Source organism: Dermacentor variabilis, chromosome 8 (genome assembly GCF_050947875.1).
Source record: "Dermacentor variabilis isolate Ectoservices chromosome 8, ASM5094787v1, whole genome shotgun sequence".
NCBI classification, from domain to species: Eukaryota; Metazoa; Arthropoda; class Arachnida; order Ixodida; family Ixodidae; genus Dermacentor; species Dermacentor variabilis.
Window position 1 is genome coordinate 72,561,548 of NC_134575.1, and position 72,089 is coordinate 72,633,636.

Genomic DNA, 72,089 nt, shown 5'->3' on the forward strand with positions numbered 1-72,089 from the left:
TAGAATTATACTTGGACCTTTCCCTGTGTCAGCACTTTGCAACCGATCGATGGCGGTAACCACGGATTACTCGACTCACTTCGCTATCACTCGAGCTCTGCCCACGAGCTGCGCCACCGATGACGCCGATTTTCTCCTTCGAGATGTTATTCTAGAGCACTGTGCTCCTCGTCAGCTCCTAAAGGATCGCGCCCCTTGCTTCCGCGCCAAAGTTATTGACAATCGTCTACAGTCCTGCTCCACTCAACAGCTTATGACAGCCTACCATCCCCAAACAAATGGGCTGACTGAGTACCTCAACCGCACGCTTACGGACATGCTCGCTACACATATGTTTGAAGAATCGGGATTGGGACTGTGCATTTCCCTTTGCCCCCTTCAATTATAACCCTTCGCGCCATTGTGCTGTGGATTATTCACCTTTCTACCTTTTGTATTGCAGCCACGCACCACTGCTATTTGATTCCTTGCTTCCCACAGATTCACCTGCGACTTGCTCCTATGACCTGGGTACTGTTGCCCGTGCCTAAACTACCCACCGCATAGCCCGTGAGCGTCCGACTGTTCACGAAATACTTTGCGATCACCATCACCACAATGCCCACTTTGATCCTGGCTCACTGGCCCTCCTCTGGTGGCGTTCTAATCGTGTGGAAGTCTGCGAAAAGCTGCAGTCCTGTTACGTCGGGCCCTATCGCGTGTTGCGCCAAGTGACTGACTTGACATATCAAGTATTCCCTGTAGTAGTCCCCACTGCGTCTGCTTCCCCGGCTACAAAACGTGTACACATATAGAGCCGAGGCTCAAGCCCTACCACTCGGACTCGTACCATGTACCTGAGGCATCACCTGGACAGTGCTTTTGCCCCCGAGGATTTATGTTACAGTAGGGTATGGGTGCCAGAAGTGCAAGAACGGAAGACGAGGTCGACTATTTTTTGGTACTGTGGTTCGGAGTCCTTGCTGTTGCGTTCAATTAAACAACGGTACAGATCTCCTATACCTTCACAATATACTGTTCAACGTGGTTGGTGGCTTCTTGTAGTTTCGTTTCTTTTTCCCAAAGGGAGCCTTTCGTGATCCAAGTGGCAATGTCATCCGCGTGCATCGCATTCCTGATGGGCGCAATGTTCTGTAATTTTCTGGCAAGTCAGATCATGGCTATATTAAAGAGCAATGGTGAGTTTACTGATCCCTGGAGTGTGGCCTTATTGGGGACTTGGACGGTATTCGTGCGGGCATCGTTTATGCCGGTTGTAGCTGTTCTGTCTGAGAGCAATGCTTTTACATAGCCGTGGATGCGTTTGCCACAGTTAAGGTTATCCAGTCCAACGAGAGTGGCCTGATGGCTGACATTGTCAAAAGACCACTTGATGTCTTGGTCCATTACAATGCGCTCTTCTCGGGTTGTGGCGTTCTTGAGGACTTCTTCCTTAGGTTGGAGGAGCACATCCTGTGTCGGGAGTTCTGCCCGGAAACCAAACATAGTGCGTGGGCACAAATCTTTCTCATCTATGTAGTTTTGGGGTCTCTGGATTAGGATCCGCTCATATAGCTGACCACGGCAAGATGTAAGCGATATCGTTCAGAGATTATGAACTTGGAGCTTCTTGCTTAGTTTGGGAGTGTGTATCACTCCTGCGTTCTTCCATTCTGCCGGTCTGCCGGTACGATCTCCGCCTCCCAGTGCATTTTTAGAGTTCTTGAACGGCTTCTTCGTCAATGCTGCGAAATATAGCATTTCGTGTGTGATCAGCTCCCGGGGCAGTATTTTTGACGTTGTTTCACATTGCTGCGTACACCTCTTACCTCGTTATTGTTCTGTATAGTGTGGAGCTTTCTGCGCCTTTATACTGACGATTGATGCTGAGTGGTATCTGCGGTCCGAAACATTTCGCTCGTGATTTTTCAAGCAGCTCCGCGTCCGCACTTTCTAAGGTTTGAAGAAGTCTCATAAGTGCGTTATTAGTTTCTCTTTGGACTTCAAGGGAATAATGAGTGCTCTTAGAATATTCCGAGTGGGCGCCAAATTCAATCTGCCAGCCGAGGAGTCGCTCAGCTGCGCCCAGTTGAGGCGAGCTGCCTAGGTGACGTAGGCTTCAGCCTTGGCCGTTAATTGAGCGATTTTGAGCTTTAACTTTCTGTTATGCTTCTGGCGCTTCCACCGTTTGACTAGACCGCGTCTAGCTTCCCAGAGTCTTAAAAGATGCCCGTCTAACACCGGTATGGCTGCTGTCCGTTCTATGTGTTTCGTGCGTTGGCTTCGGCCCTCCGTAAGGATTGGACACCATTCTTCGAGGGTGGTCATGTTGCCAAGCTGCTCCTCACTTTCTGCTCGAAATGCAGCCCATTCGGTTATATTGGCTTATCCAGTTTGTCTTCTCGCGACCTCTGTAGCCAGATACTTGACTTTAAGCGCAAAAAAAAACGCAGGGACAGAGAAAAAGAACCCCTGTGTTTTTTTGCGCGTCAAGTCCGGTATGCAGCTTACAAACTCGACCAAATGTCAGTCCCTGCAGCTGTTCTCGTATGCAGTATGCAGTGGCCGCTTCCTAGTGAAGCCAGGTGGTTTCCTATCTACCCTTGATATAATGTGAGGTCATGACTTATGTCCTTATTTACATTGTTGCCGATTCGCTAGGTGTGGCCGGGTTTGTGTTCAGTTCGAGGTCCAGGTCGTCTGCTGCCTTGTATTTTCGTTTTCTCTCTACCATCTATGTGTGAATAGACCCAGCTTGTGTCGCGGGCGTTGAAGTGTCGTATGATGAATATAGGGCTCGTTCTGGCTAGCTTGCATGCTGCTTGGAAGAGCTCTGCCTGTTGTGGTCCTTTATGGCTGCGGGCGCAACATAGATCGAACACAAAAATGCTGCTCTTAGCCTTGCGTTTTGCTTTCTTTGTTACAATTTGAACTGTAATATAATCTACTTTATTGTTCGGAATAACATTGCGCCTAATGAGTACTGCTCTCCTGTCGACTAGAATAGCTACCGTTCCCTCTGTTGAGCCCTCGTAAACCTCTCTCATTGCAGGACGGGTCTTCCTCCGGTCTCCTGGAGTGGAATTACGGTAGGCCGTGTTAAGTGTGTGTTTATGTATATTTTAGCCGGCTTTGCTTCCTGCGATACACGCGGCAGTTCCACTGCCATATATCGAATCGTTCGTGTTCTGCCTCGCGCGTACTTCCCATGTTAGTACGGAGATAATTTGCTTTGAGGTCTTTGCGGTGCTTGAATAATTTTACAGGGCCGCTTGTCCTGGTCTGTGGTTTGTTGTATAGTGGTCATGGTAACGTGTTAGTCGTTTTCTGCCCCTGGCGGGGTTGATTGAGGTGTAGTCATGCCATCCTTTGCCTTTTTAAGGTTACAGACTAGGGCTTGGACTTCTGCCATTTAGCACTCTTGCTGTCCCTACTTAGTTCTAATTCTCTTTTAGGTGCTTCATTTTCTTCCTGAAGTTTGTGTTTGTAGTTTAGGTGCGGAGCAGTAGTTGGGGCTACCTCTGCTGGCTAGCTTACCTTGCACTGCTGTCGCCACCTTGAAAGGACGTCTGCTTGCTCTTTTCGCTCCCGTGGCTATATTTTGGTTGTTGGTGATGACGGCTTTGGCGTAGTCCTCCCGCTGGGCGTAGCGCTGGGAACGGCTGGGACCTGCACCTCGAGTGGCTTCTACACGTGTTCCGGTTGAAGCTTAACTATTTTCTAAATTGTGGTTGTTGGCCTAGCTGCGTGCTGCTGTTTCGGCATCTTGTGGCGCCGTTTCTGCCCTGGTCTAGGTGGGCCAGGTGTTGGCGGAGTGTTTTCATTCGATTAGGGCATTCTCGTGCGTCTGTGATGCGGCCCTCTCGGCAGAGGCCCCATTTTAGCATCTAGCTGAGGTTGTCTTGGGGTTCGGTGGTGCATCACTCTGCGCAAGCCCGGTCATACGGCGGGGGGGGGGGGCAGACATTGAACCGGTATCCCTGCTCCATTGGATGGCAAAACACGACGATAACTTGTGTCGCAATTATCAACCACCGTTGTCGACGTCAGCCGTATGCTTCCGAAATGTGTTGATCTAATTTCTGCAGTCTGCAGAAGCTATTTGCTTACTTTGACGATCATCGATGGTTTACGCAGCAACTTTTTAATGCGGTAGGCATTACTGGGATACTGGCGAGTGAGAAACAACTGCTTTCAGCTTTCTGGAGAACCATAACAGTGACGCTAAGGAAACATGGGAACAGTCGCCGCCACATGCGAGTAGGCTGTTGTGTTCGTTGTGAAAGAGAGGTCTGACTATATCAGCCCACGTTGACTGAAAAGGTTGCAAGCACCGTGACACCGGCCAAAAAATTGTTCACCTAAACGGAGGAAACAAATTTGTCTTTAGACTGCCTAAAACTGAGGCATGCATTGTTATTGAATGATTGCAAATTATTCAGCGCAGGTTATCTGCCTTGTGTACTTACTCAAGAACTGCAGCCTCTGTACATCAACCACGCGTCTCCTGCAGCAAAATGATTCGAAAACCTGAACACTTGCTTTAATCTCCTTTCTTCGGTAGTCTGAAGTGTTGTACAGAATCTGCAATACTGATACAGAAAAAGAATATGAGATTTTATGGGCCAGGACTACTTTACGATTATGAGGCATGTCGTAATGGGGACTCAAGAAATTTGGACCACACGGGGTTATTTGACGTGCGAAATCTAAGTAAACGAGTGCTTTCGCATTTTGTCCCCATCAAAATGCGGCCGCCGTGGCCGGCGTTCAATGCCGCGGCCTCGTGCTTAGCAGCCCAACACCATAGCCACTAAGCAGCCACGGTGGGTGTGGTACAGAATCGAGTTTCCACCAATTTCAAGTAGTGAATTATTGAAATACAATAGGAATCGAAAAACAAAGACTATTCAATTCGTGTTTGAAATTCAGAATATTTTCGCACCCGTACTTTATCTTACGCTTCCTTACCAATTACAGACAGACAGACAGACAGACAGACAGACAGACAGACAGACAGACAGACAGACAGACAGACAGACAGACAGACAGACAGACAGACAGACAGACAGACAGACAGACAGACAGAAAGACAGACAGACAGACAGACAGACAGACAGACAGACAGACAGACAAAGTGCTGGCCAACTTGTTTGTCAGGGAGAAATTTCCATGGTTATCATCGCCGACGCTGATGCCACATGGATTTGTTACAGGAAGTGAAGAGAGTGCACACACTCACATTTTAGTTTTTCTTGGATGCGCGGCACTACACACATTTGTGAGGAAACCAAGCAACACCTGTCACGAAGGCACTCTTTCACGTCTTGAGGAAGTGGATGTCGTCAGTTCATTGGGGCGCCTTCGATAAGCGGGCTCGCCGATACGCGAAGGGAGAAGGTCCGTAATCTCGACGGTCCGGCCTTTTGTTTTCATCGGCTTCGAGTGGACCGCCTATCCTATCTGCTGGGAAAGCAGCACGTGGTGGCGGCCAAGCCACGGATTCCGCGGTCAGGAGTCGCCTGATATAAGCTCGAGCGGTGAGGTTTCAGGTTTCGCAACGCGGCCGACATCTCCGACCGCTGAGTATCAGAGTCGCGCTCGTGGACCGAGGCGGTGGGCAGCACAACAGTGAGGCGCGGACAACCGGTAGGCGTGTACTACGTCACGTGCGGCGAAAGGTGCGAAGAACCTTGCTGGCTTTTCGCAGAGACGCTAAGCATCGTGTCGTCATTCGGTGAGTAATCTTCCATGCAGAATAATACTGGAGCTCGGATTGCTGTATGTCTGCAGTCATCTTTTCGGTGTGAAATCCTAAGATGGTATGAATGCGAAACGAGAGTTGTTAAATGAAGCTCCGATTCAAAGCCCCAATGGCTGACAGAGGTTCTTCCTTCAACTTGGAGTAGTGGCTTTGGCAATGGAGTCGCAGTTGTCGCTGGCACAGTCACCTCAATTGCGGACTTGTTGAACTTATTGGCGCCGTTCTTGTTGCATTAAATATTTTTACCACGCCAATATTTCTCACGGAACGAAGGAAGCTCTCTTTACTTTAGTAAAGCATCGCAATGAGTGGTTTACTCGCCGGCTCTATGCCATGTGCTTTAAAGTCGAGGAGAGAGAGAGAAAGAACCGTTTATTGTACGAAACAGTGTCCCGAGCGAGGACGGGGATCACCCTAAGGTGGGAAGGCTCCTTAGTCCAGGAACCCTCTGGCTTCGACTGCCCTCTTGGCCCTGGCGACGAGTTGTCGTTGGTCTTCCAGGTCCCCGAGGGTTAGCTTGGCCTCCCACGTTTCGAGTAGGTCGTTTGATTCTATTGCTCATTTTGCGTGCGTCTCTAGTTGCATTTCGCTGCCTTCCTGCCACGGGCATTCCAGGATCAAGTGTGCCAGAGTGTCGGGTACGTTGCAGAGTGCGCCGAGGTATCCGTAGAGCGTCGGGTAGAGGCGATGCATTATCATTCCGTGCGTGTACGTATTACTTTGCAGGCGTCTGAGGATCAGGCTTTCTTCTCTGTCGAGTTTAGGGTGCGGTGGAGGGTACACTCGACGCTCGAGCCTGTAATGTTGCAATATGGCCGAATAGTTGGTGGGTACGGCCTCCGTCTCTTCTGTCGCGGGTCCGAGAGCGCGTGGGGAGAGGGGAGCCCGGCTGACGTGCTCGCGGGCAGCGGCGTGGGCCGCTTCGTTCCCCTCTAGTCCCTCGTGTCCGGGTACCCACGTTACGGAGGTGTACGGGAGCGGAGTGCCTCGTCTTTTTAGTATCTTGAGTGCATCGGCCGAGATGCGGCCGAAAAAAATATTTTTTCGGCGGTGTAGTGGCGATAGTGACATCGCTTTTACGACAACGCATTACTGGCGGCACGGTCACCAGAAAGCCTGCAATAATAATTGAATAATAGCCACGACATAGAAAATAACCTTTTAGTCGCATACTCATGGTGCATGTTGAAATTACGGAATTGCAGCCATATCCACTTGGCAATACTCTGGAGACCTGGTACCTGTCGAGATAAATGAGTCCTGCGAAATCCCGCAGAGTAGAGGTAGTGTGATGAAAAGAACGAAATTGTCACCCACTCGAATGTAGCAAGAAGCTACGAAGGAAACTCCGTACGGGCTTTTCAGTAAGAAAGCTTCACAGCGGAGGGAAAATTCATCCTGGTCCATATGAGTTTTGTTAGTGGCTTCGCACAAGTACCGGTTACGAGAACTTTGTACAAGTGGAAAGAGTAGCGTATCCATAAATTTTTTTGAGTGAACGAGAACACCCTTGACTGGGGACAGGGAGAAAGGGGGAGGGGGGAAGGCGACAGGGAAGGCTGGGCCGGCCACATACTAACGCCGACATTTCTCGATAAGGGGGCACGACCCCCCCCCCCCCCCCTGATCTCTCCGATACTCCACTGCGTACAAACGCGGTTATAAAATCAATTCTACTTACCTTAGTCCCGCAATGTGAGAGGGAGGATGTTTTAGAATGCTTTATTTGGACTTAATTTCTTTGCCTGCCATGGTAGGAACATTTCGAAACTGGTGCTAAACTATTCTAGAAGTCTATGTTTCTTGACCTGTGACGAACATCAATTCCGCAATTTCAACGTGAATCTCCGAATACTAATGATGTTATTAGGCGTGCACCAGGTTAATAATTTGGCAATCGTTATTCCACATTGGCTGACGTCTGAAGTTCCTTTTAAGCGTCGCCGAGAAAATGAAATTGTTTCTGCTGCGCTGACATTACTGATATAGTTCCGGTATGCTGTAAGAAATCTATACCCACACCCTTTCTGAACGTGGGCCGTCGCTTGAGCGGCTATCACAATGGTTCAGCTGTCGACGATAAGAGAGGAATCGATTCGAGAGAAAACGATCCTGAGATTACACCGGCCTGAGCTCTCGTCATTTGGCGCGAACAGTGTAAGGGAACTCTGCTGCAAAAACAGCATCACCTTTTGCACTGATGTTCTTAAGTGCTGTGTTACAAAAGCGACGCCTTTAGTTGAGCCAGAAAAAAAAAAATAAACGAACCCGCCACCCATAGACAGATGGCGAGGCGGTTGACATTAGATGTCAGAGGGGATGCCGTAATTATCTGCTTACTGGATGGTAAACGTGCTTGTCCGCACGCAGGAATATGCCTTGCCAAGCCCGAACTTAAAAAAAAAAACAAGAAAGAAGGTAAAACAAAACAACCAAAACCACAAAGAAGTTCATCGTGGAACGGTTACTGCTTCTGTTGTCGAGTTACTCCCCGCTGCTGAGGCAAAAAAAAAAGAAAAGCATATTTCTCGCAGAGAGGGTGCAGGCATGTAATAGCAGGACATTCGGGGATTAATGCACGCTTTACGTACTGGCGGCGCGATCAAGATCGCCTACACCCACACTCAATTGTTCAAGCGCGCACGCATGCACGCAAGTAGCACAGCGCATTATTTCATTCCACAACAGTAGTGAAAAATTGCGCCTTTTATGGCAGCGATGCTAGACGTGTGTTTCCATAACCCATCATGGGAAATGTTGCGGTGTAAAAAATATCTGGATACGACTTGATACGCCTTTTAAGCAGCGTCTTTTTAAGGCTGAGTGCTATTCTTCTGTATATAGATTAGTGCTTATGAAAGAAAGTGGAAAGTAAACACCTTGATTCCTGGTAGCTGTACTTTAGAAGCCTGCTTATGGTACTGTAACCTGGCTGTGATACAACGAGAAGCGGGTTGCTGAAGAAAGTGAAACTGAATTTTCACCGCACAAGCACTTGATGGATACATTTGCCGCATACTTGTGGCATTACGACTGTAACGAAGCTTTCTTTGCCTAATTTATTCAGCTTGACGTGGCTGCTGTCTGCTGGGTCATTGAGTATTTTTGCGGTAGGATTCTGGTTACTTCCCTTCCTTTCCCATCCCGTTTACCTCTATCTCTCTATGGCTCTCTCAGCGGAAATGTTTGTAGGTATAAATATGAAGGCTATATGTGCGCCGAAGGCGAGCACCAGTCAACGGGCTTGCATAACTCTTGTGCGCTCACCCACAAAGTAGTGCGAGCAAGCACACCTCTGTTCGGCGTGACAAACAACAACAACAACATTGCTACATAAAAGCTGAACCAACAATGGCGGTTCAGAGATACCTTCATTGCGCACTGATCTGTTACTGAAATTGCGCGCTGTTTATCGGTTCGGTATGTCCCGGTGGTTGACAGTATGCGCCAGCGTGACACAAAATGAACAGAACCCTTACATGCAAATAGATATGCATCGTAATTTTTTGCACGTACAGCTGGGATCAGTGTTATTCCTGCAACAATGGTCATGGGATCGCATTCGTCCTGGCGACGTCGCTGGTTCAGTGTTTTTATTTCGGCATGGCTCGTGAGCGGTGTAATGCAGAAACGTAAAAATTGCCTAAAATAAAAGCTAGGACCTTTTTTTTGGGGTGGATGAACGTAAGCCTTGCATGGAGGTTGCACGCTGCATAACATGAAGGATGCAGCAGAACTGCACACACAACCGTTGTTTGACCACATTTGACCCTTCTATGAAGCACGAACTGTGCTCGTCCTGGCTGTTCGTGCCAATATGGCAAAAGATGAGCCATGCTCATCCAGGCCTCTAATTTTTCTGCTGCGCCGGCCGGGGACAGGCCACACTCATCGAGTCAGTTCTGCCCGTGCATTTGAGTTTCGGGGCTTGAACATACTATTCGAGGCTTTGAATACCGTTCACTGTCACCTGTTGTAATAATTAAGTTCTAGCTTTGTTGAGTGTTGAAGGAAAGCCCTTCTTTATGAGCAGGCACCTTCCGGAGATATTTCGGGTGAATGGAAGACGTCACCCAAACAACTAATGCATTTTCGTAGTTCAAATATCTGGTGCAAGAATTTGCGGAGATAAGAAATAAAGAACACTAATATTGTACACTCTTTCACTAAATAAGGTGGGAATTAAAGGGTTATTTACCCACTTTACTAAAGCTTTGCGTCACGTGGATTCCAACATGTAGGCGACATGTTGCGTCCCACGTTCCTCGCTCGCGCCTACGAGATTGAACCGCGTTCGCCGGCTCACCCTCGCACGCTTTCACTCATACGGAACCTCACGGCGACGGCGACGTCGACGGCAAAGATCCGCCTGGAGTGCCCATATAATTTCTATTGCAATAAAAGCTCTTTAGACAAGCAGTGTTCACTTGCGTAAACTGAGTTGCTACAGAAATTCTGAGAATTGCCTATTAATAACTAAGCATTATTTGGCTCCGCTGTTACTTCGTTTTTGCTTACTTGCTTTTCCTAGTTTGTACATGTCTAACCAACAATTTTCGGGTATCCAAGAAATGAAATCCGTGCATTGAACGGTGCGGAGATGAGTTGCCAGGAAGCTGCATGGCCCCTTGAAAGCGATCGTATCAACTGAGCAGGAACGCCGTCACAACCGTTTCACAACAGCTGTTTTTTCTCTAAGCATTCAGTTTCGCCGTAGAGCGTTACCAGACAACTCAGCCCAGCGGTGCGGCGTCTCGCGTTGCCTAGCAACTACCTGTGAGAGCATTGAGCCACGTAACCTCCTCGCATCCCTCGCGCGTAGGGTGGAGTAGCGACGTCACAGGCGAGTAAAAGCTGGGAACAGCCGGCGCGGCGACACACCTCTCGCCTCCTCTACTCCGTGCGTACGTGCTGTTGCCATGGAAATAACAAAGAAATTCCGGACGCCCGAAGAAGAAGCGGCTTACCAGAAAGAGCGCCGTATTGCCAAGCGAGAAGCGATGCGTCGCCGCCGAGCTGATCCGGAACACCGCGCCGAAACTGCGGCTGAGAAGAGGCGACGCCGAGTCGAGGATCCCGAGTTTATGTCCAGGGAACGCATTACGTCGCCGAGAAAGCGATCCCGGCCTGAGACTGCTCCAAAACTTCCAGCGTCAAGCCCATCCAGACAACTTAGCAGAACCTAGCGTAACCTCGCGGAACCTACAGACAACTTAGGCAAACCACACAAAAGCTAGGTGACGGCAAGCTCCGCTGTTGACTCCATCCTTGCGCCACTAGTGCAAGCTGCGCATGTTTTTTATTTTATCTTTCTAATTTTTTGTTACGACCTGGACGGGGCGGCGACGACGTCACCATTTTTTAACGTCACCAATAATTTATCATTATCATTATACTACTATCACATGTACCATTCAGTTATCCGTATTTTTGTACTCAGCAAACCCACAGCCAGTCTTATTTGCGCACGCAGCCGTAATGCGGGAAACAGCTTTCTAGGTGGTCTGACGAGAACGATTTACCCTCAGATCAACTTTTGTTGTTGTTCAATTCTTCCTTACCATTGATAAAGCTACCAATCATCTACATTTACACTAGTATAATGATTAGCTGTCCTAAATTCGTAAATTAAGCAATGTTGTGCAGGTACACGACAGTACACCTTTCGCGTGACAGACAAATTTTGTTGAGGTGCTCACCAAAGAACACTTACACATTAACAAGTACTCATTCAAACTTTCGCTAAGCTCCCAGAATGAGACTAAAGGTTATTCACGTTAGCATGCCGGCGCTGCAGGCTTGAAATTTTTGAAGCAAGAAACGCTGAGAATCCATCAGATTGCACACATCTAGGACATACCTTTCGTATTCCATAGCCAGAGCAGCGGTTTCCGCATGAGGCGCCTACTACTGCAATAAATTAGCGGCTGCGCACGTGAAGCGGCTGACGTCTGATATGCGCAGAAATTTTACAATAAAATTAGACGGTAGACATGGTAATGCGCTTACGGGTGTATAAGGGGTGCTCCATTCGCCGCATGACCAACGCCATCACCCATAACGGGTAATACCGAATCGTTAATGGGGACATACGGACTCTTCTTTTCTAGCCAACGTTTTGTGACAAACAAATATCATGATGGCTGCGACAGACGACACAAAAACTACGCGAAACAAAGTACGTTACATATCGCTGTCAAACTCTCGAGTCGCATTCTTTGGTGCGCACAGGGTGTCGGAATTCAAGGGCAAGGTTGGAACACTGCGCACCGCTGCATTGTAAGAATTTCATGTGTATTTTTGTTTAAAGGCGCGCTTGGAAATTACATTGCGCGATTTAAATTTACTCGACATTCGCTTCTGGTTGTAGTTGTTTTTCGGTGTGCTAGATGCTTTACTTAGTGTTGTAATTAGGCTTTTGCTTTTTGCCCGATGATGTTCTTAGTTTTACTGCTTCTCCAGCATCTATCTAAAACATGCGGGCTTATATTATGCCGTATTCCTTCTTTAACGCCATATTGACCTTGAAGGTATGAAAATAAATAAATAAATAAATAAATAAATAAATAAATAAATAAATAAATAAATAAATAAATAAATAAATAAATAAATACGTCAATAAATACCTCCATATTTTTAATAATAAGCTACAGGTATTTTAAACCTATTTTTCGTGTTTACTCTGCAGGCCTTGCGACTAAAACCATGGGGAGCACCAAGATTCTGCTGGTGCTCGCTCTGGTGGGAGCCCTGTGCCATGTGAGCTCAGGCATCGACGCCTGGGTGAGCCTGACCACGGTGCCGGCCTCCTTCGAGATCAAGACCGGACACCGCCCCAGTGACAGCGACGACGTTGTCGCTTGGGGGTCATTCCAAAACGCCATCAACGAAACCGGGTACGACGCACAATGAAAAAAAAAAAACGAAAACAAGAAAAAAATATCAAGAACGTACATGCATTTGCGAGCATTTTCCAAATTGGCATAATATTTCCTGCTCCTTTATTGTGCAGGGTGAAATATCGAGCTCGGGCTCGAAAACTAATTAGATAATTGACCAACCTACAAGTCTTTATATGTAGCGCCTAATCATGAACCAGAGTGAGCTGTAGATTTACCCAAGGTTGAAAAATATGCCGGCTTTGTTGGAGACTGTTAATTTCGACGCGCAAACTCTGACCCGATAGTGGAAACTGAGGGTGAGAGTGTCATGACGCACGGACCCCACATAGACACATTAACTGAAGCGTAAAAGACTGCCAGCGTCACTGAATTTATGGGAGCTCACCAGGGGCGAGATACCTCGACAGAAATTGCGGGCATCATCGTACATTAGGGCACACACTATCTGGTGCCTAAATATACTGGCAATGTCACTGAATTAAGTTTCCGTTGTCTAGGCCGGAGCCTTCAGAGGTTGGTGCTTCTTTAAGCCAATGTGCTCACAATCTTACTGAGTGTTCGAAGTACTTGCCTGTCACATTCCAAAGTCGGCAGGCTAAAGACTTCCCCGCTCTCAAAGCTTAGGCGACACGCGTTGACTGACTCACAAGGCTACTGGCACTTTCAGTAATTTAGGTAGCTCTTATCAACACCAAAATTCATGGACAAATTTCTTTCAAAATAACTTGTTCTCCAGCAATCTGGTGGCTAGCTTCGTTATGTACTCTTCTGTTTGTTGCAACGTAGAGAACATGGAAACGGAGGAGGAGTACGCAGATACACGCGCCAGCTAACAACTTTTTAAACACAGATCTGAGGCACATAGCATATTTCAGCATAGTCGTCACGATTTATATTTATGTTGTGCCAGTCAGAGTAATATATAACAAGCCTTCAGAGGCTTCCGCTGCCGACAGCACTGGGCACCCGCCACGGTATCCCATTGGCTATGGCATCGCACTGCTTATCTCAAAGCATCCGGTTTTATTTCGGCCACGCCAGCCGCATTTAGATGGGCCGAAATGCAAAAAGAAAAGCTCCTGTACCTAGAATTAGGTTCATGGGAAATAACTCCAGGTGGTCGAAATTAATGCGGAATCTCCCACTACGCCGCTTAATCAGGCCGTTGTTCTGATGCGTAAACCTCCAGAATTTAATGACAGTGGGTGCACTTACTCACTGACGGCTAAAGACACTTGGGGCGTCACTGACTGCCCGAATGGGAAGCAAACTACCGCGAATATTTTTCGTAATTCAGCTCAATGAGCGTCATTAATTTCAACTGTTTTTATCATTTTCATGGCGCTTGAAAACCCGGTATTTAGAGATGAAGTCAAAGCTGTAGAAATGTTTCTATTCCCAGAAGTAGTAGACAAGACTGCAGTCTAAATCAAGCAGGATTCATTTGTATTTAACACGTAAGGTGTTCCTACATCTGTGAATCACATTTGTTTCCTCCTCACTTTGGTATTTTGGTAGGTTCGGCTTCCTGGAGATATACACGAACGAGAAGTTACCAGACGAGTACCAGGCCTACGGCGCGGGGTTTCTGGAAGGCTACCTCACCAAAGACCTAATCCGAATGCACTTCGATAACCAATGGGCCGACTACTGCACGAACGAAACGGCGTACTGCAAAAAGCTCTACCAATTTTTTGACGACAACGTGCGCCACATGAATGAACAGGCTGCCCAGTACCGATCTTCGAGCCCCTACTGGCATCAGGTAAGTCATATCTGCCACGGTCGTGTTTGTCCTTTATATGCTGTCGACAAGTTGGCAGAGCAGTACTTGTTGCTGGGCGAGTTGGTTAGGATCTAATGAATACATTGTTGCGCCAGAAGGCACAAGAGAACTTTTAGAAGCATATCGCATAAAAGAGAGTGGCACGAGTTGTCTTAGCGATACGTCTGTTTTTCTGTTTGACAACGAGATGCAGCTCTTAATAACATCACTGTAATCGCTCTAGGCAACACTGATGTACGCATGCGCAATTGTTCATTCTCCCTTCCCTGCTGTAAGAATAAAATCAGTTGAAGTTCAGCGCTCGATCTGTCGTTTCATACTCTCCCTCCTAAGTCTTTATTTTCCTTTTTGGCGCAACAATGTATTCATTAAGTTGGCAGAGGTTTCCGGTCGCGAGCAAACTGTTGCATAGAGATCACTGTAACACACGGGTCAAAGGAACAGAGCCCTCCTATGGCGCATGCGTTGTGGATTCTGGTGTCTTGTGAGAATTCATCTTTTTAATTTGTAGGCAACCATGTACCGTTGAAGCGTTTGCGTAGAATTTGTGTCGTTGAAATCCGCATAGTAAAATCGTACGTGACCTGCACCATAATTACATATGGGTTTATGTAGGAACAAACGTGGTTATAGGATCGCGCATATGTGCTTTTCCAGTAGGGATATGATAATCTTGCCCATTTCTCCAAAAGAACAACAGAAACAGCGAGATGGGGGGTGGGGGAGAGGGGGCGGTTCGGGCGATGCTGTTTCTAATGTTGTGCATAGCACTGTAGTTAGAGGGCGCAGTTCTTGCGCAGTGGTGTTTGGCAGAAGGAGGAAAGGGAAGGTGCACTTGTGAAGGGTGAGAGCGAGGGTACCTGTCGGGGACAACGTAAGTGTCTCGCTGAAGGAGGACGGGCGCTCGAGCGGTCTCACAGCACGGAAGTTTGGCATGTTGTTGCAAGCCTCAAATACAGTGCTCCATTTTCTGAGGCTTCCCAAATACACAATTTCTACTTTTTTGTATCAATTGCGACGAAAAGCGAATTCTAACAGCTGCGTTTCATTTCTGCTTTCATAAGAGTTGGTTCAGATTTACCCAGTTATTATACCGTACCTTTCTCAGGTTCTTGGTGTTAAATGCTTCCTCGACGTTGCAATGCCACCTTGTTCTTAGCAGGCGAGTTCTCTTTTCACCTCTACGAGCAATTATAATCCTTATTTCACCAGAGTAATTCCCGTATATTCATTGCTGTCAAGGCGTAATGATCGGATACAAGATTCATGAACCCGATACCAGGTGCGTCCCAAGCTCTGAGTTTATTTCTGACGTGCGTCGACGCTTATTGGTCATTGTTGTTTATTAAATAATGACAACATATAAAAATATTCTACCGAAGGGCCGCCTATGCCAATCGCGCAATATAAACCACAGTGACAGAGCCAAAATGATTAAAAATGCAGAAAGGAAAAATAGCGGAGAAATACACCACCATTCACATCAGGCGTAGCCTGCTACACGATATGCATAGTCAGCGCATGTTCTACATGCGAATGCCCACTAAATGCATGTGTTACCAGATCCGCCTGTGTAAAGTCATGGCACAAAGAGCAAAACAAAAAACAACATTGCACACAGGGAATAAAAAAGGACATACAAAAATAGCGCAAATTCACATTAGCGTGGACGAAGTCACATAGTGAACAGATTCACAGTAGATCACTTTTGAAAGAGTCTGTATACAGGGTGTCCCTACTATAAAGCACCAAGATTTAAAAATATGCAAATGCCACGTAGCTGCACCGAACCAAGGTAACGTTGTTTGCTGCCGCTTGCAGACACTCAGAATATTTTGTGCATTCCGTCTCATCGATGTTGCATGTGACGCACGTGGGTTTCTTCTCAGATTTGCCATGCAGGTCTATGCGAATCATTTGAGGGCGCAATATCTTTCATCATTACGTATGACGTTCCTAGTGTTCAAGTACAAATACGATCGAGATCTGCGAAATACTGCATATTAGACTGAAGAACGAATGCTATGGGACGCTATAACCTAAAACTATTCCAAACTTTTCTATTCCAATTCTGCAATCAGCCCTCCGAGATTGGCGAAAAACGTTTTGGACTACCCCCCCCCCCCCCTTCAACTGTCTGTCACGCGACGTCGCGCAAACCACGATAGCTCCCCATCTGATATGACATGTACACACTGATTATGCATGACTTTACCGAACAAAAGAGACATAGTTATTTCTGATTCGACGCCTTTTCGCCATTAGCCCTCGGCTATTGGTCAAAAGTTTTCGGGCTGCAGTCATTTCACCTGCCTCTCACGCGACGTCACAAAATCGCAAAAAACTCACCGCGTCAATGTGACGTGTACGCGTTAAAGATGCATTAATATGCCAAACAAAAGTGAATTTTTTCCGGAATAGCCGCAGGCTGCCCGTTCCGAAAGGAATAAAAGATGGCTGCTGCCGATCTCTCAGGCACTGGCTAGTCGCACCTGCCGGAGAGCATGAGTTTGTTTGCGTGTAATAAAACTTTTTACGTGGCCGTGTAACGCTTTAGAGCACTTTCGGCACGTTTACGACCTCATTATGACAACTCTTCTTTGCTGAGGATCCGTTTTGGCGTCATTCTTAAGCTTCCATTGCATGCCGCCGCGATTGTATACGAGCCACAGTAAGCTAAGTAAGGGAAAGCGAACCAATCACAAACTCCGGCACCACGCTTTTCATACGGTTATCGATTTTGAGTGCAGGGGCTCGGCCCCATTGAATCCTTCTGCACTTGAGCGTGCTCCTCGCCTTTTGTGGGCCAATTAGTTAACACAAGCCGCTCAATGTAGGCAATGGTATTCGCTTTTCAAGCGAACAAAAGTGACCTCCTATGAACGAGGAGAGCGTTTGATTGGTCTGTTGAGACAACTCTGCGGATGACCGCCCGATGCTTGCGTCGGCGGTTACGGAAATTTGACGTCAGGAGACTGGAATAAAACATATTGGAATAGTTTTACGTTATAGGGCCCATGGTCTCCTTTATTTCGTAGGACTTGTTTTTTTAGGCACCGTGTATGCGTTTATACTGTCTGCCTAACAAAGCAGCCATCCATGGATTTTAGGAAGGTTGTGAGCCGGTTAGTGACGGGCAAGCTGATCGCATCGTATGCCTGTAAATTTTCTAATTTGATCACACCGTATAGTTTTTCTGCCATCCGCGATTGCGCGCCCCTTCTCTTGGTATCTGTTCTGAAACTCCAATGGATCGCCGTTTATCTGCCCTACGCATTACATGCGCTGCCCAGTTTAATTTCCTCCTCTCAATGTTCATCAGAAAATGGGATACCGGCGTTTCTTCTCGAAACCCCACCGCTGTTTCCTTTAAAGTTACGCTCCTCATTTTTAGTACCACTGCTCATTTCGCGGTCATTAATTTGTTCTAGAGCGTCTTTGCTTGAGATAAATATGGACTTGCTCGTGCAGGGTTATGAAAGTTCGACTCAAAAAGTCAATGTAGCCGTTGCTTGTAACTATTTCAGGAAGTTTATGTGGTGCTTGGATGGTATGAGCGATGCGTTAATGTCTCGGTACTCAGTGGCAGTACCACGTTGGACGATTCGTAAACGAGTTAAGAAGTAAAGCGACCTCAGCAGTGGTGATTTACGGCAGAATTTCTTTTCGATTTTGTTCCCCTTGTAACGGACGGTGCGAGGCTTTCGTCAGGCTACCATAAATGTAACAGCGACGGCAGCGTCGGCATCTCCAATGGATCAGCACAAAGCCAATGATGTTTAACGAAACATTATAGGAAAAAAAAAACAAGTTACCTTGATGGGGCAATAGGTGAACGCATACTGGAAACGTTTATTGCAGTATCGCTACGAAGTGGTTCGCTGACTTATAGCCGTAATTTACTGCGAAGAGGTTGTGCTCTTCACTATATGACCAAACTGACAATGCAGAGGCGGTTAACAAATACGACTGAATTGAAAAGTGAAATGAACTTGATGCACCCGTACGATAAAAAAAAATGAATGGGAATTAAAAAAGCTTGTACGTTTACACCAAATTAATGTTATAATTTTGCACAAGTAAACATAAATGTTGGTTCTTTCAACCAACACATCACCAGGCCCCTAAATCAAGTATTTGGCAAAAAAATGAGTAGAAATAAATTTTTTACTGAATCATTCTCAAGCGCTTTCGAGCTGGTATGAAGTTAGGCCGCGTGACAATTCAAGCGAATAAAATACTACTGGTAATAAAAGAGCCCGTTACATCTGTTACATTTTCCCGTTCCGGAGCTAAGCCCGAGGTGAACCGAAGAGAGTTTCGGTTCGACATCTGCGTGTGCAATCACTGAATGGTCAGAATTCAGCCCAGATCCGTCTACAAAAATGACAGTCTGCTCACTGTAGCGAGCGTGTCTTTGGAAAAACTCGTTTGAGATTTGTGAAGAAGACAAAGCGTGGCAATTGCGGGGTGCTCAAAGCATAAAATGTTGCTTTTTGAAACTGGCACGCTCGCGTTTCTTTTTTCGTCAGCTCTAAAAGCATTCTAGGGTCTGGTTTTGGAAAATTTGCAACTGCACTTCGTATCGGCGGGTTTCTGTGCATAAAAAAAAAGAAGAAAAAGAAAAGAAAAGAAGACGAGCACATACGAAGTTTGCACGAAAGTTGGAAACTTCGACACAAGCGCAAACTTGGAACTAAAATTGCTATAAGTCGGGCAGGGTGAAGTTTATATAGAGACATGGTATGGGCGTACTTCCAGCTGCATTACTGTAGAGCGACAGGCAAGAAGACAACGCAATTGACTCACGAGCAGTGACGCTAACACGTAAGAAACACACTGGAAACGTATAGACATGCCAAACTCGCGCAGGACCGAGATAATACCGATTGCAGCCGCAATCCATGCGACAGATAGCGTGCTCAAAAACAGACTGAGATGGGTCCAATCACAAGGCACTATCCATGTCTGTCTGTCTCACTTAGTACCGTAAGATACTACATTTCAGCATATTAATGGTGATGGTCGTGATGATGATCAGTGATAGGGGAGGACGATAATTGGGATAATCAGTTCCCGCTTTGATTACAGTTAAGTCAAGTGTCGGTGATTTGCGGCTCTTCGCCCACTTTTGCCGCGCTCCATTGCAGGTCGACCTGATTCTCAATCAGATGGCAGGGCTGGACGACGCTCGCAGAGGACACACTCAGTACTTCCCGAGCTGGTCGTACGTCAACGCCACCGACTTGCTGTGAGTATGCCTCCTTGTGCGAGAACCTGTTTTCTGGTGAACTGATTGCAACACATGTTTTTTGGAGCCAGTAAGTCTTCAGCAAGCGATAGCTCGTAGGTTATTCGGTTTACTGCGTTCCGCACTACAAACAACAAATTTTTAAAGTACCACGTTTCGCAAATATGTTACGAGACGCAGCATAAGTATTCAGGATGATTATTTAAACTGCTGTATCCACTGAAAATTAACTGTTTGCAGGTTTTTGGTTCACGTAGGGGGAGATGACAAATAAGTAGCTTAGTTCTGAAGCGGTAACTTCGCGGCTATGGTGTTGCGATGCTAAGCGCGAGGTCACGCGATCGAATCCCGATCGCGGCGGCCGCATTTCGATGGGGGCGAAATGCAAAAACACCCGTGTGCCGTGCATTGGGGGCACGTTAAAGATCGCCTGGTGGTCAAAACTAAGCCGGAGTCCTCCACTGTGGCGTGCGTCATGATCAAATGGTGGTTTTGGCACATAAAACTTCACAAACACACAGACACACTAAGTACCTCGCAGTAAAACTAGTGTAGCTAGGTCTTCTCGCTGACAAATGAAACGGCCCCGAATGGTCCTGTAAATGGCTGTTGGCAAAAAATGCACACCCGGAAAGTAGTCTTTTTTGGGGGTGTGCCTGATCTGTCGGAGGTATTAGCGCAAACGGACATCACCTCGTTCTTTCAGGGTACGGTGACGTCGAAATATTCCCGCCATATTCGTTTCTGGCCTTTTTAAGATGGGCGTGCGTCCACTGAACGGCATTCATCGTCAACGTTGGCCAGGCCGCTGTCATAATGCGAATTGCGTGTGCCGTCATCTTCATAAGCAACTGATGTCGACATGACGTTCGTCGACTTTCCGAGAATTTGCGCCATTTTGTGTGCACGTTGTGGTTTTGGCTATAGCGCAGAGCTTCAAGCCATTATTTTTCCTAGTGAACTTAAATCAATGAAAGCGGTCAACTTTCCTGGGCTATAATCAAATGAATGGAGGACTCTAAACCGAAGCAGTGCACCAGCAGGAAAAAGCACAATTTAGGCGCACCTTGAATGCTTACTAGTGTGCGATATTATGTAGTTTAAAAGCGCTACAGCGTACCTGTAGAGGCAGTCCCATCATAGTTTACGCCGTTGAGCACGATGTTGTGGGTTAGATGGCAAAAAGCGACCGCGCACTAGGATCAATAGGTATGCGTGAAATAAAGTCAGTTGATCATACATAATGTGTGGCCCTCCACTCCATTGGATTTCTTACTCCCGGTGTTCACTAGTGGCTTTAAAGTTAATCAATGAGGGAGTCAATGAATGAATAAATGAATGAATCCCACAGAGGTGTCCCAATGGCTATTGCATCGTGTTGCTGAGCGCGAGGTCGCCGAATCGGCACCAGGCCCCGGCGGTCGCATAACGATAGAGGCGGAAAGTAAAAGCACTCAGGTGCTTAGATACTTAGATCATAGAGGCCCTTCAAAGATGCCTAGGTGGTCAAAATTAATGGGGATCCCCACCATGCGGCTGCTTGCATAGCCATCGTGTTACGTTGGTACCGTAAACATCACAATTTAAGGTTCAATGATTGATGGCATGAATAAATTAATAATGCGTCTTGTGTTTCTGTCTTGTCGCTCGTACTACGTGTATTTTTAAAAATGAGGCAGTGCCACCTCGCCCAGTCAACTCCTCCTACTATTTTCACGATTATTCTTCTGTTACCACCTTGGAACGCTTCATAAAACATCCCACGGAACGCTTTCATTGTTCTCATATGCTAAAGAAAAAACATCCGAATGCCTTTGTCGCCAGGTTCCTGAACGCGGACGGTGACTTGGAAGACCTGGAGGGCGCCCTGAAGCGCCGCGTAGGCCGCAAGGTGCTTGGCTCCGGCTCCTGCTCTGCGCTGATTAAGGTGTTGCCCGGGAACAGGGACCTCTACTTCTCCCAGGTCACGTGGTCCACCTACGCCAGCATGCTCAGGATACTCAAGAAGTACTCGCTGCGCTTCCACAAGACCTTTGAATCGAGTGAGTACAAAAGTATGGGGGGTGGTAGGGCAGTTCTGCTTACTCGTCTTATTCCTCTCAAGCTCAGTAAAAATATAAGCAACCGATGAGGTTAGTAGATTTGCAGGCATGAGAAGTTACCAGCAGACGCAAGATGGGGGGGGGGGGGATCAAAGATCGCTGAGAGAGGCGTTTGCCCTGCAGCGTGCATAAGTTGTATGTCGGGTGTGCATAATGATGATGATTTCAATGACTGTGACGAAAAGACAGGAAATTTTTTTTGCCGCGTGGTTGAGCCTGCGAAGCACTCAGCGTAGCTAGAGGGACGTTTAGTGGACCAAAATAGCCTGAAACACGATATATATACGTGTAAAATTACGCATGCAGTGCAATAATAGAAAACGTGGAAGTACGTACATACAAAGTAAGGGAAAGATGGGAGTACTGACGCTAGCTTCGGGCCAGGCACTTGACTTTATGCGTGATGCTCTTTCTTCTGAAAATGAGCTCTACATATTTTATTAAAATGTGCGTTGTAACGGGGGGTAAATTCTTTTTATCTATTCAGGATGCTTGAAACTTTCGTGATGCAGAGCACAGATAAGTGGCATAACCGAGGTGTTTTCTACCCCACTCTCTCCGCATCCACGTTTTGTACCGTATTAGGTCTGGAATATTTGTGGCTGACAACTAAAGAATTCCCTCTGATATGCATCTCGTAATATATTTCCGGCACCGTAAACCTAGCAGTTAGTATTGCTAACGGTAGTGCAATTACATGATTTGGAGACCTTGAATTCAAAAGGTATCCGAAATCGGAACGTTTGTATGGAGCAATACCGTGGCAGCACTTGCAGTCTGGCAAGTTACATGATCATAGTTCTGACTAAGCTAAGCTGAGTATTTTTTAGCAGAGCGGAAAGTTCAATGTATAGATAAACCACACCTCACAACTTAGTTCGAAATGCTAATTCAAAACTTGTACTTGGCGTCGATTGTGGTTGAGTGGGAGCAGTGCCCTGGTGCCTTTCCTAATACTACCCAAGACCAGTGGGCAGCAGCACTGTCTAGCTCTAGCCCGCAAAACAAACTACGGCTGGTGGAACAGGCGGCAACTGTTGCTGGACTCCTGGACTGGGGAGTCTACTTACTGGAGGGTGGAGACGCAAGACTAGCTTTCTCTACACGGTACGTTACACCTTAAGGTTTGAATAAGGTTTCATACTACTGCTGCTGCTGCTGCTGCTACTACTACTACCACTACTACTACTACTACTACTACTACTACTACTACTACTACTAGTACTACTACTACTACTACTACTACTACTACTACTACTACTACTACTACTACTACTACAGCTACTACTAATACCACCTCTGTAACTTACACATAATTGTGGAGGAGCAAAATTTCTGAATATAGAAGCACTATGGATCAGAATAGCCCTCACGTGTAGCAACTGCGTACAGTCAAGACGACTTGTGTGGTTGAAGCCAGCGAACAGCAGCATCGTTTCGGCAAGAGAGACTGTAAAGCTGGCCACTGCGCTATTTCGTAACGGGCTGTACGATAGCTCAAGATGACAGCAAGACGGCGGTCGTCTTACGTCATGATCTCCGTTTCAACCTTTTTAATTTTTTTCCTTTGGCTACACTTACACAGGCACGCTGAAAAATCCATTATCTCGTTACCTTCTTTGTTGAGTTAGTCATCCAGTAGAGCGATATACTTTATTTCGTCGAACGCAAAGAGCGGCATACGCATGGCACAAAACGCATGCACATCGCATTGTTGGAAACGCAACCACATTCGAACATAGAAATCTCGAAATTCTGCCTTATCCACCCATTCACAATCGCTGCCTGCGTGGGTGTGGCAGTGAGTCTGTGTTGCCATTGAACGACAATCAATCAGTTTCTTCAATGTTATTACTAATATTGCTAATATTACTAGTGTTGTTATTTTACGAGATGACCTTCGTGCCATAGACTTGGACGCCCAGAGACCCTAGAAATTAAATGAAACAGTGCCTAGAGAGCGGTTACTTGCATCGTCTCTATGCGTAGACTCGTCTACGCTGTGTCCACTGAAGTCGCGAGCGCGCGCTTCCCCCCTTTCCAGGTGAGCTCATCCCCGGCCACACGCTCACATTCTCCTCCGCACCCGGAAGGATATTCTCCGGCGATGATTTCTACCTGATTTCATCGGGGCTGGTAAGCACGGCACACATTTGCCCGTAGAGAACGTGCAGTGTCTTGCTGATGACGCAGAATCACTTTTTAGACTTTCCTGACGCGGGCACGGCTTCGCACTTAAAATAAGTGGCCTTTCATTTAGCCAGACGTTGACTATTTCCAGCCTGTTGTCGCAATTTCTTGACATGCCGAATCGGAGCTCATAAATTTGGGCGGGACGCCTAAGAGTAAAAAAAAATAAATTCCAATTATGACGTTATGTGCGCTTACCCAGTAAAAAACCACACCAGCGCGCCCTCTTTCATGATTGATAAAGGAATGGTGTGCGTACAGTGGTTCCAATGCAGGTGAACACTCCGAGAAACTCGTGTGGTTGCATTCATTCAACTGCATAAATTGAAGTCGCCATCACGGCAATACTATCTATTTCACAGAATGCCATAAATGCGCGACGGTTCAACGGCGAAATGTGAGTTTGTTCAAGCCGAAAAACATTGCGGATACTATAGAGACATTGTTTTGGGCTTGGTGTCCATTTAAGTTTTCTTTAAATGAGTCTGCAAGTCTGTCCCGGTGTAGCCAATGGTATTCGTATAATTGTGGATGTTATGACCCCGCATGCAAGTATCTCTAATGACAATTTTAATATTATTCGTCAGGCAACACATTCAGGCGATAAGAGGTCAATGTGCCTTCTATACAGATTAAGCCAACCAACACAACCAACCAATAAACAAACAGAAAGGTTTCCATGTGCTACAAATGAGAACCTAAAGGTAGCTTAGTTTCATTCTGTTTGAAATCATGTGAAACGAGATGACGTGAGAGACTACAAGTGGGGATGCAATACCATTCTCTAGGCCACCATGGAAACAACTATCGGCAATGGCAATCCCGACCTGTACCAGTACATCACACCTCAGACAAACTTGGAGTTCGTGCGAAATATTGTGGCCAACCGACTGGCGACCACCGGCAAGGAGTGGAGTGAACTGTTTGCAGAGCACAACAGTGGCACGTGAGTACAGTATGCTTCCCTCATTCTAATACAACCTAACCTAATCTAACCTAACCTAACCAACCTAACCTCATCAAACGCACCTGAAATAGGAGAAGCAGGCTGCGCGGTTTGCAATGGCTTTTGCCTGCCGCACGACACATCTGTGAAGACTGGCGTTGACAGACACGATCAGCGGGTTGAAGCTAATCGTTTGAGATCGGGATATATGCGGAGACGCATGCGCTAAATAATCGCCACATTGCCATATTGTAGTCAATATGTTACATGTACTTTGAATCACAGGAATAAGGACATAAATAATATTCACTGTTTCTGCTTAAGTTTTAATACATGCTTGTATAAGCGTATATGGGCGTGAACTTTGCCCCCCCCCCCTCCCCCCGTTTTTTTTGTCTTCTCTTTAAAACTTTTTCGGGTCTAGGTTGTTCTTTGTGGTCAAAACAATGCGCATACTCTGTCGTGCGCCGCATCATACCGAAGCCATGCAGTGAAGAGTACAGTTGACTGGCATGCTCTTAAGCCATCCCATTTCTTCTATAAAAGAAAGAACTATAGGGTTTTACGCGCCAAACCTATGATTTGATTATGAGGCACGCCGTAGTGGGGGACTTCAATTTAATTTGGACCACCAGGGGTTCTTTAACGTGCACCTAAGTGCAAGTACAGGGGTGCTCTCGCATTTCGCCCCCGTCGAAATGCGACCACCGTTGCCGCGATTCAATCCCGCGACCTCGTGCTTAGCAGCCCAACACCGTAGTCACTATGCAACCCCGGCAGGTCTGTTGTAAAGCAGGGAGTGGCAATGGCTGCTTTGGTGGCCCTTAGCATCGGGGTAGATAGCGGCTTTCAAAAGAAGTGAGTGAAACGCAAAAACAAAGAAGTTGAACTGAATTTTTTATGTTCGAAGTCTACACGCTTTGAAAATGTTATAAATTACCCCAAATAACTATGCGTAATCCCTCCTGTAGACGAATAAATGAAAGAAGGAATAGGACGGTAGATAGTGCAGTAATGACGCAAAGACAGCATGAAGTCATCAACTTTTCTTTCACCTATTGTTCCAATTTCGGACCACGTTGCAGGTACAACAACCAGTGGATGGTGGTGGACTACAAAAAGTTCAAACCGGGCGAGCCACTGCCTGATGGTCTTCTCTACGTCCTGGAACAACTACCGTGAGTGCTGTGACACGCCACGCTCACGCGGACACGTGCCACTTGTATATTTGAGCAAAAACTTGCACGTCAGTTACTCGAGTAGGAACAGCGTCAAATGTTATCGAAGCGAAGGAAGTTACACGAGTGGTGTATTTTGATACGTTCGCTGACGTAGTGGCGGAAACAACAATTGACAAGTTAAGTAGATCCCTGAATTTCTGTCCTTTCGCTTATTTATTGCGATTATATATTTTCTAATTTATAGCTCTAATACGTTTGTGAAATCCGCCCGACTCTTGGGCAATCCTCTCTAGTGGTTATGTGCCACTGCAATCATCATCATCACTTCTTCATCATCATTTGCCCCATTTCGAGTGCAGCCTCGTGCCCGCATTTCACACAGGACTGCATAAGGCATTGAACATTGTTAACATTCAAACATAGAATATTATTTTTTTAGCTGTGGTATACAGATTAGGCGGTTGCATAGTTTATTTCATTCAATGAAGTACTAACGACAAGTTTCCTATTTGGTGTATATGGTGTACAATAAATAGAAATTTATATATAACACATCACTGAACTCACCATGTACGTATTTTTTTGTTGTTGCAGTGTCATAGTGCTTATATGGAAGTAACGAGCTTAAGTTACACACTCACACAAAAATTTCTACTTACTTTCGGAGAGATGGTTTCAAACCTGCATCGCTGTATGTGTCCTCGATTCCTTGAGCGCCAAGGAAATCACTCCTCAAATTGTACCTACCCATCAATCCTACCGCGAAGCAATGATTTCTAAAAAAAGAGGCCTACTTGGCATATCGCGGAAATAAGCGGTGATCGCCTGGTATCTCAAGCTGCTGATGAGGCCGTCGATCACATTGGTTCAATATGGTCGCAAACCGCAGCATGGCCATGACGAAATCTGAGCACAAGGCGGGAGGGAAGGGGATAAAAATTTGGGGAAGGCGGTTCCGCTTTACGATAGACAAATATACTTGGTTAAAGAAGCGACAGCAGGTGATGAGGCCTATCCCGTATCGAATAGAGACAACCGCAGAGTGAAGAACAAAAATGGCCGATGTCGTGGCTCTCGCACAGCCTTCGTCGACAAGGTCATGATGTGGTTGCAACCAATGCACCGGCTCGGCTGGTGCGAGCGTAAGTGATTTGTGATATGTCGTGTGATCGCCATGTCCAGTTTCTGCGATATCACAATTTCCTCCAATTTACGTGATGAACATGTTGCCAAAGATGATTACGACTCGTGTTGCAAATATCTTATCGCGTCCACAGCTCCAACAGATAAAGCACTGCGAGCAACATAGGCTCAGCGGAGTTCTTTTGAATATAAGAATGCGACAAGAGGCCAACGAGAAGGCTTAGAACAAGGTACAAGGTTGAATAAGGAAATTGTACTGGAATGTACTCAAAGAAAATATTTCGCTGCATTTTCAGCGAATGGTCCACGCTTATCGGTTGGCGAATCGCGTAATATTTCTTTTGGTTTCCTTATATCTTTGCTTGAACACGCAGGCACTACGTCAACATCACGGACGCTACCTACGTCCTTCGGAACCAATCGTACTGGCCCAGCTACAACGTACCGTAAGTACTGTGCCATCCTGCTGTTCTCAAACATCGCGTTGAGATGAAGCGACTGCCGCGGCTGTCTTGCGCAATAACAATTGAGAAATTTTTATTTATAAGAATACCGTTGTATTCGCTTATGGCAACCTTGAAATGTGGAATGCTTTCACCTCACGCCCCGATTCAGCGTGAAATTGGCGTGATTGTAGCCTGTCATGGTTAGTTACACATTTTCTCGAGATATACACTGAAAGTTGTTCTTGCGGATATCACAATCTGCCGGTAACGTATAAGGTGTAATAGCCATTTCAGAAAATCATAAACTGTGAAATGTCTCTCGTCGAGGTGATGTGGAGAAATGTATTTCCGGCTCATGCGTTGGGTACAGTCCGCCGCTCCATAATAACGTACAAAGTGTTGAGTCTCGGACAAAGCGGCAATGCTTGGGTTCAAATGAAAGACTGTGTTTTGGGCTAGCTGAATTAATAAGCATAAGAAGGGCAGCGCACAAAAGCAAGGACAAAGAAGGGACAAATACACACGATGGGCACAGTCCTATGTATGTGTCCCGTCTTTGTTCACGTATCTGCGATAAGCTCTGCCTATACTTGCTTCTGTTCCGACATTCTAAATCCTGATATGTAAAAGCGTCTGCTTTACAAGATGTTGGGCCGCGGCAAACAGTGTGTACAGATCGTGAACCTTATTTGGAAGCAATCTTTTACTCGGTTGCTCGCAGGTTCGCGCATGGAATTGAATATACATAAACATTCAGCATTTGCCTTTGCTGAATTTCTGGTACGATCATTTCTCTAATGCAGTTCATCCGAGTTCATCTTCAATATGAGTGGCTCACAGAAGCAGGTGGAAAAGTTCGGCGACTGGTTCACCTACGACAGGACCCCGCGGGCACTCATATTCAAGCGGGATCACGGCAAGGTGCAAGACATGGACTCCATGATAAAGCTCATGAGGTGAGAGTGAAAGCTAGCTGCTCAACATTAACGGATCATGTTGACAGCTCCGTGGACGTTTCCTGCGCCAAGAATGCAAGATTAGGACATGCCAACTTGATCTGTCTATTAATGTTACTGGGATTAATTTTCATAATTTTAAGGGAACTCAGTGGCCCTATATTTAGCAACAAGCATGAGAAGCTACCGGAACAAAGAAGGAAGAAAGAGATACGGGAGATTAACTGGTTTTTTATTCAACTTTATGATTAATGAGATCATGATTTTCGATAAATTCTAGTTTTGAAAAAAGAAATAAGCAATGAATGCTGTAGATTAAAAAAAAAAAACTTTGCCACCGGTGGTGGCAAAAACGCGACGCCCGCATGAAGCTTTCGAAGCCTGATGTTCTGAAGTTTAGTTTACGAGAACGGTATGTGGGAAAATTCCTTATGAGTCGAAGCAAAAACAACTGCTTCATGGCAGCTTCACTGGCAGCGTCAGTCTTCAAAAACGCAAAGGCAGCAATGATGAATGGTTCACACGCAACGTCGTGGACGATGACATGCGTGATGATGCGTGCGATGCTCGACCAATAAAGCTACGGAGGTGGCGGAGCTCCCTGGTGATGCTATTTGCAGCGTATAGCAAAAATCAAGCGACAATAAAGTGAAGTGCGCCCATGCGAAGCGCTGACATTTCTCTTTGTGGATGACGAGGACTAAGCGGCGCCATAAGATAGCAGGTTGAAAGCAGGATAAAGACAATGAATGAGTTGTGAACTTGCAAAGATAATTCTCTCTGTTGGTTTATCTGCCTTATCTATGTGCCACTGCACTTATTCGCTGATCACGAGATGCGAAACCTCCGCGCGTGGGCTGTGATCTCTGTGCACGGAGAAGCGTGTTTCATGCCGTGCACATTCAAGCACACCGTAGTATTACACTATGCGCTATATTTATGTGTGCGCTTTACATTCCAGCACAATGACGCCATGCTGGAGACATTATGTTATTACGTTAACATAGATCCTCTGTCTCTTCATTGAATTGAACCCTTTACATATTTGAGGGTGTAGTATATTATTTGAGAGAAAAACAGGGAAGCGAAAGTAAAATTATCTTCACTGTAGAAAAATGACGAGGGAGGGCTTCATTCTGTAAATGTCAACTTATAGTGGATGGTCTAGTTTGGCCACCGCCGATTGGCAGGAGCTGCGTATGCCTTCTGCTAGTCTCATTCTCACTCATACAACAACTGCTGCCAATCAGCGGCGGACCATTACTAAACATCCCCCACCCCCTTTGTCTTAAGAGCAAATGAGTTCAGAGTTGAAAGAATCGCTGAAGTCTGCCATTTTGTTGTTCCGTAATTTATTTATTTTTATACTAGCAAATGAGTCACATTGTCTACCTCTCATTTTTTTTCCAGCTTACAATAAACCTGCGATTCAGTGCGTGAGCGACTTTCGATGCTCATGTAGCACTAATATAGTAGTTGTCAGGCTTCGAGGAATCACCCGGCCTCCTGCGCGCTTCACACAAGCTTGCACTTTATGAGCGATCGACCCGACAACGAACTTGTGCAAAAATATCTCCTACTTTGTCTTTTGGCTCAGGTACAACGACTACCAAAACGACCCATTGTCTCGCTGCAACTGCACGCCGCCGTACAGCGCGGAGAACGCCATCTCGGCGCGGAGCGACCTGAATCCTCCTGACGGCATATACCCCTTCGCTGCACTTGGCCACCGAGCTCACGGTTCCACGGACATGAAGGTACGGAGATACGGCATAAAATATACTATCTGTCGCAACTACTGTAAGGGTGAAAGCCTTGCGATTTGCAGTTGTGTTCTAATTTGTGCTCGGAAGGACGTATAGAGGCCCAGAGACTTCCGCATTCTGAAATAATGCCAGTGTCGTTAAGTACAGCTTTGGCGCAAGGCAATCGTTCATGCCGCTTTCGAGTTGAACGACCTAAGAATTTTTGTGACAGGTAGTACATTTCCTTCAAGGCGCGCGGTTGATAAGTGGCTGTGACTATCTGGGCATAACTGCCACGGATCTAACTCCTTGGCAGCAGCTGGATTGTCGTGTTGTCTGTGACATACTAGGAGCGGGGCTCCTGTATTTAAAACTCAATCAGCCATCGTCATTGTTGCCATGTATATTGAACGGTGATTGGATGGATGTTGCTTGAGCTATCCTAAAATAATTCTGACAAAATGTTATTGTTAGTATTGTTTATCGTATATGTATGGCGGCACGTGCTAACAGGCTTTTATTTGTCACATGACAGGAGCGATTGCCACTGTCCCGGACAACTCTTTTTCCGCACATACCTGCACTAAGATAAATATTGCTTACTTACCCTGCAGTATTGGACGCAGTATTTTCTAGTTATGTTTCCGCAATATTCCATTCATTGGTAGACTTTGACATTCGAAGCAATGCAGGGGATGGGAAATCTCTAGTGGAGGCTTCAAATAAATGTTTGGCAGTCTTTAACGCTCATTGGCTGCACGTGCTCTCACCGGTATACATCGACCACGGCCCACTATCGACGCAGTCACCTCGCGCTTGGGGTTATAACGTTACAGAATGACTGCAAGTTAGGAAGCAAACCGGGTGTGAAAAAGCACAAAGGACAAAAAAAAACCATGACGATCACAAGGCGTGCTAAGAACTGAATTAGTTGTCAGTTCACCTTGAGATTGTCTCGGTTCCCTTTCTCCTCCATCGTGTAGTTGGGTGCCGTTTGCTGCCATAACGAAACAAATAGTCCATCAACACGTTTTGGCAAATCGGAAAAGTCCGCACTAATTCATTTAAACAGACGCACAAAAGAACAAGGTCAAAAGGTAACGAACAACAAGGGAGCTGAACCCTGACTAGTAACGAAATATTTATTTTCTTGCGCATTTTCTTGGAGCTAATTAATGAGCAGACCCGAAGATCCATCAATGTACGATTGAAAGAGCATGTGCTGTCTGTTAAAAATAATGCGTATCCTTACCTAGACCAACACTGCCAGTTTTGTAAGTGTTCTTTGTTGTTTGAAATAAAATTCTGTTTAAGAATGCCAATCAAGTGAGTCGCGAAATTATGGAATTAGGAACGAAAACAGCTCTAAATATAGGACAACAAATCTTAACATCATGTATCACGTATCTACCCCAACAGCAAACTCTCCTGAAATTATGGAGGCACCTCCAAATGTACCAGTCAGGTGTCAGTCAGGTGTCAGTCATACGTCGATATAACTGAGAGAAAAATAAATTTCTAAGATGTTTCTAATCCTGGCGGTCAATATCGGCAATGTTCACGATGTATATTTGCTGCTTCTCATTGTGTTGAGGATCATGGCACATGTCGAATGTGTACTGCATATTTTTGTTTGCACATGGGACGGCGTCTTTTCTAATATGAAACGCTGGCGCGAGCACCAAAATAAATATTTGTGCAGTAGCGAGAACACCATGTACTTTTTGTTCCTTGCCTTGTGTCCTTTTTTTCAGGCATAATTTATAACGAGAATGTTATTGCCATTCTGACATGGTGGCCGCATTATTATTAGTTAAGCGCGGCCATCACAATCGGGATAGGTAACAGAATATAGACGTAAATATCTGGTTGCTGCCCAGTTTGGGCCGCTTTTAATATAAATGTAGGTTAAGTAGGGACAAACTGACATTACGACAAGAATAATTTTCTTGCAGACTCAGTTAAAGAGTGCGACAACTTCGAGCCCTTATTTGCTTTTCTTTATCTCTTCCTTTAATGTATCATGCAATACACGCCACAGCTGACCAACTCGAGCCTGTTCACAAATCTTGAGTTCACGGCTGTCGGCGGCCCCACCTGGGACCAGGTACCCCCTTTCCAATGGAGCACATCTGGACTCAAGGACCGACATGAGGGACAACCGGACCTTTGGAAATTCAAACCTTTCACTCATCAGTGGCGCTCTGCTAGCGATAACAACTGACCACGGAGGCAACTAACGCACATGGGCTAAATAAAGAAACGACCTATGAACCAAAATTTGGTATTTCGCTTGTTTTTTATTGCTATGTCACTTTCAAACACGAAAACGTTATAACAAAGGGTAGGGTGATCTCAGCTGTGTGGTAATGACAGTAGGACAGGCTTTCTTGTGCGAGCCACGCTATGGCGGAGGTGTATTCCTGCAACCGATGGTGCTCCCTTACTGGCTTTCTTGTTAGATTGTGTAAGGTATGAACTAGCTGGGGTATCACGTCATTGCTATATTTCATTGGTAAACGTATTCTCTGCCATGTTTTATTTAGAGATGTGTTCCAAGAGCCCCCAGTGGCAGTGCAGTGATAAACGTTTTCGCCTTCTGACAACGATGTAGGCCCTTACATTATTTTCACAGGATGACTGAGTGTGGAACACTTTAGGGCAAGCTTATCAGTTAATATCAGATGACACCTGCGAAAGCTTATTATCATATGTCAAGCAATTGTAACAAAAAAACTGTGAAGTCTTGAACATAACTTATTTCTGAGAGGAAAAAACTGGCATCCATCAGATAGAGTTGCAACCGGCTACAGTCCTAGTCCAAGGTTTGATCCTCAGACGAGGACGAAAAGTTTTTCTTCAAATGGTCTTATTACATGGTCTTATTCGCTGTGAAGAAGGCAAGCAGCGATTTGAGAACTAACATATTGTAATGGCGATTCGTCATTGGCTAAACTGTAATGAGGCATGGAGCAACCTTTCATCCCATTGAAAGCTAGAGAGAAGGTAAAGCTGAAAACATGAACAAAAGTGGACATCAACACGACTGAGAGTCGTATTGGTCATAGTGTCTTTCACTTGAATAGTCAGACCCGCCGAGGTGAATCAGCAGTAAAGGTGTGTTATGCCACTCAGACATCAGTACTCGTCTCAGCTTCGTTGCAATCTTCTTTTGAATTGACTCGTATTCAAAAGCCGACACCAACAAGGGGAGTAGTGGTTCTTGTTGCACTTGGGTTCCGGGTGGCTTCGAAGGACCTCGCGAGCTTGGCATCTATGTCCCGGAGTGGGTGAAAGCCCCCGCAGTCCCACAGGTGGTGTTCAGTGTTTTGTCTGATGGCGGTATCGTTTCAGTCCGGGCAAGGCAACCTTGGAGGTTGACTTGGCTTGTTGGTTGTTCCTCAGGGAAACGCGCAACCCACTCTGAGGGGTCGTTCATGAATCGGGCCGAAGATGGTTCAAGTACTAAAAAATAGCCAACATGAATTTAAACCAATTTAGTAACTTGAATTTATGATATACACTGCGAAGCGTTAAATATATGAAGTCTCTAGCGACAAAACATTGTAATAAATGAATGTGTCAACATTAAAAAGAAAAACTAAAATTTATTATGCTGTTCTTTCTGTCTCGGGCTGAAAATTGCAGAGGACATCAAAAGCGTTCCTATGGCTAAAGCCCAGTTCGCTATCAAAATAGAAACATTGAAATTCAAGCGAATCTTTCGGAAGCTGCCGAATAACAACTTGCGGTCGAGAATTCAAAAACGCCATGGTATGCTTGAAGTCGTAGCTTTGGTGTTGAGAAATGGGAACGACGGAGAATGCACGTACGTTTACTGCGAATTTTCATTACGAGCTTTGAATAAAACATCACAAGAATTTTTCTCTTCCGCAGTATTTGTTCAATCATATCCCAATTGTGTAATACCTTTATCATTCAATAACTGGTGCATTGAGCGGTGCGAAAGGCAGTCAATTTTTTCTACCCCTGGCTGGTAGTTTTCTTTTTCTTGTGATTTAAATAGAAGCAGAAGTAATTTTATCTGTTTCTGATGGCTCCATCACAGCTTTTGTTTTCATTACTTCTTGATTTCATTTATCAAGCTTTGAAAGTGTTCATCTAATAAAGCATTCGGCTTGCGCTGCTAGATTCTTGGCAGACCTGCAGAGGCGATCGCCGGAGGGTATGTGCAGTAGTGGTTGAAGCTATCATCGCTATCACAAGGCAGCACGAGCTGTAGAAGAAGAAAGGAATCTCGCTGCGGTTCCTGCTGACGACACTGCGATCCTGAAGAACTATTTCTTCAGTGCCACAATCAAGTAAAAAAAAAAGAACCACGTCGTCAAGCCACCAATCGTCAAATGCGGTCTCCAGAATATGGGTGAGTATTGTTTGCGCTCTCTTATTATGGAAACGCCGGCCCCTCAGGTTTAGAGTCAAGAAATGTCGGTGCGGGGAGCTGGGATTGGGAAGCCGGGAAAGTGAATAAAAGTTAAAACGCAACATATGCGCTAATACTCCGCCGTATATAATTCCCGGCCCAGTTGATGGAAGGTATTTCATATCACTCACATTCATAAGTGATATAAACTGCCGAATAATTGTACACTAGGAACTGCCTTGATTTAGAAAAAAGGACGTTCAAGTTCAGAAGAAACAAATATTATGAACCACTACACCAACGCCACCGCATTCTGATTTTCTTGTAGAGCTTTAAACGCACCTCTTCGAACTACGACCTGCTTCGGCACAATGTTGTTGCGCGAAGAGACTCTATTCTCTCTCTAGTTTCACGTTTGCAATCCACTGTTCGTCAGTGATAGGGCATGTAAGGATCTGGAACGATGACCTTTCGTCATGCTATAACCTACTTGAACTTCCGTACAATTGGCGCAAAAGCTGGTTGTCCAGCTACCTTATTTAGCTCGGCGTTTCTCGGCATGCTTTTGCAAAATGTTAGTAGGTGCTTCTATTTCTCCGCATGTCGTCGTACTGCAGCTGGCCCATGTTTGCCGGTTTAACTAGCCAGCATAGCGTGGAGGTACTGCGGTCTATGACGCTTGTTTCTTATAGTGCGTAGAAAAAGAAAGAAAAAGAAAAGGAGAAAACAAAAACGATTAAGTATTTGTGATAGTCTCTACAAAGAAGAAAAAAATCGCGCGAACTTATCTGCTACTCTTGTGCCAATCACACGAACTTTTGGCCTAATATGATGATGTCGTATAAGGACTAGTGACGTGATTTTACGCTATTTGCAGTCACAATGCGTTAAATGCACTTCTCAACTCAGCCGGCTGAAAGTAAGCTGTCGTGAAGGACTAAAAAAATTGCTGCAGTTCTCATGTCGCGATGACAGTCGATGGTACTGCTGCTCGACTTTTACTTCCTCTAAATGATCAAGTTTAGCCATCTGTCCAACAGGCCAGCGAAACCTAAAGGCCGCACTGGACATCAGTCCGAAGACCTCACTAAATGATTTCAAATGGATTGCGCGTACTGGGATATCCTCGTTCAAGGGGAACGAAAGCTACTATCCTAATCACGAAAGGAGTTCTCCGGGTTACCCCGTCTTTTCAGACAGAGATAAAGACATGCTGCTTCTTGAAGTGTTGCATGCACGCGGTTCAGGGCAGCTAAAGTCATCAAAGACCTTTGCTTAGTGCGGCTAGGAGTCAGTTGTCGCTCTAGGAAGATTTTAAGGTGTTGAGAACCCCGCACCTATTGAATAGGCTAGAGTCTCGTTCGGTATCGCAATGAACCAGACAAATCGCTCCACCAGCCAAGAACGGCCATGCACTGCCATCCACCGTTCAGCATTCGTTCCCCTTGTTAGCATTCCAGCAATGCACAACACACCGTATTTCTGAGGTGATGTTTATTTACCACTGTACTGGTCATGCTGAGACTTCCGCTGCTTCGGCTTTATGCGACATAATCTGGTATTGTCTAACTTTGCTGTGGCACCAGCTTGACAAGGTCGTCCATGAGCACACGAGCATGGAGGTATGACGACGACTGTATGACGTCGACGCAGTTATTTCAATGTAATGACGAAAATGTCTATGAGGAACGATCGCACAACCACGACGGCGTGACCATGATGATATGACGACTAATGCCCGATGGCTGCTGTTTGTCGACGACGCAATGAAGACGACGGTATCACAATGGCGGCATAATTAAGATTGAATGACGACACCATGATTACGATACAAGACGGATTGATGTCGATAGATCGACGAAGCCGGTATGGCGACAACGACATCCCAATAATGGGATGACGTTACTGATGTGATGACGAAGGTGAAACGACCGCGTGACGAAGACGGCCTGATGACAATGGGACATCCAAGACTGTGTGACGACCATGGCATGACGAGAGTCGGTTGTCGAAGTCAGAATGACGACGATTGAACGACCACGATGGCATCACGACGACGGCATGACAGCAAATACCTGACGACGACTCTACTGCGACGACGCTGTGGTGATTCTGACAAGACACTAGTATGAAGAAAATGAGATGACGACGAATGTAGCACGACAATTGCGTGAGGACGACTGTATCACGAAGTCTGCATGATCACAACAGAATGAAGAGAGCCGGATGACGAAGCTGCAGTGACGACGATGGCATGACTATGACTCTTAGGCTACAAATGCATGATTCTGACTACCTGACAACAATGGAATCACAGCGACGTCATTGTCACGATTCAATGATGACAACATAATTAGGATAGAATGACGAAGATGGAATGACGTATGGATGAACGAAGGCGGCATTGCGACGACGACAGTGGTACCTTGCCGACTGTGTAACGAAGTTGCGATGACAAAGACTGTGTGACGACGGTGGCGTAACGGTGACGGCATGTCGAGAGTCAGATGTTGAAGTAGAATGACAACGATAAAGCAACTGCGATGGTATCAATGACCACGACGCAATAATTACGATTACATGACCGCGGTATTAGGATAATGGGATGATTACGAGTCTATCACAACAACGGCGTGTCGATGACTGTATCGCGAAGCCTGTCTGAGGACGATGTCCTGACGAGAACGCTGTGACAGCAGATGCATGATAGCGACAGTCGGACGACGACGCAATGACAACGATGGCACGAAAGCGGCAGCATAACAACGGCAGCTTAAGCCCCATTGAATGACCAAACCATAACACAATAGAATGGCGAAGGATTGACGTCGATGGAACAACGAAGGTCGTATGGCAATGACGACATAACAGCGATGGCGCGAGGACAGTGGGATGACGTCACCGAAGTGATGACGATAGTAAAACGACATTACGCGGGCATGCCGACAATGGTATTACAGTGACGGCATCCCGATAACGGCATGAGGAGAGCCGGATGACGAGGTTAGCGTAAGGACGATGGAATGAACGCGATGGCGTCACGACACGCTATGGCAAAATGCGTGAGGACGACTGCATCACGACGACACAATGACGAAGATGGCATGAAAACGGTACGACGACGCTGGAGTGATGACGGGTGTGTGTGGTCATGACAAGTGTTCCGGTCATGGCCACAGATCGCTATCGGGGCAAGTCCACATCCATGCTCAACGGAGTGAACAACACTACCCTCGCGCCGTATTGGCTTCGGTCGAAAAGGCTAGACATCTGACTCCGGCGCTTGCATATATGGGTGTTTGGGATTGCCGACGTCAGCTTTGCCACACTGAGAGCAGAATACCTCAGCCATTTTAACCGAGATGTGAGTGTTTGCGATGGGCGCCTAAAGGACAACGTCCCACCGTACTTTTCATGCAGTCCAATCTCACCGTTCCAAAGCAGGACAGTGGCGACTGGCGGCCTTGTGGTGATTACCGAGCTTTGAATGCTTTGAACATCCCCTTCCCCCAATACATGAAATCAGCGTTGGTCTTGCAGGAACCAATATATACTGGAACATCGATTTGATGAGCGCGCACCACCAAATTTCTATCGAACCCAGCGACATTCAGAAGACTGCAATAACCACTCCATTTGGCCTATTTGAGTTTGTTGGTATGCTTTACAGTTTGAAGAATGTGGCGCAAACTTCATGGCTCATGGACTAAGTTACACGCAGACTAGCCTCCATTTTCATCTCCATTGAAGAAATTCTCGTTGCAAGTCGCCCAGAAAAAAAGCACAAGGAGCCCCTTCAGCTCCTATTTGAGTGAGCGAACGAATACGGCCTGGTCCTAAAGTCCCAGAACTGCATTTTCGGAGTTGAAGCCGTAGGTTTTCTCGGCAACGTTCCACCCCAAGGCATTAAGCCACTGGAATCATGGGTGCGGGCAAATCAAGGATTTCCGTTCTCCAACCTCCTTCGAAATGCGCGAGTTTCTGGGGCTCATAAATTTTCGCAGGCGCTTCATACGATACTGTGCACAAGTTCTTCACCAACTTACCGACAAGCTGCTTCGTGACTACAGAAAGCTGCCTACCTTCCACAGGCCCTCGGAGCACGAACACTCTTTCAAGGAAGCCAAAACGCGGTTGGTGCCTGCAGTGTTGCAAATTTATCCCAGACCCGGCGCCCCAACTCACCTTATGGTAGAGGCGCCGACTACGGCAGCGGGTGCAGTATTGTAGCAGCACGTTGACACAGACTGGAGGCCGGTGGGCTTCTTCTCAAAGCGCCTCAAACCCACGCACACTCGCTACAGCACATTCGTAAGGGATATGTTAGCCATCTCGTGCGCTGTCAAGCATTGCTGTTTTTTTCCTTGAAGGCTCTATCTTTTACATCATGACCGACCAGAAGCCGTTAACCTTCCATTTCAAGAAGAACAGTTCCTCGTACTCAGAACGTGAGCTTCGGCAACTTTCCTTTATTTCCGCATTTTCTACAGGTAGTGACGGCGGATCCGGATCATGAGACGGAAATAATCAGAAGAATAAGAATGGGCTGGGGTGTGTTTGGCAGGCATTCTCAGATCATGAACAGCAGGTTGCCATTATCCCTCAAGAGAAAAGTGTATAATAGCTGTGTCTTACCAGTACTCACCTACGGGGCAGAAACCTGGAGGCTTGCGAAAAGGGTTCTACTCAAATTGAGGACGACGCAACGAGCTATGGAAAGAAGAATGATAGGTGTAACGTTAAGGGATAAGAAAAGAGCAGATTGGGTGAGGGAACAAACGCGAGTTAATGACATTCTAGTTGAAATCAAGAAAAAGAAATGGGCATGGGCAGGACATGTAATCCGCCACATCACCGGGACCAAAATTCAGGCAGCTGACGCACTGTGGCGGATCGGTGCTCTGAGTGCTGGCCCTGTGGATTTCCAAGCTCTAGCCTCTGCCCAGCAACAGGACCCCGAGCTGCACCAATTGCGGGAAAAACGCTCGCCGCTCCAGCTTGCGGAGGTGCCGCTTTCCTACACAACATTGGTCACGTGCGACACATCGCAAGCAGCCCCTTGCCCGCTCGTGCCCCATCAGTTTCGGCGGCCAATACTCGATTTCGGCGGCCAATAGCACGGGCTGAGCCATCCCGGCATCAGCAGGACACAAAGGCTTATCAGGGGCCGCCTCGTATGGCCAACAACAAAGATGTTAGAAGTTGGGCAAGAAGCTGCCAAGCCTGTCAAGCCGTGAAGAGGACCCGGGCACAGGCGTTCAGTAGTGCAGCCATTTCGACCACCAGAGATCAGTTTTGATCACGCGCATTTGGACTTGGTGGGGCCTTTTCAGCCCTGCCAAGGTTTCAGGTACCTCCTCACGCAAGTCGACCGGTACTCAAGGTGGCCTAGGCGACGCCTCTACAAGACACCACAGCCGAAACAGTGGCAGAAGCATTTGTTGTTACGTGGGTGTCGCGGTACGGTTGTCCTTCGCGAATTACTACTGACCGAGGCCGACAATTGCAAAGCTCACTTTCTTCTGCCCTGGTGAGACTGCTCGGCACGCTCCTTAATAACACCACGGCTTACCACCTACAAAGCAACGGTATCGTTGAGCGTCTCCACCGACAATTGAAAACCTCATTGCCCCCACGCTCGACGGACATCACTGGGTGGAAAGGCTACACCTAGTAGTACTGGGGTTGCGAACAAGAATCAAGGATGGCCTTGGAGTCAGCGCAGCTGAGATGCTCTATGAAAAAGCAATCCGCGTTCCAGGCCATTCCGAGATCGACCAGCTTCGACCTACACCTCCATGTATCGGCCGCAGGTACCCTGTGTTGAGTTTCCCGACAATGGATACAACCACGCACATCTTTCTGCGATGCGACTCTATCAAGCCACCAATGACTTCTTCCTATGAAGGCCCCTTCGTGGGGTTTCGTGTTCAGAGAAAACCTTGAAGACTGACGTACGCGGCAAAGAGACAGTGTCGTGAAACCGCCTGCAACCCGCCTATCTTGAACATTAACGCTTCATACCTTCCACCATTAGCATCTAAGCCGCCCGCATACTAGGGCGAAAGCCCTTGTAGCGACCGCCCATCACTATACGTTGTCCCTCGCTTCTGGGTATTCCAGTTACTCCTCCTGGCTTCCACGTGGGGGTCATTGTCCCCTGCTATTTCTTGGAAGTGAGGGGGCTGCCAGAATGAGGCGCGAGCACCGCTTCTCGACAAAACTACTTTTACTGTGGAATATAGCCAGTGGACTCTCAGTTCTCAACCTCAACCATTATGGTTCTCAACCGTAATGACGACGGCATGAGTAGAGTAAGATCACGAAGCTGAAATTACGACGATGGCACTTCCACGAGCACATACCTAGTATCTCAAGGTGGTATACATCTTGGGGCACTGGGTCGGCGTAAAAGGCTAAATAAATAGATCGATAGATACATAGATAGATGGGCTCAAAACGGTTGAAGTGGGCGAAGAATGCTAGTCGTATTACAAAGAGGGGCCGTAAATCAGGCGCCATGTAATTAATATTTTCTTCTTCAATTAAACACTAGCTCGCGTAAAGTGACGTCAACAATATCGACTGGATTGACCATTGGCTGGAAACGATTAGAGGCGTATGAAATTTGATAAATACAATCCTTGCAATATACTGTCGTCAGCATTTTGTTTTGACCGCGCGTACTGTGGCACAAGAAGCGGCACAGACAACTCATAAAGCATTGAAATTGCAGAGAGCGGCACGGTGAACGAAAGCGAGACGACGCATACGACTCGTAAGTACGCCATGTCACCGTGCCCATTTCACGCATAACATTGCCGCTTCAGAAAATAAGTGAAACAATATGTTGTCAACGGTTGGGCTGGGTGCTCGTGCCACCAATACTCAGTGAGCCGTAAGTAGATTGGCAGGGTTTATGCTAATATTTTGGTTAAGAAAAAATAAATATCAGGAAATGCTTTGAAGGGCATTATTATGATATATTAGGAATGCAACGCAAGCCTTTTTATTCCATATGCGCGCTCTTGGGTTCGATCATGACCTCTTAACGCTTTGGTACCCTTCAATCGCGGCCCGCAAGGTATCCTTAGGGGAAGATTTCTTCATTCTTCACTGACAATACGTTCAGGGTTGCTATGATTACGTGCTGATGAGCGCAGGACTCCTCTTAAAGAATAGCCCACAAAAAAAAAGCTCATGGGCTTTCTGTCTGGGGAGATTACCGGCCCCTCTTCAGCTGGCTTGAAGTCGAGCGTGAGAGCGCGGCACCACAGCCGCGTTGTCGATTTGCTTTTCACTTGTGCTTGGGCGATGCCCTGCTGCAAAGTCTAAGACTGCTCATCAAAGTAGCACTAGTACATGACAGTGACTGAGGTTCTAGATTGGCTTTAAGTATGCGTATTTGTTAGTGTCAATCATTGCGCCTTCTGGCACAAAAACAAGAGCAGAGCGGCCAGTGTTGTTTACCCTAGCTCTAACCAAAACATATGCCAGATGGGAATTAAAAAAAATGACTGTCCAACTGGCTGCATCAGCTAGCTATCACATTGGGGCAAGCTCGGAAATGTTTCAAGTGTTGTGACGGGCTTCTACCATGATATTTCATCTACCATGTAAGTTCCCGTGCTTCCTTCTCGCAGCCCGTGACAACAGCAGCCGCAATTTTCCCCATCTTTCTTTTCTTTGCTCCTCCGTCACTCTGTGCCGTCTCCAGAACATGTATGGTAGCATCTTGAGGTCCTTTGGCGTGGCTCCTCTCATTGTTGCCGCTCACACATTCAGCTTTAAGGCCAGCCTTCTGGCACTCCTGCATGACTGTCATTAGGTGCTCTTCCTTGTAGCTTTCTGTAAAGAAAATAGTGAGGTGACCATAGGGACAGGACGACCACTACGCGGTAAGTCCTTCAGTGTATCACACTTAAGATCCCAGCAAACAATCTTGTAGTGAATATTTAGAATTTTGGCGACCTCGGAAGGGTAATGCCGAGCCTCGATCGGAGGTGAGATTGCGGGTCGATGTGGTCTAGGGACATGCTATTTTATGAATAATAACAAACAGCCTACACACTGTGAAAATACAGAATAAAGATTTCAGAAGTGACTGGAGAAACTAAGCGGGAAAATTAAAAAAGATTAGCAGCAGAATTGTTGATTGAAGTGTGTGACAGTAATTATGGCACACCATGCAGACCGCTAGTTATTGCCTTCCCGAACAAAAGAGTAGGGACGACGGTAAACCACGTCTATTGCCGTCAACTGTTCTATAGAGTCCGTAGACTATCTAAGCGTGAAGACTCGGATGATGGGTGTTACCCGTTTCCTTTATCTTTTGAGTGCGCGACTTATTTTTAAATGGTTTACGTGCTTGACGATCATAATAAGCAGAACGCCGGGTTAACACCATCGACAAAAATATAAAAAACGCTAGAAAAATGTTTTTGCTGCCGCTTCTGTGCACAGATCCACTGAAAAAGTGCTCGAATTGCCATTTATGTATGTTTACGATAACTTCAGAGCAGGAGAAATGCGGCAATTCGCTCGCAGCTCTTTTTCTGACCCCAAGGTTCGTTTGTGTGTATGCGATGGAACTGCGCATTTCGTGCCATGGCAACGAGGTGGCCAGATGCGTTAGAGTCGCATTTGTCGTGCGGTATTAACTGTGAGCACCAAATATTTTAGCACCGCAATTGCGATTAACAGAGAAATTTGTAGTCCTATAAGCAAACGCAGTGTCACACCTGTTTCTACTTTGCGCGTTCTCGAAGCTCAACGACGTGTTTGGCGAGCTAGTTTCAGCCGCTTGAATGACAAGCCACTCTCCCAATGTTAGTTCCTGGTACCTTCGCAAAAAAAGAACCCTTGCACAAACAGAACTTAAGATGTCCTAATACGCTTTCTAAAGGCGACTGCAGCACACAAAAGCATGGGACATCTCTCTAAGAGTTTGATCAATTCAATTCATTTACTAGTGAATGCACTGGATGAACTCCTGGGCAAAAAAGTTGTCATAGCAGTTTGACAAGAGCCCATGATCCATTACAAAAAGGATTTGCACGTGCTGCCTCTGCATTATTTTTTTATGTTTCCTTCCTTGCATTTCCCTTCATATATTGTAGGGTAGCCAACCGGCCAGGGCCTTAGTCAGCCTTGCTGCTTTGCCTCCTCCTACTACTTTATCTTATTACGTCTTATACACTTTCTTGCGAAATCAGAAGTATTAGAACACACGCTCCTGTGCCCTAGGTAACAACTGGGATCTGATGGGTGGCAAGCTGACAGGCAGAGAGGATTAGATTATTCGTCCTATATGAAATTAAAAAGGGAGATTTGGAGCGGACTGCCGACCTTGCATGCGGGCAGTGGTTCCCAACGCCGAAATTTATTGAAATTTGTCACTTGAACATGTTACACAACTTCGAAACAAGGAGGCCACAGAGCGGTCCCGCTGAATTGGTTTCGGAGCTGCACACCTTCAAAGTACTTGCAGAAGTATTTTTTTTCAAGTGTTACCGACATGATACAGCACTTCAGATGTTCTCCTATGACCTTGGCAGACAGGTCTCGGTAGGTTCGTACTCATGTTCATGGCGGCATTCATAGCAATCAGAAAGAGAGTTCTACCAAGAGACACAGAGTTGCTCAACGGCTGTTGACATGCTTTTGCTAAAACTTACGAAAGGCTAAGGCAAAACAACTGCCAGCTGAAGATGCGAGGCTGACTCCATTGACTGTATCACCACTACTACAACCACCCACACTACCTGAAGTTATGGTTTATTGTCAAGAGTGTCGTTATTTTTTTAAAGGAACGAATGCACCTTGCTTCGTTTCTACCGAAAATACCTGCAAAGTTGTTTTAATGCGTTGCAATAACTTAGCTTAGGAATGCAAGGCTGCATTAGTTGAACGTGTGTTCTACTCTCTTTCCAGAATCCTCAGCCTGGCAAAGTACGGTAAGTGCCAGATGCATGGAATTTGAATTCCCTATAAACACTTCCGAGAATCCTTTTCAAAAGCTTGCCTTCATTGCAAAATCGCAACTTGAACCACGGATATTGTTATCACCGTGAAGTGAAAAAGATTGCACGGTTTGTTCCTGCGTTTCCTTCATAACACTTCAAAGACGTGACATAAATACCGCCAAAATTTAAACTTTTATCTGAATGTGCCAAGTACACCGAGAATAAGTATATTTAACGTGGAGAACAAATATCTTGCGCAAACGTTTTTTGGGATTAGGAGGGTAATAGCAGGCAGTCCACTGGAAGCCAGCGTAACCCTTGGCCACCTATGGCTTCGCTAAGAACTTGCACATACATTTCTCGTGGGATGTGAAACATGGTAGTTTATCGCATTTTTTTACATTAACGATGTGATGCCACAGCAGGCGGTGATCTGGAATCGGTCTGTCTCCACAGACCGTGGTTTTATAAGGAAGCGAGTTGTGTGCGAATGTATGTCTTCCTCAAGCTGTGCTCCTGCTATAATCCAACAAGTTACGCTTGCTGCTTTTCATTAGGTGTTGACCGAACACATTTAGCCAGAAACTCCGTACTCAATGCCGAAAATCAGCTAGGAAAATAATTGTTTGTCCTGTTGACTGCTCGTCGATATTTATGCATATACCAGTTTGGTGGGCAGAGACTGAAGTATTCCGAAGGCATACATGGTCATAAGGTTACCTCGTTTGTAGTTGCTAGTAAAACATGCAGATGCTTCGTCATCCCAGAAAGAAAAAGCGTCCAAGGCAGTCACCCATTTCTTTGAAAGGAATCGAGGCCCTGAAAGAAGGTCTCTCAAATTAGCGTTTTGCACAAATACCTGCTCTGAAACGCGGTAAGACGCCGCAATTGCCAGATTCACACCTCTGGAAAGTACCGTTTATCCTAAACAGGGCAGCGTACAGACTTTTTAAAAAGTGTACAGGCTACTCCAGGCCTTGACCGCATGTGTCGCTCAGCTCTCTGGTGCTATTCCTATGACGCGCACATATATCTACAGATCTGTGAATGATGCTCACGAGAGCTTTCATTTCATGCACCAGAGCTTCGGCACAGATTGGAATACAACAGGAAGAACACCCTTTCTGATCGTGCAATCAGCCTGACGGCCACGTGTTGCGTAGAGCGTATACTTTCAAAAAGATTTTACGTCAACCAAATGGAAGACTCGCCCGGCAGTGTTCGAAGCCGGTCCTCCCCTAACTTTTCAACTAGTACATGCGCAATAGCTTTTGGACATTGAAAAAGGGGTCTATTATATTGCGGCAGAGCTCCGAAAAGTTATGTGACGTAATCGTTTAAAACCTGAAAGCATGTGTGCTTACAACATCGTGGATGCTCGCAAAGGCCTGCAGCAATGCACTCGACAGCTAATGGACGGAAAATGCGAAGGTGTTCTAGTTCGGGAGGTCTGCAGTCTAGCCTACATGAGATACGCTGGACCTCGTACAGAACAAATACGTGGCCACAAAGTAGTACTAGCTTGGCTTAGCATGAAAGGTAGTTTCACGAGGTTCGTTCATGAAGGAAGCCGGCCGTTACACAGTGCGGACGATCGCGACGTTCTCTGCATGCTTACTTTGGAACTTGTATCGCGTACGCAAGCGTTCTACGCGTGTTGCGGTAAAAGTCAAGAGAACGTTGACTTAGGGTGGCTTCGCTGTGAAGGGTTGTTGGCACATTCGTTTTTTCTTCTTTCTTCAAATTTATCCTTGTTTGTCCCCATGACCGCAAGAAGAGGGTAGTCGCACGAATACACAACGAGAAGAAAAAGCGTCACGGGCCCAGCAATCTTTTATTTAAATGTACACGTACAGTGAAAAATTAGTTGATTCTGAAAATAATCTACAAAGTTGAAAGTCGTAGCCTTCACCATAGCTCTTTTCGTGGAGCAAGGTATGCGTTTTGCGGCGGTTGTAAGTTTGGCTCCCGCGGCGGTAAATGCTTTGTCATAATAATTTTATTAGTATTTTTCATTAGGAGCATAATATTACGCGAAATTTAAACATTATTTATTATCACAACAAAAGCACTTCGCTTTCTTTGGCTTCAGCGACCACTGGTCTCGCGTGAGCTTTCCTCGAAAGTCTACTGGCTCGCGTTCACCTGGTTCTTCTCGTTCGACAGCACAATATGTATTATTTTGTTGTGTTATCTTTCTTCCTGCAGGCTGACTCCCAAGCGAGCAGCGCGAGCACCAGGTCGAATGCCTATCTCGGCGGGTCGCCGCCGCATAGCCATCCCTCGGAGACCCAGCTGCATGCCAGCGGTGCCGACGACGTCGCCCTGAACATTCGCCGCATGGCCGGGACGCTTCCGGACCTCGTCCGCGTCGCTCAGGAGAGACTCGAGGCACAAAGGTGATCGGGGGCGAGAGATAGATAGATAGATAGATAGATAGATAGATAGATTGGTAGATAGATAGATAGCTAGATATGTAGATAAATTGTTAGATAGATAGCTAGCTAGCTAGATAGATGGATAGATAGATAGATAGATAGAGAGAGAGAGAGAGAGAGAGAGAGAAAGAGGGAGGGAGGGAAAGGTCACCTGGTTGACGTCCAGCCGCAACGGACAAATTCCCTGCTAATGCAACTGGAAATCTATTCGTTGCACGAGATATCCGTGTATCGATACAAACATAGAATTGGTATTTTCGCCCCGAGGGTGTAGAATCGGCAGCGATAAGCAGGTTTAATGTGGGGCTCCAGCTTCACGGAAGGTGTAGTAACAATACGCGGGGGAGAGGGGGGGGGGCGACGCGAAGTAGTGGGCCAGACAAATGTGCACGCTACGCAGCCGACACAGTGCATTGGAATTTTGCAGCGCTAGCTTTATACGGGGGCGCTGCCAGCGCCGTTGCATGCTTCGCAAATTGTTGGTGCGCTCAATAAAAGGATTATGGAAGCTGCTCAACGTAAATTGTATCAAAATAAAATAAAAATATGCGAGTGCCACGTAGCTGGGCAGAACCAAGGTATAATGTTGCCCGCCATCGCTTGGAGCAAGCCAGACTAATCTTTTTTTTTTTGTTTCCCCTAATTGCATAGGTAATCCGTTACTACTTATTAATCAACTTCTCAAATATTACATATTACGTTATTGTCAATAGGAAATTGTAGGCCATCATGCAAGATTCCCGATCCATCTTTCTGTAATTCAATACACGCCACGTAACAGTTCTTTGCACGTTAAAAAGCTCGAAAAAAAAACGAGAGCCCGTGAAAGCACGCGAAAATTGTCACGCAACCAGTCGCGCGGCACGTTTTCGTGTTTTTCGGGGTTTGTCAGCATCAACGCTTGCTTTACACTCGTCGTGGTAGCCCAGTGGCTATGGCGTCGCGCTGCCCAGCTTCGAGGTCGAGGGTTCGATCTCGGCCACGGCGTTCACATTTCTATGGGAGCGAATCGCACGAACACTCGTGCGCTTAGTTTCCGGTTTAAGGACCGCAGGAGGTTGAAATTATCCACAATTGCCGTTCACTCTAGGAAATGTTTGCACCATTTGGGGTTTATCTTGCCCCGCACAACAATAATCCTCGTCTATCTTACCGGCCTTTCCTTTCTTCAACGCTTCGCGCCCGGTGCTTCCAGCTTCCGAAACGCACGCGAGTCCGTAACGTGACATAGCGTTCGTGCCAGGAAAGTACCAGAGTTTTCAACAAAGAAAACGCAACCAAGGCAGATGACGAATACTGCTGTGGGACGAAATGAGCCCCAGAGGGTGCAAACTTTTTTAACGATTGTTCTACGACCTGCGTCCTAGTCATAGTGTCGTTTTGGGACGCAACCCGCAAAAAATCACAGGAAACATTAGGCTATTTGCAGACGACTGCATTCTTTATCGAAATATTAACTCACATGATGACCACATAACATTAAACAATGACTTGAAAGTCGTGTCTAACTGGTGTGCCCACTGGCAGATGAGGATCAATACTGAGAAATCTGCGGTTCTTTCAATCACCAGAAAGAAAAGTAACTCGACCTTTAAGTATACCGTTAACGACGTGCCACTAACGCGAGTTCATGAACACAAGTACCTCGGATTAACGTTAACACATGAGTTCAGATCGAACTCCCATATAAACAACGTTACCGCAACTGCAATGAAACGCCTTTTCTTTCTTGGAAGACACCTCCGACTAGCAACACCCGATACAAAACTTCTGGCTTACAAAACTTTCGTCAGGTCGCTCCTTGAGTACGCAAATGTTATCTGGTTGCCATACACTAAACAACTAATTAAAAAAGTAGGTGGTGTACAATGGAAAGCTCTACGGTATATATACAATAAACATAAATTAACAGACTCGCCCACCGAACTGCTTAACAAAGCTGGAATCCCAACAGTACAAAACCGAGCTGTACTAGCCCGTTCTAAACTTGTGTACCAGCTCCTACACAACAAACTTAATATTGATACCTCTAGATACATCTCCAGAAATGAAACACGACAAACGCGACATAAACACACATAAACACTCAATGAGCATTATTTTCATACCGATTGCTTTAAGAATTCATTCTTTCCTTTAGCGATAGGAGAGTGGAATAAACTGAGTGAATCCATTAGTAATAGCTACTAATTAGACACATTTGTTAATTCAGTGGAAAAACCTCTCCTCGCGTTACAGCTCTGATTTACATACTTAGGATTATCGATCTTCATAGTCTAACAGTTTAATCTATGAGTGTTCTTTTTGTATGATGCATTATACGCATGACTGCATCCTGTTTGTCATGATTATTAGGTGTTTTACATCACGTGTTTTCAGGTGTCTTTCTTTCTTTCTTGTTCGGTTTCTTCTTTTCTCTGATTCTTCTTCGTTATAGTATATTGTACCGAAATTTTGCATTTGTGATGAAGTGCTTAATTCATTTGTTTAGCGAAGCCAAAACCTTTGCAATAACACACTCATGATTATATGATGTATTTATATTCTTTGTTCGCAAATACTACCATATGTACTTGCCCTTCCTGTTATAATCCCATGAGGGATTGACAGTACGTGAGATAAAAAAATAAATAAAACCTTAGTAGTATATTTTTATTTCGTTTAGCGCAGATCCTACAGGCCTCGCTGCTCTGGTTAGTTGTTTGCGATCATTACTTCCCAGCATTCCTAAACAGACAAATATTAGATACCTAATTTTACTCTCGCAAGGCCCGTAATTCTAGAGAAACGAGTTTATCTAGAATACTGTGCACTTTCTTTGACTACAAAGGCAGGCAAAATACCTCGTTCCCAGCCAGCTTGTTTATTTCTCAGTCATATGCAGTAAAATAATGGCTGTGTATTTGTAGAAAAGCACTGACCTTAAGTGGCTTTTCACACTCGTATTATTCTCACGTGCCTAAGAAGATACGCAAATCGCACTTTATTTACAGTCTTACACATTACAGGTTATTGCAACCCACTTCGTTGTTTAAAACATGTATTTATAATATTGTGATCGTAAAGGTGGGCGTCACAAACGCGCGATTTGTCCGAAAGTTTCTCGTCAAGGTGAGGAATCTATCGAACGCCGCACGGATATCCGGGTCGCGTGGAGCCCCAAAACAATGGCGTCGCGTTTTGCACATCCTGTAACCACTCGTGCAGCCCGGCAAAGCAGGTTTACGTATACTAAATTGACGTACAGAAAGCGCGACAACTACTTATAGACTGCCGAAACCGCACGTAGCAAGAATTGATGCACACTGACAAGCGAGGAATGAACGTGGCTGGACCTTGCTGGTACAGCAGCGCCACAAATCTCGCAGACGGTGGCGGCGCCGGGCAACATCGCTCGGTTTCGCAACTGACCTTGTTATTTAAAATGTTGACCAAAGCTACGTTCCCGGCGTTCGTATGTTTGACAGCGTAACACAACTGCATAACGGCAAAGCTAGCTTTAAAAGGTCATGAGGCGAAGCTGACTATAAGAAACCGGCCGCCATTGTGCGACGCATATTGAATCCTTGCCCATGCTTCTTGCTAAAAAAATCGACTGCGCGTTATATTTCAACTGTGTTCAGAAGCTTTATTGTCATTCCTGCGTTAGTTTTCTACTTTGTACGCGTACAAAGCGGGTGCGCGTGTTAGATTCGGGGGCGTGTCAGAATAGGGCAAATACTACCAAGTGAATCAGTTTTGTGCCTTCGCCTTTTTTGGCATCTTCTTTATGAGGCCCGCCGGATAATTAAAACAATTTCTTTAGTGCAGCCACAACAAATCTTTTGTACCACGTGGAAAGACCCATTACATATATTTATTGTATGCAGCCTCCGTAACGAAAAAAAAAAAAGTTTCTTTGAATTATTATGAATGCGCACCGGGAAGCTCGCAAAAATTACATTTCTGATACCTAAACTGAAAGAATACAACGCCGCGATTACCATTCGCTGAAAATAACACAACCTTGAGAACAAGCATGGTTTGTGCGCCTGATCTTCGCGATTAGGTTGTGTTCCCGGCACTATGGAGATATTGAATGCGATGTGCTATTTGGTATTAGCGTCGCATTGGCTAACCAGTGTGCCTACACGTCGTATGTCTCGATGCTGTTTAAATGCTACCCGTAAGAAAAAGAAACGCACATTAACCATCCCTACAGCGTCGCGAACGCTGCTTTAAGAGTAAATACTATTCATTTGTCACCAAAGGAGCCAAAGTACAATTTTGTTACCAGTTCTTCTTTAAAGACAAATATTGGATGCCCTCGGAAAAAGTTTGCCAAAATTAGTTTTGAAATGTTCCAACACAGTGGTACTGCTGGATGTCCTCCTCTTGTCTTTTCTTTTATAGGGAGGTTGAAGCTGCCAACATACTATACTTCGGCTGTGGCTTCTGCTTCCTCATGACCTTGTCCGCCGCACTACTGCTATATGCGGTCGCCAGAGAAGGTGATTCCATAAGCTCTTCTTAACTCAAAGAGAAAAAGAAAATCACAACCTCTCTAAATAACTTCCATATACGAATGGGTAACAGAACCAAAATTTTTACTCGTCTACACATGAATCTCCCGTTATGGCGAAATTTTACGTCAAGGGTAACCACGATTACGCTGTTGAAGTGAAGGTAAAACGTAAGAATATTCTCGTCAGATCAGCACTCATGCGTATGAAATGAAATTGGTTGCGTTTGAGAGAAAAACGCTGTTTTCTCTTGACACCAGGAAGCAGAAATTTGACTGAGGCCTTCAACCTGAAAGTATTAAAGTGTGTAGCGCAAACTATTTCTTGACAATGCAATTTTGATAGTGGGCGTTATCTATAGACCCCCAGGAAGCCCTGCTGAATTTTCGTATGCGCTTGACCAGCACTTAACTAATACAAAGAATGCCAGAAGTAGAATGGCTTTAGCAGGGGATATTAATTTACCAGGTGTCGATTGGGATGCGAGAATTACGGGCCCAGTGGAAAAGCCTAGCGCTGATATAATGTTCGCACCCGCCGTGGTTGCTCAGTGGCTATGGTGTTGGGCTGCTGAGCACGAGGTAGCGGGATCGAATCCCGGCCGCAGCGGCCGCATTTCGATGGGAGCGAAATGCGAAAACACCCGCGTACTTAGATTTTGGTGCACGTTAAAGAACCCCAAGTGCTCCAAATTTCCGGAGTCCTCGACTACGGCCTGCATCATAATCAGAAAGTGGTTTTGGCACGTTAAACTTCATAATTTAATTTTTAATATTATGTTCGAGATCATGATTAAGCATAACTTTGTTCATGTAGTTTATGAGCCGACCAGGACACAGGGGCAAAATCAATCTACGCTGGATTTGCTATTTTTGACTAACGTAACATTTAATTATAATGTCGACATAGAGGATGGCATATCAGATCATGAAACAGTTGTAGCAATCTTAAGGATAGGTAACGTGCAATTAGAAAAAAAAATCCCTCTGCATGTATGTATAATTTTAATCGAGCTGACGATACGTCGGTTATCGACTTCTTAGAACGTGATCTTAATAATATGCCGGTCGATAATGACATAAATAGGGTTTGCAGATACTTTGTATCAGTTGTTCGCGCCTGTTTAGAAAAATATGTGCCCAAGAAAATCAAGCGCATAAAAAAACCCATTCCATGGGGGACTAGAAACATTATTAATTTGAAGCGGCGACTGAATCGTGCACGTAGCAGGACGCCAAGGTGATGTGCAGAAATAGCCAGTCTCAGTACGCAAGTTAGAAAAGAATTAAAAGATGCGAAGGCGGCATTTTTTTCAACAACAGTGGTGGATTACTTGGAAAACTCGCCTCGAGAATTCTGGAATTACTTATCTGGTTCTACGTGCAACATTAATGAAATTAAGTTAGACGAAAATGTCTGCGGTAAACCAGCGTTGATCGCACAGGCTTTAACAGTATGTTTAACTCTGTATTTACACCTGGCAGTAATAAGCACTCCATAAATGCAAGCGATGGTTTGTTGCCATGTGAAGATACAAATTATATATTAATTTCTCAAGAAGGCATTGTAGCATTGTTGTTAAAACTGGATACCAAAAAATCTTGTGGCCCCGATGAAATACCCAATGAGTTTTTGAAGCGTTATTGCGAATGAATATCACATTTTTTGTCCAGAAATTTCGCAATGTCATTACGTATCGGAGGTGTGCTGGAAGATTGGCTCCTTGCACCCATCGTACCTATATTTAAAGCGGGCAATAAGTTGTTGGCGGTAAAATATGGGCCAATTTTCATTACATGCACCACGTGTAAAATATTAGAGCACATAATATCGGAACATCTAGTTGAATATATAGAAAACAACAACTTATTCTACAGCAAGCAGCATGGCTTTCGCCAACGTTTGTCAACAGTGACGCAGTCTCTCGAGGTGTTTCATGCTTTCGGCTTCGTAATTAACAACAAGGAACAAATTGATGTTATAGCAATTGATTTTTTGAAGGCTTTTAATCGGGCGTGTCACACAAGACTTATTGAGAAATTGTATAAACTTTGAGTTAATGCAGAAATTGTGAAATGGATTCATGCGTACCTTACAAATAGAAAGCAATATGTTCAAATAGCAGGCGAATGTTCATCCACCTTACCTGTTTTATCTGGTGTGCCACAAGGTTCGGTTTTAGGACCAATTTTGTTTCTACATGTAATGACATTAGATGAAATTACATGCAAATGACGTTGCTAATGACTTGCATCCTAACAATGAACTACGTCTAGTTGTGGATGATTGCCTTCTTTCCTGTCGCGTTAGGAATGTCCAGGATCAAGTGTTATTGAACTAATGCTAGCAAAGAATGTTTGACTGGTGTGTTACGTGGGACATAAAAATTAATTTTGATAATTTCGACTTCGAGCTGCCACCTCAGGCCACCACAGCAAGAACTGGCGGACTATTCATCAATAAAGTTTCTTCTTCTTCTTCTTCGATAAATCAGCTTACATGAATCTAACAAGAAAACCCCATTGCTTTTAACTCACAGAATAAATAATAGTCCCTTCAAGATGTTAGTAAGCTTACGTATCTCGGGGTCACAATCCCGCACAATTTGAACGGGAACGAACACACTGAAAACATTTGTGGTTCTGCTCAACGCAAACTCGGCCTGTTAAGGCGAAAGTTGAAAGATGCTACACCCAAGGTAAAGCTCAAGGCGTACTAAACAATTGTGCGGTCCACACTGGAATACGCGTGTGTAGTCTGGGATCCGCACCAAGTGGGCTTGATAAATATACTGGAACAGATTTAAAGACTAGCCGCACGGTTTATCTTTAATGCTTACCATAGAGCGCAGTCTGTAACTGCGCTATTATCTTGTGCTGGTTTGCCCGAACTCGCAATGTGCAGAAAGATAGGCAGGTCGAAATTCTTGTGCCAACCGTATAACAATAAATTCAATTTGGACTCCAGACTATACTTGCGTCCCCCTGGACGAGTATTCCCACGCACAGGTCACCCTCATGCTGTAATACCCTATGTGCCACCGCATTGAGGCCTTCAAAGTTTCCTTTCTTGTGAAAACTATAGTCGATTGGAACAGCCTTGACGCAGATGTATTTATTGAAACGCACAGAACTGAATCATTTGAGCCTAAACTGTCATTATATGTTTGCAGAATGCATTGTATGTTTATTGCGGAACTGACGTTGCGTGTTGAGAACTCTTTTTCTCCCACCCCTGTAACAGCCCGCAAGGGCTAGCAGTATTGGAAATAAATAAATAAATAAACCTATGGACCCACTTTGATTAAGGCGATTAACCTAGCAACTAGCTGAGAAATCTGTATGTTACCGACTCCAGTTAATGAAAATGAGATTCAGGCAGTTAATAATAATATTAAAAAACAAGCAAAGAACAAGGATAAGACCGGAATGTAAGCAACGCAGATTGCATAGTGCTGTACTGTGAAACAACAAAACTAAGGCACGATTTTCTTTTGTTCTTACGTTCGACAGACACGGTAGCGAGGTTTGTTGCTTTATGTATTTCTTTATTTGTATATTTCAAGCAGCCAAATTCATCAGTCAGGCTATGAGTCAGTCAAATGAATACTGAAATTCTCTGTTAACGTTGCTGGTACTTTCAGCAATTAAGTTGCAGTTAGACAAGATAAGGAATTAAGTCAGTTTAATGCAGTCTTCTCTGTTAGCTGTGCTGGTAGCTGCTTCCACGGAGAAGGAGATGGATTCTCTGACGGTTACTTTCTGAGATACCACTTTCAGAGCGCGCTGATTTGCTGGTTGAGCAATACCGTTTGACGTGACTGGCTCGTTGAGGAAAACCGCTCCAGGAATCACTCAATCCAGTAATCAGTAACACGCCATGCACTAACTTACGCGAAAGTGATAGTACCGCTGAAAGTGACCACCCGAGCATCACTTTCTCTGCTGCTATATCTTGAACAAGAGAGATGTACGCAAGGAGATGGAGACGGAAAAAATTCACAGTGGTCGAAGAAGGGATGAAGCTGAAGGCTACATTTTGACAACTAAATTTCCCCAGGCCTTAAGACCAGTTTACTCGTTTGAAGCGCTGGTTCCAGCGACATTTTTTCTTCTACCACTCTTGGGGAGTTACATTGTGAATAATAAGAATTGCGGGTGCAAGATATATGGCGAGAAATAGGAGATCTCTGAATGCATTAAACGATCAGCAACAGCTAGAACTACTGCTACTTCTTACCACTGGCTACTTACTACTTACCACATAAACAAGAACAACGAGAATGAAAGCAAACATGAGCCAACACCAATAACGAACAATAACTTATGCGTGCCAACAACAGGTTTGGAGGAAGAAGAATGAGCGCAACACAGAAAAAAAAATAACCATTTCTATTGCGATAATATGAGTGATCCACTGCAAGGACACTCTCTTAAGAGGAAGCTTTAGCTCGGGTGCTCCTATCTAAATACATGTAAAAAGAGAATTCGTTTTTCTCGGCAACCACTGCACCAATTTTGACGAGGTTTGTTGCATTTAAAAGAAAAACTTAAAGTATAGTGACTGTTGGTTTCGAATTTTTGAGTTAGGTCGTCAATATTTTATTAAAAACTAGCGAAAATCCGAAATTTTCAAAAAACCAAACTGTCAAGTTTACAACTCCCTAACTCCTAAAAGAAAAACGATAATACAATTCTGTGAAATGCATCTAATAGTACATCCAAAGCGGACAAAATTGATATATTACACATGAATCTCAAAAAATTTAGTAACATGGAAATACAGCTTTTGCAGAACCCTTGTAAACAACGTAACAAATTCACGTAAGATGTAAAATGACATATCGAATTTGTCCGCTTTCAATGATCTAATGGATGCCGTTCACAGAACCGCGATATCTGTCTTTGATACAGAGCTATCAATTTTTAAAAATTGTGCTTCTATTTTTTTCAAACGCTCAAATATTTGAAAATCGTTTTAAGAAAATTGAAGCCCTAAATAGAAATTCCGCTTCCAACAGTCACTAGAATTCAACTTTCTCTTTCAAATGCAACAAATTTCATTAAAATCGGTCGAGGGGTTACCTCATAAAAACGTTTTTGCGTTTTACATGTATTTGAATAGGCCGCGTCGGAGTTGGGCCCGAGCTAAAGCTTCCTCTTAAACGCTGATCGTAGCTTCAGGCAACCAGTTAAAGAGAAGAGAAATTGAAATTTGTTACCAGTCCGTGTTTGCATGGCAGTCTATTAGTTCTGTTAGTATCAGTTTTCTCATTATCAGGAAGTTGGAGAGTGCCGGTGATGGTGGCACTCGCTTTCGAGTAACCGAAGAAAGGTGTGTGATATTCTTCCAGTGTGGAGACCGACGATGGGCAAGACGGAGATGGACAGCGTGCCCACAAGGACAATGACGTCGGCAGCAGAATCAGGGGCCACCGGCGGCACGGGGGCTTCTGGGACGGCAGTTTCAGCCGATGCTACCACGTAGGCAGCGCCGAGCACATTCGCCGCCATCCAAGGCCGTGTTACATAGTCACATTTCACATTGAATGGCCGACGCCACGATTTCAAGAGCATAAACAAGAGTAACGATTGAGAAATGTGTTGTTAAGCTAATAAACGCAATAATTGGAAAATGCGATCCCAGCTGTCTCGTTATTTACCCTTGACGACGCCCGGCACCACAGTTTGAATGGCGAAATAAAAGCCACTAAAAATGCGTTAATAAACCATGCGAATAAAAAGGAAATTGCCATTGTTACTTATTATTGTGACCTCATTAACGTCTGCTCATAGCTGTGGATTGTAATTACGCTTAAAACAAGAATGTGGTGCGAAAACGCATGAACCGTACCTGTAATATACGCAAAAGATTTTTCAACTGCCGATGTTACAAATTTGGCAATGGAAACAAAACGAAGCTCATAAATTCAATGAATATAAAAGGTTATTACAAAAGTATGATCATTATAACCTTTCGTAAGACAGATCACTCCTGCATTTTACTTATACCTAAATCAGTAGAAAGCTGCACCATTACGTGGTCACAGCAGAATTATTGCGATAAAGCTGTATAATACATTGCTGCCTCAGTTTGGACAAAATAAAGAAAAGTGATATTACTTAATTGCGTGTCTTTAAGCTAGTTATCTCCATAAGTCTAAAGGGCCGTTATGAGATACCTTTATTAAAAATTATACACGACACTTTACAAGAACACAACTGCAGATGAAATGTTAGTCAGCCATGGCCTGCTCTATTCTGTATACAAGCCCGAAATGAGACCTTTAGGGAACCGGTCAAAAACCCGTGCCAAATTTGCAGGAGGGAGGACCAATATGCCTCAGCAACACTGAAACAAAAACACGACGCCGGAGAGTTCACTTTTTGTTAGGAGAGTTCGATTAAAAAATGAGAGAAAATACAAACCAGAAATCAAACTTTATTTTGAACCTCTCATACTACGGCACTCGGGAAATAGCACAAGCCTTGAGACGTTCCAAAAACTCGGTGGACATCCTAACTCAATTCTCAAATGTTGCGCAATCAACCATAATGAAAATATCCTCTTCACACATTCGAAATCTAATAAAAGCACAGGCATTGGCACGTCTCACGAGTTGTGCGGACATCGATATAATTCCGATATGCAGCGTTCTTTCTTATAAACAGATAGGATTAATCAAAAACCACGCAAACTTAAGCCAAAGTAAATTGCTCCAGAGGGATTCATCCACACGATGTTTGCACGTTTGCGCTAACTGTGAACACTGCTTTCTGCTTCTGGGCGTATGTTCGGGCAGTCGGGCATACTGTCGACGTTCGGTCTGCTCTCGAAGAAACGGACCAAGGCCTTCGCGAGGCGCGTGCGGGCATAGGCGCCGCTCAGAACGATGGGACAGCCGCCGCTGTGGTCGGCGTACTCGAGGCCGTAGACGGCCACGCCGTAACTCAGTCCCAGGTGCCTCTCCTTGGCGAGACAGAGCTGAAACGGGTTTCAGGCACAGACAGGTATAAGACTGTGCGGAACTCACACTAGAAAACATTTGCGTTTTGCGCGCTCAGCGCGAGGTCGCGGGTTCGACTCGCGAACGCGGCGGCCACATTTGGGTCGGGGCGGAATACGAACGCGTGTTCTGAGATTGAGGTACACGCTAAGAATCCCCGGGTGGTCGAAGATGTTCCGGAGTCCTCCAGTACAGTATCTTTCAGCCTCAGTGTTTTTTCGTGAAGTTAAACCCTACAATCAAATGAATGAATGAATGAGTGAATGAGTCAATGCACGAAGATATCGGTCCGTATTGTGGAGTGACGAGCTTTGACCCACCACAGCGGCTCAGCGGCTACAACGTTGCGCTGGTGAGCACGACGTTGTGGGTTCGATTCCCAACAGTGGCGGCAGCATTTAGATGGCAGCGGAATGCGGCCGCCGCACTCATTGTCATGCACGAAATCTTGCGCATTGGGTAATAATTGCATAGCCTTTTTCTTTCATTTCGGTTGCCATATACTCGTATGCCTATTATTGCAATCAACTAGCAATTAGCTTTCCCGTAATTAACAAAAAATATTTTTGAGTTTCGGGCGCCACAACCGCGATCTGATTACGAGACACGCCACAGTGAGAAACTCCGAATTTAAATCTGAACACGTATAATTCTTTAACGGGAACTCAATGCAGGGTATACGGGCATTTTCTCAATCCTTTCCCATCGAAATGCGGCTGCCACGTTCAGGATTTGATCCATCGACCTCGTGCTTAGCACCGGAAAGCCATAGCGACTATAAAGCACCACGGCAGATTTTCCCTCGCTTCTGTTTCATTTTATCCTGCAACAGCACACAAAGAACTCCTCAGTTTGATTAGGACAAAGAAGCACTGATACCGACAGCAAGGCTTATCGCTGCGCTCGAACTCGTCGAACGGTGTTCTAACGATAAGCGGTTCGGACAGGCTGGCGCGAGACAGCCCGCAAGCCAAGTAGGCAGGACGTGCAACGCTCTGGCAGCTACCGGGCACCTGTAAAGCCTGTAATGGGATTACACCGGCGCCACAGCGCTGCACGTAAGCGCCAACTTACGGTCAATTCGCACGACCTTCCGCACGCGGTGGGCGAAACTGCGCACGTTGCACACGGGCGCACCTATTTCGGTTTATACGCGCGCTGAAGGCGTTCGGAAGTCGGCCCTAAAGAGCCCTGACGCCAGCGCCAGTAAAACTTCATCTATTTCTGATTGTGAGAGCTAATATAGTTTCGCGATCTTCATGTGTCTGTGGAGGGCACTTTGGGTGGGGTGGAAAGCGGCAAAGGTGCTTCAACCCCTTCCGCGCCTGTGCATGGTTTTCTGTGCAGCTGAGCGCATACGTGGGCTACGCTCTGTCTTGGAGGTGCAGTCGAACACCTCTACAACGAAAGCCTCTACAGCGAGATGACCTGTACAACGAAGGATTAATTATGCACTTGCTGGGTTTCTATGTTTCATAGGTATTGTGAACACTTTTACAACACAGGCAAGCACAACGAAGTTGCCTGAGCAACGAAGGAATTTGGTGACCCCGGAGGCTGATTTGTTGCTTAACAATGAATCCCACATAGCGGTACCAACACTGCCCTTCGCAGAGTTTCCTTAGGTGCGCTCTGCGCTAGCACTAACGACAGCGCTAGCTGTCATTAGTGCTAGCGCTTGACGTTAGTGCTAGTGCTTGAAGCTTGACGTGAGGGCTGAAATGAGTGCTGACTCACTTGACGCGCGTGCTTATTTCAGAAGCAGTCCTGCTACGAACATCTTGAAGGTGCAGCGCAAGACGACTAAGACAAAAAGAAGGAATGACACAGCGCTCTTGCGTTTTGTCTTAGCCGTCTTGCGCTGCCCCTTCAAGATGTCCAACCAGTAACAACTTGCCCAACTGTCAATTCTTCTACAGTCCTGCTATCCTGCTTCAGTAATTGCTCAAATCGTACGCTGCTTTCTCTAACGCGTCAGCGGGTGTGATAGCTGACGAACACGTTACATTTAATGACGAAGGAATGATCTAATCGCAACTTGATGACTGACGACATCAAGACATTTAGGGTGCATCATCGTAAGGTTCGTGAAACAGCTCAAAACTAGACAGGGACAAAAGGATGATAAAATGACAACTCGCCGTGTTGTCATTTTTGCCTTCCTTTTTTCTGTGTCTTGTTTTGCGCTGTTACGAACCATACGATGAATCCCAACCAAGTGGCCCAACTGACCGTCTCGATACAGTCCATGTATGGTGGAATAGATGCAAATGTCTACAAAGAGAACAGTGATGAATATAATGTAAACGAACTATGTGCTTTGATGGAAAGGGAGGCGATTTCAGCAATCGATCATCCGCTGCTTCAATCGGCATAGCTCTTGCGTTTCGCCGCCGAACATGCTCTGAACCTTGACGCAATAAGGTTGGCCGCCGTCGCACATTTTGTCAAAAGAATTGTGCACAAAAACACTTAGCGATCTATTTCACAAAGTATCTTTTGAATTCATGTTAGAGAAACGTTTTTTTTTATTGAATGCACTTACTTAGCCTGCTCTATTGTGTGCTGTACAGTGCGCGACAATTACAACGAAGTGACCTGCATAATGCAGCATTCTGGAGGTCCCGGGCGCTTCGTTATAAAGGGGTTTGAGTGTAATGCGTGGCTGGTGCACAGAATGGTCGAGCCTAGATCTCCGGCTCCTTGACGTGCGCTGTCTTCTCGCACGCCTAGTCTTGGAGGTGGCGCAATCTTCAGTGTCGAACACACGTTGAAGCGGCAGGAAGCACGAAGCTTTCGCTCGTTTAGGCCAGCGCTCTTCTTCACGTCAGCCTTGTGGCAGCGAGCGTTGGCGGTCACCGAGTAAGGTCTCTTTATGTATGCGTGTACGCACGGGGCACCGTGCTTGTTAACTGAATGAGTAAGCGAATGCTTACTGCAATTAATACGCCCGATAAAGCTAGAAACCTTACTTTGTAGTTTTTAATACTTTTACGTAGCTGTTTACGTAGTCATTACGTAGTCCACTCGCCTGCACCCGTCGTCAATGCGCTTAAAACAATTTTAAGTTTGCCTTACCAACAAGACCATGCGTTAACGATTGTCGAGTTTGTTTGCAAATTTACTTTGAAAACTATTCATACCAAAGTTCAATATAACATGTGAGGGGTCTCATGAAGATATCGGTAAAGCGGACAGGCTCGGATGGTGTCGCTCAATTTCAGGACTGCCGGCTATGATCGCTGCTACACTGTCACTTAAATGTCGCTTTCTTTTGTGGCAAGACGTTTATTACTGTTCGAGCCGTGTGATTTTTTATGCGCGGTCGTTTGCTTTGGACACAACCATCGGACACGCAGAGTCACTGAGTATGTTGCAATGCGTACATACGTGCCGCTCTATAGCGATCCTTTCACGCCAACATGGGCCCCTGTAGATACGGGACTGGCTAGGTATAGTGGTGGTGGATGACACTCTTTGACGCCGTATCGGCGCCCTGGGTATGCGCCACTCGGTCTGTGTTGGTATTCAATGAACCTGTTTGTTTCCAACTTGGATCACTGGGTATATGCTAAAAGGTGAGTGCTACTCTTCAATGAACGTCTTTGACGCCAACTGGAGTAACTAGCTATGTTCCACTGGGAATGTGCCGCTCTTCCATCAACCACTCGGCCACTTGGATGATTGAGTAGGTGCCACTGGCACTGGCAGGCACCAGTGTGCCACGCTTCAAGTCTTGGAGGCCACGAGGACTTCTCGGCAGGGCCTTCAGATGGCGCAGCGTGTCCAGAAAAAAGCACTCGTGCTTCTTTCTGGACGGTGGCCCCATGACGCGTTTCTCAGCGTTCGCACGCACCAGCGCACCGAGAATCTCTGAGGCCCCGCGCAGGCTTTGCGGCAGCGGCGCTACATGGCGCGGAATGTTTTTAGGGAAGCGCGAAAGAGGAATCCCACTGTAGTACTCGTCTCACACGTAACTCCTTTTGATGGTGGCAGTACGTTGTGCCGCTATACTGATTCCGTGTTAAAAGTGTTACCATCGGCAGTCGTCAGGAGATATGTTCGGCCGCTTTTCTTGTTAGGGAATATAAAATAGGTCATAAAAATAGGTTGGGAAGAGATCTCATACTACGGGTACCAGTTACAGGATATTAAGGGGAGCTGACATTAAAGGGCTCTAGTTCTGAGCATTGTGAGTAAATTGTTAAGTATTCACCTCAGGAGTAAAGGTCTGCAGCGCTGGGTGGAAGATTGGGCGGCACATTATGAATGTTGCGGCAACGTTCAATGTCTGTTTTCCTAGGAGAATCGCATGTTTGGTAATTTTTTCTATACTGAACGCTTGCTTTCCTTCAGGTATCCTTACCGAAGGGCTACAAGGACAATTATGCGGCGCGGTAACGGATCCCGACAGGACATATGCGAAAGCGCTACTGGAACATGTGTGTCTCTTGGATCGATAGTTGAAAATCATGGGTTCGGAAGCTTACCTTTTCAGCCAAAGTAAACTCATTGTCGTACAGAATAGTCCACTGTCGCTTCTTGGAAAAAGTTGCTCTGCCGGTGTAGAAGGCGTCCTGACGGCGGTTGCGCAAATAGTCTCTATTTGTGCAGAACTGCGCGAGAAGGAAAACGCGGTAAGATAAAGGAACATAGCCGCAGGAATAGGACCAAGATTTGACTGTTTGCGACACAGACGGGGCGAACCTGAGTTTCTAAGGGGGCTAACATGCTCGCAGGCATCAGGCACGTGAGAGGCAGGGTTGTCGAGACACGAGTGAAACTCACAGGCAGCGTATACCTCCAATAAGTTACCGTAAAAGGCCAACAGTAACAAAATTTCGGATTACATACTAAGGCTACTTTCAGATAGCGTACATCCAAAGTGGTCTCGATGCAAGGTTTCACATTTGAAGCATACAAGCGGACGAGTTTCAGAAAGGTCGCAAAAGTATAGACGTTCTTCGTATCGTAAAATTCGTGACTTTCAAAAAACGCCTTCATTACAGGGCGCCGAAAGTGACGCATGATTTACGCGCGCAGCTGCTCGGCATCACTCCAAAAACTGGCCGCCGCTCGCGGATGCCCGCGGTACGCTGAAAGGACCTTGTATGGAACGTGCTGGGTTTATGTCACGTAAACCCAGCAGGTTTATGTCATCAGATAATCAGAAAGTGCACGCGTCGTCTGCTTACACACAATATTTAAATGCTGTCAGTAAACAAAAAATTGACATTTACCAGCCTTGTAGCTTTAAAAAGATCGCTCGACTAGTATACGACTCATTTATAGCCAATTAAGCCCAAGCGAGATTCCGTTGTAGCAGGCAAGGACGTGCCCCAGACAACGGAGGCTTGAAGTCGCAAATCAGGGCAAGAGTGCCTGACGAGTTCCTAGCTTATGTTGCACTTACGTTGTATGAATGGCGTTTAGCTGATAATAAAATTATTGGTGTGAGAAATCATCCACATCATCCAAATCAGGGTGGTGCTTCTTTCTCTTGAAATAGTACACAAATAATTTTCGCTTATTGCTGCTCTGTGCTTGATGAAAGTTTGCAAAAAGATCTTATTTTACAGAGCGGAGCGTTCAGTATAGCCCTTCTCAGTTACTTGCATAGTTTGTAAAAAAAAAAAAAACTGAGGTTGTAGGCAACCCTTACATAATGGCTGCTTAACGCAGCCGTACACAGGCGGCTACAGGAGTAAATGCTAACGACGCTTCAGCAGATTGTTTTTTCAATGAACATAGGCAACTGTGGCAAATGCTACACTAAACGATCCTGACTATAAAATTGCGTACCCGCCGTGGTTGCTCAGTGGCTATGGTGTTGGGCTGCTGAGAACGAGGTCGCGGGATTGAATCCCGGCCGTGGCGGCCGCATTTCGATGGGGGCGAAATGCGAAAACACCCGTGTACTTAGATTTAGGTGCACGTTAAAGAACCCAAGGTGGTCGAAATTTCCGGAGTCCTCCACTACGGCGTGCCTAATAATCAGAAAGTGGTTTTCGCACGTTAAACCCCATAATTAAGCTTTCATAAAATTGCATCTTCCTTCATAACTTTAGTTAGTACAAAGCGACGATAAGTGCAAGATTATTTTTAACAGTACCCGTATTTCTTTCCTAAACTTATCAAGCCAATTAGTCTCTGCGGGCAGCGTAATAATTGAGAATTCTTCCGTCTATAACGCGATATTTGAATGAAAAGATATCAATTCGCAAAGTTACAAGGCTGTCTGAAGCCAAAAATGGCAAGTTTTGACAGATTCACGTCGTGCCCATCACACGCATGTTGGATGAACCGCCATATGTACGGATCCCGTAGACAAGTGGAGTCCCAGCTGTTTCCGCTTGAGTTGCGTTTTGTACGATCGTGATAATTTCCGCACGCATCCCCAAAACAATTTTGTGCTTCGATGAGCGGGAAAGGACGCTCGCTGGAATCCTGCCAAACAGTTCCATGATGTGTTTCATTGGCGTGAAAATGTGCATCCTATACGATACTCACTTGAGACACGGGAATCAGGTATCTGCCCGTGAACGATGTGCACTGCATGCCGGGCAGGAATCCGGTGGCGTCGGAACTCGTTACAGGGTCCGGATGCGCCGGTTTGTAACGTCGCGCGAAAAGCGCCACCGAGACGGCCAAGGAAGTCGTGTCGTAGTTGATGTTCTCGAGCATCGCCACAGCACTGAGCTGGAAGGCGAGAGGCAGGGCGCGTCAAATACAAATACTTGCCAAGTGTTAAGCTTTTACTTGGCACTACGTTTATTTCTTTTATTCTGTTTACACTGTTATGGGTGTTCTTTTGCGAGACATGCTCAAATTACCGGTGGTTCTCCCGTCACTATGTTGACGCAGCCATTTATAGAAATGCCGCTCAGCCCTCAATGTGTACGGGACTGTGTGTGAGCTGCATCGCTAAGTTGTACTACAGCGAAGTTTGCCGCTTTCATTCTTGTCACTGGCTGAACGTGCTATTTACTTATTGCCCTAAAGTACGCCTGATGAAGGGCTTGAGTGCGAGTTCGTCCTGAATAGCTTGCCTGCTTGCGGCCGTCATGACGTCGTGACCGCGAGAATATGGATGCTACGAGTGTACCAGATGCAGGCAAGTAGATATGATGAACGCAACCACATACCAGAGGAACATTCAGCATTATGTTTATTGCGGTCCCCGTATTCAGCTTTTCTGGACAGGCATCAACTAGCACCCCAAGCGGACGCGGCACGAAGCCAGCGCGGTTTAAATGGAAGGAGTGGGTTTTTCGCGAATAATTGAAAGTGCAGGTCGATTATTGAAAAGGGCATGTGGTAGACATGGTCTAGAAGACAATCCACGCGAGAAAAATGCAGTGATCACACTGTGGAAACTTAGAATCTTGTTCCCAGAGTGGTTAAAGACTCGGCAATTGAAGCGTGCGGAAACGACGGATAGTTGTACTCGATTTTCGAGACAGAAATGGCAGCTGTGATAAAACTACGGCTGATATCGTATAAGCCACTAGAACGTATGGGGTCCGGAGATTCAGCTTTCAATTCATGCCTATCTCGAAACTCTACACATGGCGTAACACTGTTCCCAAAAGCAATTTTTGAAACACAGTTGTGTAAATTCACGGGGCATCTCTAAAAACCCGAGCTTATCACTGCGCGAGCGTTGGAACCCATGGACGAGTGGTTTAATCCGCTCGCAACTACCATTCTGCTTTATGCTGGCAGTGGTTCGATAGGGTGCTGGGCGGTCTTTTTTTTTTACCGCCACGTAGGACTGAGTTCGACAGTCTCCCACCACATTGTCAAAACACAGAATTCAGGATTTGGGTTTGGTTTTGGTTTTCTGCGGAAGTGCTCTTCAAATGTTACATTTTTTATTTTTACTTCCTAAACATAAAAATGGGTGTTGAGTTGTTAAGTCATCGCTTTTATTACACACACACACACACACACACACACACACACACACACACACACACACACACACACACACACACACACACACACACACACACACACACACACACACACACACACACACACACACACACACACACACACACACACACACACACACACACACACACACACACACACACACACACACACACACACACACACCTAGACCGAGAATGTTCGCGATAGGTAAAATGTACATAGTTCTGACTGATTTGTATCGAGATAATGCTGGTTTCTTTTACTCCTTGTATAAAGTGTGTTTTGTAATTGGTTTTATGTCGCGTTTGTAGCTTCACTAAAATATTTGTTAGGTCATATTGTTGTTTCAGTAGAAGACCCAGTTGTCTGTGCGGTTTTCATCATATTCGTTTTGCTTGCGTAGCAGGGTCGAAAGAGTGTTTATGCAAGAACTGTCTGCACTGGTTCCAATGAAGAGGGCTAGGTCGAATAATAAGCAAATAAACTAAGTAACATTTCCATTCTGTACTCTCTGCAATAGCAGGACTGCTGGACTCCTCATCTCCTAGGCATCAACGGAACACGGATGATTTACGCTACCTGACTTTCTCGATATCGCCCATCAGAGTTGAATGGAGTCGGGTAGATCATCTTGCAGTCTGTCCCGAACTGCCGGTCATCGTATCGGATGTGGCCATGAGCAATAATCAAATCCGGCATGTATACTTGCCTGCAGATATAACGATTGCGTACCTTTATCTACGGAAACATACGCACTGAACTATCAACTAAAGGCACCACACTACTTGCAATATTACTTGGCACAGGAAAGACTTAGCGCGCAGTTCTGCCCGACAAAGTCGTAATCCTTTTCTCACCTCATGGTGTCTAGAGCACCCTTGATGTCTGTGTCTTCCAGGAAAAGGCCTATGGCCAAATAAGATGCCTCCGCCGCCTGACTACGTTGCATTTGCAGCAAGGCGTGAAGGCTCTGCAAAGAGCAATAAAAGACTCACACATGCTAGGCAGCCGCGAAGTTCGTGAGCTGAAAGCGCCGCATTTGAAAGAAATGCATGAACGAGCTAGTTGACATGGTATGCCTATTAGACAACTGATAAAAACCGACGTAGCTCAAGTACAGGTGCTAGCACAAAGTGAAATTTCTATTTGGGTGTGTACAGATAAAGCGGCAGCAATATCCAGAAATACCAATTGTAGCTCTCGGGAAAACATAATCGAAACTGCGCAAGAAGGGTCGTGATGTACGTACATCGTCATCAGGCTATATTCATGTCCACTGAAAGACGAAGGCCTCTCCCTGATATCGCCAGCTGATTCCAACTAGCAGCTGCAAATTTCATAATTTCATCACCCCACCTAGTCTTCTTCCGTCCACGACTGCGCTTGCCTTCTATTGGCGCTCACTATGTAGCTCTCATGGCCCACCGGTTATCCATCCTACGCATTACATGGCCTGCCCAGCTCCATTTCTTCTCTCTTGTTGTTAATTAAAATATCGGCTATCATCGTACGCTCTCTGATCCACACCCTCTGTTCCTGAATTATGGGGTTTTACGTGCCAAAACCACCTTCTGATTACGAGGCACGCCGTAGTGAAGGACTCCGAAAATGTCGACCACCTGGGGTTCTTTAACGTGCACCTAAATCTAAGTACAGAGGTGTTTTCGCATTTCGCCCCCATATAACCTCTCTTCCTGCCTCTTAACGTTACGCCTAACGTTTTTCGTTCCGTGGCTCTTTGCGTGGTCCTTAATATATTCTCGAGTTCCTTTGCCAACCTCTAAGTTTCTGCTCCAAGTGTTAGCACATGTAGAATGCAGCAATTGCACACCCTTCTTTTCAATGATAGTTCTAAGTTTCATTTGAGTTCTAAGCTTCCAGTCAAGATCTGGCAATGCCTGCCGTAGTACTCCAGCCCATATTTACTATAAATTTTATTCTCATTATCCTGGTCGTGAGCCACTATCACAGGAGCCCACGGCGGTGGCAGCACGTAGTTGATGCGAAGTGGCGGAAAACGACCGTGCTGCAATCGACTCACGAAGGGAAAGGTTGCGAAGGGAAGGTTTCCCGACCACACTGAGGCACAACTTCCACGACGCTGCGGAAGCAATCGGTGGGTTCGATCGCCCATGATGCGTAGTGCATAAGCTCTCCACCTGCGATACACTAGTGGTGCAGGTTGAGGGATCTCTACTTTATGCCTCTCTCCCTTTCCGCATATGCTTCCCAATGGGAGCACATATATAGTAACTGTAGTGATGCGCGGAGAGCAGCATCATGTGGTGGTGCTGCAGGGAACCGAGCGTTGCGTCCGGCGTCACGTGACTGAACTCTTTTATCTTATGCACTGGAAGTGCAGTGGAAGTGTACGTGGCATCGCGTGTCCTTCCACCAATGAAAACGTCTCCTGGTGTGCTGTGAAGCTGTGTGTTGCAGGCTGCAACGGCGACACGAAATTGGCGAACGAGCCAAGAAGAGCTACCGCTTTGTATCAAAGAAGTACCATGTGTATAGGCACACCAGAGGCTACACTACCTGCGCATCTTCACATTTTTCGCTCAAGTGCTGTATACGGAGCTCACCCTTTTTTTACACGTCTTGAGCGACGTGTAAAATCTCTTGAGCGGACCGGTTTGTTATACTGGAGCGGACCGCTTTGTAATCACATAATTTGCGAAGTGTAACGCTCAAAGACCCCAGGTGAAAGAAACACGGTGCTGCCTTTGTGAAGTAGCGTTCAGAGAGACCGCTTTGACAGCAAACTCACTCACCGCCAGGACGTGGATGATATCGCGGAAATCTTGATCGTCGTTTTGTCCCGCGTGCTCGATGGAAAGAAATCCGTAATGGCGTATGCCTCGCGTCCAGAGTTCTTCAATCTTGGAACGCCCTGCTGGTGTTTCAAGGTCCTGTGCCACCTCTGATTTCTTTCTGTGAGCGCAAAGGTAAACCGCAAAAATTACTTTATCAATACAGGTTGCTAAATAAATCCGATGGTGTGGTTAATTTCAAATAATTTATAAATTCCGCAGCGGGATTGTTCCTCTAACTAGCACACAAATTAGATTATCAGTGAATAAAGAACGAACCTCTGGTTGGTAAGTGGGTAGCCCTGTCGCACCAAGGCGATTCTAATTTCAGTTATTGCGTAGAAAACAGCGTCTAAGAGTGCTACATATTAAAGACGAATGCTTGAAGGCGCGCGCCCAGGAAAGTGGTCCGACATTGTTTAGCAACAAGGATAAGAAGGGTGGATACATTTTTGCTGGTCTGCTTAGAAAAAGAAAACGTTGAGGTTTCGCCAGATCAAGACTGCTAAAATAGAAGAAGGCATGAACATTTTTTGCTCAATTTCTTCTTGCTTGGCTTGAAAGCTGACATTAACATCGATGGTATAACTCTCGGCGACATCGGGTCTACTTGAACAAAACCCAGAAAAGAAAGTAGCGTGTATGCCAACACGCTTTGCAAGTGCAGCAAAACTTATACCCGTTTCCTCAGGTAGAACACGAGATAAACACTACCGGAAATCGCATCGAAAAGTCCAGAAAGGATATCTCAGCTTTGCTTTCTACAACGCTGCGTATGCTGAAATGCCCACCAAAGTACTCTAAATTGCTTCTGACGGAAAGCAGACAATGACTTATGTTGGTACTTCACGCTCCTGCTGTCACTGTCTGTTCGCGTACTGGTGGATGGATGGATGGATGGAGTAACTTTATAGAAAGGTCCTGCGAGCTACGGGGCGCAAGGTCCCATAGAGCGGGCTACTCCCACGTTGGGACCGGGAGTTGTAACTCCCTGGCCGCATCGTGGGCTCGCTGGACGGCCCAGAGCTGCTCCGCCAGGTCCGTGCTGCGTAATGCGTCTTGTAGCCTGGCGACATCAGTAGAAATGCACAAACTAGGCTACCAAGACGTCCTAGTGAGGTTCATAACTTTTTTTCTTTATTAGAGCATAAAAGATACAAATCAAATATTTTTCCAGCCCGCCAAAGCAATGATGCTTTTAAGCGGGACTGGGCAGTGCTGTGGCTCGAATTCCGCAGTCTTGTGCTCTAAGAACAGAGGAAACAACTGGAAGAAAAATTTACGACTCGTAACGACATGGTCTGGCAAGTAATTGAACTGTAACCCAAACAAAACATGACTATATAACATGTCGGACATTGCTTTTCTTTGTTCCTGATGACACGCACCAAACATGAAAAGAATATGAAAAAACGACCTCGATTGCTATTAGAGAATGCGCTTAGCATGCTTCAGGAAGTAGTTATTTGCGGCACTACATGTTGCACTAGGTGCTATCGATGCCGCTATACCTTTCCAACCGTGTCTTACCCGCACGCGGGGGCCAACCGGTACTTTGAGCGCCATTTCCTCAAGGACCGGTTCGGCACACCGGGTAATACGCGTGTGGTCACCGACGCTCTGCGAACAGAAGCGCAGCGTCCCAAACACCATTGTCTTCGCCTTTGACCAGAGGCGCAGTGTTTTAACGACAACGTCTCAAAACGCTTGCTGCAACTAGGTAAGAATGCGGGGATACGGTGATGATCATAATGATCAATCATTGGTGTCCCCTGTTAATGTTAGCGCAGAAAAATAGTCACATAGCCTGCTTGAATCAATGAAGGTATGCCACACATGGCATACATGCTTACTGTTGTAGCATTTTGCCTACATTTCCTTAATTTTTTCTCTCTTCCTTAGAACTTCCATATTTACCTTGTACACTTACCGAGACCCGCAACGCTTCGCTCACCACCATGCCACCTTACGATACCACCGGATACCACCGCTACCACTGCACAGTATTTGCCGCTGTGCTAGACCGCACAACCATTGGGATCGACCGACGAAAACGGTTACACAGTCACACGAAATCGCGGTCCCCAAGAATGTTTGAAGCAATACATGTACCAAAGAAGGTAGAATGCCCGCGCACCTGTAGTCAAAGGAAAGGCCGTACTGCGTGGCAGAATGAAGAGCCGCGTGACTGATCAAGTGTTCAACCGGAGCACTGAAGCGCGGACTCTGCAGCGTGTCCAGCCGGTCAACGTAGAGGCCGTCGTAAAAGGTGAAGTCGCACACGCCGTCCGCAGGCAGCGGCTGTGACTGGTTCGTCGCAGTCCCGAATACGCAGACCATGGGAAATCGCGTCATGGGGGTTTCTGCGAATCATCGACGTTAATTGTGGCGAATACCAAGGATGCATCAAGGTCCTGCCACAGAGGTACCAAAAGTGGCGTGAAACTATGAAGTCTCTCAAGCGTGGCACCATTCGAAATGCGCGTGGCATTCGCGCAGGCATACTAGGAATGTTTCAGCCTTGTGCATCGGGAGTTAGAACACGCGAACCACCGAGCGTTCAAGAGAACACCAACCATGTATACAAAGGAAGGCAAAAGAAGTACAAAATAAAGCAAGCAGGTCATGGGGCTTCGGCTAAGCGCGAAGCCA

General features: G+C 45.8%; 2 protein-coding genes across 2 annotated transcripts; one reads left to right on the forward strand and one right to left on the reverse strand.

The window, feature by feature from the left end:
* The first annotated feature begins 5,492 nt into the window (after window positions 1-5,492).
* Window positions 5,493-32,665, forward strand: LOC142590331 (putative phospholipase B-like 2). Its single transcript, XM_075702373.1, has 12 exons — window positions 5,493-5,716; window positions 12,432-12,639; window positions 14,164-14,410; window positions 19,582-19,682; window positions 21,507-21,724; window positions 23,829-23,920; window positions 24,763-24,920; window positions 26,006-26,098; window positions 27,619-27,690; window positions 28,494-28,646; window positions 30,244-30,403; window positions 32,433-32,665. Exons 2-12 carry the CDS (start codon window positions 12,449-12,451, stop codon window positions 32,613-32,615), a joined length of 1,668 nt encoding a protein of 555 aa, XP_075558488.1. The 5' UTR covers window positions 5,493-5,716; window positions 12,432-12,448; the 3' UTR covers window positions 32,616-32,665.
* A 25,771-nt stretch (window positions 32,666-58,436) lies between these two features.
* On the reverse strand, window positions 58,437-71,792 carry LOC142591440 (uncharacterized). The gene is made up of 7 exons (XM_075703768.1): window positions 71,575-71,792; window positions 69,399-69,558; window positions 67,482-67,594; window positions 67,204-67,333; window positions 65,197-65,385; window positions 63,177-63,302; window positions 58,437-58,664 (listed from the first exon to the last, which is right to left on the reverse strand). Exons 1-7 carry the CDS (start codon window positions 71,790-71,792, stop codon window positions 58,437-58,439), a joined length of 1,164 nt encoding a protein of 387 aa, XP_075559883.1.
* Window positions 71,793-72,089: the final 297 nt, after the last annotated feature.

What these genes read in the sequence shown, in the direction of transcription:
- LOC142590331 (XM_075702373.1), top strand. Translation starts at nt 12,449, where the DNA reads ATGGGGAGCACCAAGATTCTGCTGGTGCTCGCTCTGGTGGGAGCCCTG. An exon ending in TGGCCCAGCTACAACGTACC is followed by an intron (nt 27,691 to 28,493) that starts GTAAGTACTGTG and finishes TCTCTAATGCAG; the next exon opens with TTCATCCGAGTTCATCTTCA. An exon ending in ACGGTTCCACGGACATGAAG is followed by an intron (nt 30,404 to 32,432) that starts GTACGGAGATAC and finishes TACACGCCACAG; the next exon opens with CTGACCAACTCGAGCCTGTT.
- LOC142591440 (XM_075703768.1), bottom strand. Translation starts at nt 71,792, where the DNA reads ATGACGCGATTTCCCATGGTCTGCGTATTCGGGACTGCGACGAACCAG. An exon ending in GGCCTTTCCTTTGACTACAG is followed by an intron (nt 69,559 to 71,574) that starts GTGCGCGGGCAT and finishes TTGCGCTCACAG; the next exon opens with AAAGAAATCAGAGGTGGCAC. An exon ending in GGCGATATCGAGAAAGTCAG is followed by an intron (nt 65,386 to 67,203) that starts GTAGCGTAAATC and finishes CTCGCCTTCCAG; the next exon opens with CTCAGTGCTGTGGCGATGCT.